Source organism: Nothobranchius furzeri, chromosome 2 (genome assembly GCF_043380555.1).
Source record: "Nothobranchius furzeri strain GRZ-AD chromosome 2, NfurGRZ-RIMD1, whole genome shotgun sequence".
NCBI lineage: Eukaryota > Metazoa > Chordata > Actinopteri > Cyprinodontiformes > Nothobranchiidae > Nothobranchius > Nothobranchius furzeri.
This window is the reverse complement of record NC_091742.1, coordinates 22465928-22537349: the sequence shown is the minus strand read 5'-3', so window position 1 is coordinate 22537349 and position 71422 is coordinate 22465928. Positions and strand designations below refer to the sequence as shown.

At 44.0% G+C, this 71422-nt stretch overlaps 2 protein-coding genes and 2 long non-coding RNA genes across 6 annotated transcripts; 2 read left to right on the top strand and 2 right to left on the bottom strand.

Annotated features, from left to right (window-relative positions):
• Positions 1-2217: 2217 nt before the first annotated feature.
• gzf1 (GDNF-inducible zinc finger protein 1) lies at positions 2218-10864 on the bottom strand. Its single transcript, XM_015948163.3, has 8 exons — positions 10744-10864; positions 8894-9900; positions 5856-6039; positions 5622-5788; positions 5327-5421; positions 5057-5224; positions 4823-4980; positions 2218-3148 (listed from the first exon to the last, which is right to left on the bottom strand). The coding sequence occupies exons 2-8, from the start codon at positions 9883-9885 to the stop codon at positions 2402-2404; spliced, it is 2511 nt and encodes an 836-aa protein (XP_015803649.3). The 5' UTR covers positions 9886-9900; positions 10744-10864; the 3' UTR covers positions 2218-2401.
• A 31705-nt stretch (positions 10865-42569) lies between these two features.
• On the top strand, positions 42570-47530 carry LOC129165366 (spectrin alpha chain, non-erythrocytic 1-like). Of its 3 annotated transcripts, none has more exons than XM_054748420.2 (8): positions 42570-42689; positions 45712-45843; positions 45906-46123; positions 46547-46639; positions 46750-46854; positions 46927-46959; positions 47040-47075; positions 47284-47530. In XM_054748420.2, the coding sequence occupies exons 4-8, from the start codon at positions 46574-46576 to the stop codon at positions 47359-47361; spliced, it is 318 nt and encodes a 105-aa protein (XP_054604395.2). In that variant the 5' UTR covers positions 42570-42689; positions 45712-45843; positions 45906-46123; positions 46547-46573; the 3' UTR covers positions 47362-47530. The 3 variants fall into 3 exon arrangements, with proteins under 3 accessions (XP_054604395.2, XP_070404961.1, XP_070404962.1); XM_070548861.1 differs by lacking the exon at positions 42570-42689 and adding exons at positions 43744-44151; positions 44737-44841 and having other exon boundaries at positions 46927-47075; XM_070548860.1 differs by having other exon boundaries at positions 46927-47075.
• Positions 47531-47791: 261 nt separating this feature from the next.
• Positions 47792-48248, bottom strand: LOC129165367 (uncharacterized). The gene is made up of 2 exons (XR_008564738.2): positions 48070-48248; positions 47792-47987 (listed from the first exon to the last, which is right to left on the bottom strand). It is a non-coding gene; the product is annotated as an uncharacterized lncRNA (long non-coding RNA).
• Positions 48249-62327: 14079 nt separating this feature from the next.
• LOC139066358 (uncharacterized) lies at positions 62328-67448 on the top strand. Its single transcript, XR_011519256.1, has 3 exons — positions 62328-64147; positions 64223-64442; positions 64531-67448. It is a non-coding gene; the product is annotated as an uncharacterized lncRNA (long non-coding RNA).
• The last annotated feature ends 3974 nt before the right edge of the window (positions 67449-71422 follow it).

The window sequence follows — 71422 nt, the reverse complement described above, 5'->3', positions numbered from 1 at the left end:
TTGTGTAAAGTCACATTCACTAGTGTTAGCCAGACCAAAGGTTTTACTAATAAAAGGTCAGTTGTCCTGTGTTCTAACCTATCAGGTGGGACAACAGACTGTGAATGTGATCCGTATGCTTGTTAAAGGAAACATCAATAAAGGTACTATATCAGTACTGTTGTGTTGAATTGAGCTTAATGAATTCTGTATAAAGTCTATAAATGTATTGCATGAAGTTGAGTTTGGGAAAACGTTTGAGTTGGTTATCTTTTGTAACAAAAAATAGATTTTCATATTATTTTCCAACAAAATTAGATGGTAAGATTTTCTAATGAAACAATAAATCAAACTTCATCATTAGGATTAAAGTGAACCATAACCGTTACCATCAAGTTAAAGTCCCTTTAGTCAGCATACACACAGGCAAAATACATCTCTGCATTTAACCCATCCCCCTGGGGAGCAGTGAGCTGCAGCAGTGGCTGTGGCCTCGGGAACTATTCAGTGGTTTAAATCCCTCAATACTGAGTGTCAACGCTTGCCAACTCCGGGTCCGGAGAGAGGTCCTACCTCAAGTGGAGGAGTTGAAACATCTCGGGATTTTGTACGCGACTGAGGGTAGGAGGGATCGGGAGATCGACAGGCGGATTGGTTCGGCGTCTGCAGTGAGGCGGACGTTGAGCCGATCTGTCGTGGTGAAGAGGGAGCTGAGCCAGAAAGCCAGGCTCTCGATTTACTGGTCAATCTATGTCCCATTCCTCACCTATGGTCATGAGCTTTGGGTAATGACCGAAAGAACGAGATCGCGGATACAAGCGGCCAAAATGAGTTTCCTCCGTAGGGTGGCCGGGCTCAGCCTTAGAGATAGGGTGAGGAGGTCGGACATTCGGGAGGGACACGGAGTAGAACCGCTGCTCCTCCGGATCGAAAGGAGTCAGTTGAGGTGGTTTGGGCATCTGGTCAGGATGCCTCCTGGACGCCTCCCTGGGGAGGTGTTTCGGGCATGTCCTGCCGGCAGGAGGCCCCCGGGTCGACCCAGGACACGTTGGAGAGGTTACATCTCCAATCTGGTCCGGGAACGCCTTTGAGTCTTGCCGGAGGAGCTGGCGGAGGTGGCCGGGGAGAGGACGGTCCTAGCTCCCTAGTTGGGATGCTGCCCCCGCAACCCGGACCCGGATAAGCAGAGGAAGACAACGACTGAGTGTCAAGCAGGGAAGTACTGGGTCTCATTGTTAAGTCGTTGGTATGAACTTACCGCAATTTGAACCCTGATTTCTAAGTCTCAGGGCAGACACTCTACCACTTGGCCACTGAGAAGAGATCTGAAGTGAAGGACTTTACTCTGAGAGCTAAATAATCTATATGCATAATTAAAAACAACAAAACCAACACCAAATAGAACTGACACTATGCGATTTTAATCCAAGACAAGTTGTGTTCATAATATACATGTAAAATAAAGTATTACAGATAGCATACAATCTAAATGGAAATATTGCCTGTTTTGTAAAAATACAGATTTGCAATTAAAAACCCCCACAGGAAACATTAGCTGGTCACAAAGGCCAAAACAATTTCATGAAAGTAATCCGATAACAGTTTCAACATTGTTGAGTTTAAACCCCACCACCAATAGCCACGGTTGAGCTTTAGAGCCAGCGCAGGGAAATAAAAGGAGACATTAGCTACTTATGTCACAAATTTTTACAGCAAAAGACAATTTGAACAAGATGTGGATACATTAAAAAAAAAAGTAAAGCAATCTATGGAATCTGACTAATGATAGTCAAACAGGATGCCAATGAAAAAAGTATCTAAGAAAAAAAGATTTATTCAGACAAAAGTGCTCAAATTCATTGGTAGCAACATCTAAATGACCAGAATACCTACCTTACTTTTCTTCAACATAAAGCCGAATGTAAATTATGACTTGCCAGGCATAGAAGAAAAGTTACATTTACTTTCATCGTTACTTTGAATTTAAACCTCAAAACAATGGGGACAATGTACAAAATAATACAGAAACGCCATTGTTTATCCAAAATTTATGAAGTTTTTACTTCAGTTATCCAACTGGTAAGAAGGGCGGGGCTTCTCAACAGCTATTTAGATCTTTGTTAGCGTACACAGGGTTCCTGTAGTGCTAAATCATGGGAGAAACTGCACTTTGAGATTACTTCTGTAATGTAAAGTGCATTATAAATAAAATGTATTATTATTATTACTGTAAGGTCATCCAATGTTTTTGTTGAAGAAACTGAAGTTTTGGGTTGCTTGCAAGGAAGGTGGTCCTGAAAACACTGGTGGCTGAAAAGCAGGAGGAAATGTAATTCCAGTTTTCTTTTGAGAGACAAAATTCCTTAAGATGTTTAAGATAAGCAGGGACACTGCAATGGTTCTAATGGGAAGAATACGTTTTCTACACCATCTGCTGATCTGCTGAGCTTTTAGGTTCCACTGAAGAATCACCTGCCGTCTCATTTTGTTCTTCACTTTGGACCACAGATGTTTGTTTCTGAATAATCCGATCATCTATAATAACAACATTATAGTCTGACGCTGAAGTCTGAGTAATGGTTGTATTTTCTACGGGTGAAGCTAAAATAGTCTGAGAAGCAGCTGCTTCGATCACAGATGATGTGGAGACGGTGGAGATGTCTGTGACTGAAGCTAACATGCCGTCAGAAACGGGAATCGAGAGAGATGACAGAGATGTGGAAGGACCTTCAGAGGACACAGTTACAGGTTGAGATGCCGGGACTGGTATGGAGAAAGGGACAGGGATGGTAGAACCTAAGGAAATTATCCTTGCTCCAGTGCCGTTAGCAGCTACTATGGGCTGGATCCCTGCTGGATCGTCAGAATGGAATAGAGTGATACCACCGTGGCTCAATAGAGCAATGGTTCCTTGGCTGGCCCAGCCAGATGGGAGAGTGATCGGCTCAGATGAAACCACAGTCGTTTCTGTTTGGGTTGTACCAGCATCAACAACAGCCGAGCTAGTGGCAGGAGCCGAGACAGAAACATCAGGAGCATTGTCAGAACCTTTAGTAGTTGTCCGTTTCTTCTCTGGATCTGCTTTTTCTTTAGAGGGAGACTTCTTTTCCTCGACATTTCCCTCCAGCACCACCAGGTGGGTCTTCCACGGAGCATCCGAGTTATGGATCTGAAATTTAAGCATGCTCGTGTCATTTTCAAAAGCATCAAGTGCACCTAATACACATTTTATTTGGAGGTGCTGATCCTCATCCCAGCCGCTTCACACTCGGCCGCGAACCTACCCAGCAAGAGCTGAAGGTCAGAGCTGGACGAAGCTAGGAGGACACATCATCCGCAAAAAGCAGAGATGAGATTCTCCTGCCACCAAACTCGACACACTCCACACCACGGCTGCGCCTAGAAATTCTGTCCATAAAGGTGATGAACAGAACCGGTGATAAAGGGCAGCCCTGGCGGAGTCCAACCCTCACCGGGAACAGGTCCGACTTACTACCGGCTATGTGGACCAAACTCACGCTCCTCTGGTAAAGGGACTGGATGGCCCTTAACAGAAAGCCAACCACCCCATACTCCTGGAGCGTCCCCCACAGGGTGCCCCTGGGCACACGGTCATAAGCCTTCTCCAAATCCACAAAACACATGTGGATTGGTTGGGCAAACTCCCATGCCCCCTCCATCACCCTTGCAAGGGTATAGAGCTGGTCCACAGTTCCACCGCCAGGACAAATCTCACCTATGGTAATGAGCTTTGGGTTGTGACTGAAAGAATGAGATCGTGACTACAAGAGACCAAAATGAGTTTTCACCACAGAATGTCTGGGCTCTCCCTTAGAGATGGAGTGAGTAACTCGGTCATCTGGGAGGAGCTTGGAGTAGATATGCTGCTCCTCCAAATCAAGAGGAGCCAATTGAAGTGGCTTGGGCATCTAGTTAGGATTCCTACTGGACGCTGCCCTGGTGACGTTTTCCGGGCATATCCAAATGAGAGGAGACCCAAAGGATAACCCAGGGCACGCTGGAGGGACTATGTTTCGGAACACCATGGGATTTCCACAGAGGAACTTGTCCAAGTAGCTGGGGAAAGAGAAGTCTGGGCCTCCCTGCTTAGGCTGCTGCCCTCGCGACCCAACTTCGGATAAGTGGAACAGAATGGATGGATGTTGTAATTGGTTTAGTAATAGTGTTTGTTATTCAGTTTCTAAACGGTGAAGGTCCAAGCCAACAGTTTGGTAATTCTACTTGAGGCTTACATCATCATTTTTAAATTAGTCCCAGTAATACCGTACACCGTGGTAAAATGTGGAGGAAGATAGACGGTATTTAAATTTGGATACCGCCCAAGCCTGAAACTTGAATGAAAATAGCCCTGTTTTAATAAATAATAAGAGGGATACCCCTTGGGATCCTAACTGGATTAAGTCACTACTCCACTTTATAAGACCTGTACTGATTTTGGCAAGTTTGGAAAACCTTTCCTGTGAAAACAATCGGCTGGAAGTAACCCGGGACAACACTGGCATGGCTCTCTCACACACTGTTAGGATAATGCTTTGCACAAAAATGTGTTATTCTACTATGACTATAACGGTTTGATGGGGTCAGAGTGACGCCAATGCACGTAGACCCCATATCGTCCATGCTGCCACCTGCTCCATCCAGGATCTCAACAAGTTGTTCAAAGATCACGTCATTGTGAAAGTTTTGTGAATGCTCAAAACTCACAAAGCTGTCGTGAGCAACAAGGAGCCCACTACATTCTTCATACTTTCCAAGCTCGTGCAAAGATGTGCTATGCTGTGGCTGATCGTAGTTTGATGTCAGATTAAATTGTATTCATTACCTGAGTGTGCCGTCGAAGAGTGGACTTGTCAGTAAAGGTACGATTACAGAGTCCACACATGTATGGCTTCTCTCCAGTGTGAATCCGCTGGTGCCTTTGGAGAGCGTTAAGCTGAGTGAACTGTTTATCACAGTCTTTACAGCTGTAGGGACGCTCACCTTGAACACAGTCAGTTCAGAAAGTAAATCACATAAAAAAGTATATAACCAAAAGTACATAAACACTCAAAGTTACCTGTATGTATTTTTAAATGTTGGTTGAGAGAGTTCCTTTGTGCGAAGCCTCTACCACACTGATCACACTTGTACGGCCTGGAGCCTGTGTGGATGTTTGAGTGGTACCTAAGGTATTCTTTAGAGGCAAAGCTTTTCCCACAGGCCTCACACATATAGGGTTTCTCCCCTAAAACAAGACCAGAAATAGTCAACTGTGTGTATGTATACAGCCATATTCTATTTGGTGTTTTGATAATAAAGACCTGAAACACAGTAATGATTGTTTTACCTGTGTGTGATCGTTTATGATAGGCCAACATGTGCTTCTGAGTGAAGCGGGCATCACATTCGTCACATGCATATGGCTTCTCACCGGTGTGAGTCCTAGACGCGTATAAACATGCGGATTGAGCCTTTATCATTGATCCAGGTAAACTTTGTTTTCAAGTAAAATAAACAGCATCTCCTTACACTGACAAAGGAATGACAAACGTCTTAGAGAAAAGGACTACTCAAGAGAGAAGAGCTACTCAACACATCTTGTGACAAAGCAACAGAAATATAAGAAAGGACGAGCTGTCTACCTGCGATGCATCTTAAGGGCAGAGTTCTGGGTAAATCTGGCCTTGCATTCGGTACACTCGTATGGCTTAGTGCCTGTGTGTGTCCTCTCATGCAACGACAAGGCAGCCTTGGAGCTAAGGGCTTTCCCACAGCTGAGGCACAGATGTCGCATAACCCGTTCGTGTACCTGAAACGCAGCATGTGTTACTCTCTGACGCTGAGGAAAAGGATTGCAAAGATCTGTTGCTCCTCACCTGTTTCGTGTGCCGGACAACATCCTTCTTCCGTTTGAAGGTCTTGTCGCACTGGCTGCACTCAAAAAGCCTCTCGTTACTGTGAACGTGCTTTTCATGGATTTTGAGGTTGCTGCGATTAGCAAATGTCTGCTGGCAGGTCTCGCAGCGATAGACGAAATCAGCTTTCACTCCATGGTACGTACTAAGAGAATGGGAAAAATTATTTAGAGTGACATTCAAATAGACATTTACAGGGATATGAACTTTTTAGTAGCCTGGAAGGCCTTCCTATATGTGAATAGTCTGGCCATGATCCATTACCAGCTCTCAGTCGTGGGGCGGGATCTATGGTTGTCTTTCAAACTGTCTCTGCATGCTATTGGATAACAAACAACATGACGTACTCACTGCTAAGGATGTCAGTCAACGAGGCAGTCTGCCATACTCCTTCAAAGAAGACTCAAACACATCCTTTTTCTAAATAAATTTAAGTACCTCTATCTGCTCTTGACTCAAAGAAAAGTCCAAGTCAAAATAGTTTAAAGTGGACGCCAAAGCAGTTTCAAACAAGAGGTCGCCATCTTTGTTTTTCAGTAATATCCCGCTGTGATTTGCCCACCAAACGGCTACGAAGCTGGGTCCCTCTAGGTTTGCTGTAACATCCTGCCCTTCTGGCTGATATAACGATGATAGGGAGCCTAAGTCTCCTCCCTTTCTGGTCAGCTCATGGGTCCCCAGAAGAATGAAATAAATAAATAAATAAATAAATAAATAAACAAGCCAATGGAGCTAAAAGATCTATTATCTAATCCGTTTTGCCTTAGGCCCTGAATCGCTCATACGTTGTACTTCAATTTATATAAAAAGTAATGAAGTGTGTTTCGACCACACCAGCCACGTACTTTGAGATTTATTAGCTTATAAAAGTTCGTACTTAGTATGCCTAAGTTCAAGTAATTTCTCCAGAGTTTTCTCCAGATATTTTTGAAAAAGCAATTATCAGCTGGTTATCAGATTAAGAAGCAGGAATTATCGGTTATCGGTTGTAAAAATTCCTTATCGTGCATCACTAAAAAAAATTTAAAGATGTGTGTAGGTTGACAACGTTCATGTCCCTTTAAGAAGCTGTACCACCTTGAGTCACGTAAAAACGTCCGTGTTCGAGATAAGCCAGTTCTGCACAGATTAGATCATTGGTGATCAGCGCACAGTGCATACCGGTTAAGTTTGTGTCCGACTTAACGCTGACTTGCTCTGACGTCATGCCTATGTGGGATACATACGATAACCTTGTGAAATCAAGGCGGCTGCAGATTTTGGAGCAAGGCGCTGCAGTTCCTCTCCACCAGCTGCAAAACCTAGAGCTTGACGGGAAACGCCTGGCTCTCACCTGATCTAAAATCTGATTTGTTCACATTTTGATCCAAACATCTGGAGGTAGGATGCGAAATGTTAGTTGGTCACATGTATTCTGTAAATCATGTTACGTTGATGATGACAACTATATAGGCCATAAAGAGAAACGTGACTTGCTTTGTCCCATTTCTTACAAGCACATTAAAATCTTCAGCTGATAACCTTTACTTATTATTACAGTCATATCTTAATATGCACATGTGTACAATATATGATATTGTGAGGATGTGTTTCAGTTGCTAACAGGCACTAGAATTAAAATAAAAAAAATAAACAAGTATGAACGCCAACGCATATCTCATCCATCGTCACCTGCAAGCTACATGTAGGGAAATCTGACCGACTTGAACGTCGGCTTTCAGCCACTCCCCCTGCTGCGTCCGTCTGCTTGTCTTTTCCAGGCCAGGTGCTGCTCAACTCAAACAAGGCTAATGTGACTCAACGTAATAAACATGACAGCCCCACCTAGTGGACAACCTTTGTTTCTGCGCATACCTGTAGTCATTTATCGTTATCGAGGTGAAATCCTCAACATATCGGTATATTCATTTTAGGCCGTATCGCCCAGCCCTATAAGGGTGCATCTAAAATCGATGTTATGTATATAGTTGTATTTAAAATCCACAAACATCAAATGTGAAATCCATGGCACATAACAAGCAGAATTAGAAAATAGTGTCCATTCGGGGACCCATGGTCCAGAAGAAGGTGGGCGTGACTTAAGGTTGGTTAATTCTTGACGTGCAGCAAAATTACGTAATTTTAACACCCACGCCCCTCCACCGCGCCTCCGCATGGCCGAAAATTTCCACACCGCGCACCTAGGAAATTTAACCACGCAGACGGTCGGATGCGGAAAAACATGGCGGACTGGCAAGAACTAGTATGGCAGAGGTTCGCAAATACAGACATTTGTATGATTCAGCTCTCAGAGATCACCGTGATCAACATGTTGTTAATAATTCTTGGAGAGAAATAGCTCGGACTGTCGGAAAAGACGAGGACACTGTTAAAAATGCTGGAATGCCATGTTGTAACAACAGTAATTTCTACTTCTACTATGGTGTAGTGTTGGATGCACGCCGTAGAGCTCCATGCTGCCCCCTACAGTTTGGGAGTATATTGGCTCACCGCAGAGACGAGCCGCACGAACCATCAATGCTGCGAGTTGTGAAGCGCGTTCCATCCGCGAGCCGCATCACCAAGCGGAAAGTGAATGCGTCAAGCATAAACCAAGCTTTAGTATCCCTATTGGCCCACTAAACCAAAAGACCGCCTTGATTGGAGCGCTACAAATGTCAGCCAATGGGACAGCCCGCCATTAAATTGTGGAAGAACTACATTAAACAACACATCGTTTTTCAAGATAAACGCGCTGTGATTGGTCGGCCACAATACTAGCCGGGCTAGCGGAGTTTCCAATGGAGCATGCCTAGACCAATATGCAAAGCAAAATTACTTTGCTTCAGCAAATGACGGTGTAGATTCTAGGCTACTGTTTTTTAGAGACAAAGCCTCTAAATTATTTATTAATTTTATCTGACTTCATGGGAAGAATATAACTCATGAGTAAAGCTGGTTATTAACTGTGGCTCAAGGTTACTGTGACATCACAGTTTGTTCTTGATGCTGAAAATTACCTGATGTGCTTCAAGTAGCTTTTCTCGTAGTGAAAGGTTCGCTGACACTTGTTACATTGGAACTGAGCCTTGGATGCTTTATGCAGTTTCTCTTGTGACTGTCCTTTAATTTCCTCCCCCTCCCCCAAAGTAAACAAGGATTCATGAGAATCAATGCTGGGCACGTCTTCCTCACAGTCCCAATCATGCAGATTTGAGGGCGACTCCATCAGAGAAGCGTCTGGATCATCTACTTCACCCTTTTCCTTGTCTGACTGAGCCTCGTCTTCATTCCTGTTCTCTTCTGCGACTGAATCGTTACCTCGGTTTTCACCATGAAGGTTCTCATTTGAAGAGTAATACAAGCGCCTCTGGAGAACTTTACGGCCCGCCACTTTCAGTTTCAACTTCTTTCCTCGTTTTTTTTTCTTCAGAATGTTTTTCACCTTCATCCTTTTCGTAGGAACTTTCTCTTTCTCCGAGCTCTGAGGAGCATTCTGCAGTTGAAGAGGGGAGCTTTGAGTTCGCTTCTTTTGTTTGGTCTTTTCGTTTTGCTCGTCAGCACATGCTTCATCTGCAGATCGGTCTTTGGGTACACATTTTGTCGTTTGGGTATTTTGTGCCACTCCAGCACCCAAGGCCTTACCACAAATCTCAGACAGACTCTCACAATCCAATAACTGTGCCACAACTTGAATGTCACCAATGTTGCTTCTGTCCATTTCAACCTTTCCAGTGTACACAAAGTCCAAAAACTTGGAAAAATCACTGACTTTGATAGTTGAGAGTGATAACTTGTCTCTGATTGCATCTGGAGATAAAAGGATGTTCTTGAAGTAGCCGCTGGATGCAGCAAGCATCACCTGATGGGCCTGAAACTCCTGCACGTCTCCCTCATAGTCCACTTCCACTGTGACATCACAAAACTGGCCCTTGGTCCTCAGTTGATGCAGAGAAGTCAGAATAGAGTTATGATGTGAATCTGACGCAAGCTGGAGCTCTTTGATCCCCATTGTTCACTTGTAGTCCTGATGAAAATAAAAACAGGTAAAAGAGAATAAAGAAGCTGAAACAGGCAGGTGTCGATCCTCCTGTCCTTCCAAGAAGTGAAACTTTCTTGCTATAAATGGGGTTTAAACAATTCAGCTATTAGAAGTTTTGGAAAATGTTTCCTTTGGATTTGTGTTTTCTATTTATCCAATATCCGTTCACTTCCAGATGATTTGTTTACTAAAACCTTTTTCTTTGATCAGGCATAAAAAAGGCTGCCAAACTCAAATCAGTTGTACTAAACCTGCCATATGAACTCCGAATCTCTCCAGTCAGTATGGACAAGAACAAATATTTGGGTATTTAGTTGAAAATAGATCAATTTAGTAAAAAAATAGGTCCAGGCTAAATGTTTAGTGTTCTTGACTATGACGACTGTGTTTACATGCATGCTGTTTCCTCTGGCGCCTGTCATTCAGATACTTTTCATCACAGTCCCAGACATTTCATGTAAAATTAATATTAATGTGTATTATGTATTAATGTGTACTTTATGATATGGCTTCTTGTCGTTCTTTAAAAATATTTCTTATTTGGCTCACTGTAAGCAATTATAGAAATATTTAGAGGTGACTTTTATTACATTTACTACTGTCTAGAAATATATTGTAGGGACTCTTTATTAGGAGCATCCAGCTGCGTTATTTGCTGGTTAATGCTAACAATAGCATCACAGACGACAGGAAAAGTTGGCATAAAATGACCGTCTAGTTACACAAACACATAGAAACCAAATCACAAACGCTAACTTGCTCGCGGGGGGAGAGTGGTCGAGTAGCAGGAAGCTAAATACACATATACAAGAAGCAAGGTTTTCTTACCGTAAGCTTGCTAAAATGGCAGCAAACAATTCGTTCACTGGAAGCTACTTCCTGTAGCGGCGCTGGTGTTCTCACAAAACCCCCAGACATACGGCTGTACTCCCTCCCAGCCATAGATATGTATATAAACACTAGATGACTCATCCCCGCTGTTTGCCAAGAAACGTGGCGGCCATCTTACCTCAGACAACTGCCCCCTTTCTTGACATTGGGGTGTATGGTGCCTGTACTGTTTAAATAACTCTAACTTGCTCAATTTTCAACCGATTTTCAAAAGGTTGTATTTGTTATAAACGCCAGAGATATGTCTATGAAACAGGATGGTATGGCCCAGAAATTCTACACATATATATAGATCTATAACTATCTAGATCTATAGATATATATATTTCTATATGTGTATATCTATATCTATATTTATATAAATATGTATATATGTATGTATGTATGTATGTATTTATATTATATATATATATATATATATATATATATATATATATATATATATATATATATATATATATATATATATATATATATATATATACCGTAAATCCTCCAATACAGGCCGGTATTCAATTAAAGGCCGGGTCTCCAATTGTGGCCGGTGTCAAAGCCAGTTGAGGTAAATATTGGCCGGTCTCTTATTGTGGCCGGGTGGAATGTAGTAACAAGCAAGTATGAGCGTCCCAGCGGCAGGGTTATAGTCCCCAAATGAACCAGCAGGAGGCAGTAGAGGTTCAAGCAGACCTTTATTAGGCTTTTTCTTCAACGCTTTGTAATGCTACAGACACAATCCTCTATCACGCTCCTACCACACAGAGTCACGGTGTCAGTTAACCATGCTAATTCAACCCACTCCACAGAACACACATCAACTTCCCTGTGGCTTACATAACACTCACACAACACGCAAATCAGCACATAGGAACTAGCAGAACGATAGGAAACACATATAACACAATACCCAGAAAGCACCTGGCTTACAACCCCAGCCAGGTCATTACACTGTCAAGTTCAAAGAGAACGTGCTGATTATGCTGCAGAACACTCTGGAGAGCAGCAGTAGGGGGTGTATGAACTAGTCAACTTCACTATAGTGACTTTTTATGCCTGTCGTCGACTAGTCGCTGTCACGTGATAATGACCGGCAAGATGCAGCCCTCGGAAAAGACAGCAGTCTGCTGTCAGCAGGTGACAAGCTCCTGCGCTCGGGGGTGGGGGGTGGGGGCAACGCGCTGTGCCAGACCGTAGGTACTGACACGCGATCGTTCATGTTGGTTCATTTCCTTTAATGTTTTCTGTCTTTTATTTGCGCCTGATGCGTTTGCTGCATGCTGTGGAGCGGGGCGCTGCGCGCATCACCTTGTCCTCCGACGCACTGATCACTGATACGGCCGACAAACAGCGAGCACTCCGCTGTTTTTGCGGTCAGTAGATCTTTTAGAACTGCAGTTCAAAGGTAACTCATGAGGTGAATATATATGAACCCAGGTAGCAGTTTTTATTTAGGATTGAGAGGAGATGCAGGAAGATAATAAACAGACAGGACAGAAAAATAGTCAAATAAAAACAAGTTAGTTTTTGTACCTACTGGTTGCAACAAACAGCCACCATTGAAGGTCATCAGAAGTGAGGAACAGAAAATGAAATAATTATTTTAATGTTTAGAGCAGCAGGAACTCCGAGAGGCTGCAGGCGCATCAGTGAGATTGCGGCCGCTGCGCAGGGGGAGGGGGGAGAGGGCTAAAGCAGGGGGAGGGGGGAGATGGCTGAAGCAGAAACTACTGTTGTTAAAAGAAATGTGTTTAACTTTGAAAATGTGGGCGCAATTTTAATTGTCAAAAACTCCAAGGAACATTAGTTCATTTTGCTCAAATTGAAATAGAGGCCTGCCTCTAATACTGGCCCTCCTTCCAATAAAGGCCTGGAGCTTGATGAGCTTGAGTCAAATAGAGGCCCGGGCCTGTATTAGAGGATTTACGGTATATATATATATATATATATATATATATATATATATATATATATATATATATATATATATATATATTCCTGGTTTGTGAAGTAAGATTTGTTTAGAGATGAGATTTCAAGGTTCTTTTGAGGTAACGCCCACATTAACAGAACACAGATACAAAAGGTGTATGGAAATCTCTCCACTGGTTGCCCGTGCAGTTCAGGATAAACTTCAAAATTATGCTTCTCACTTACAAGTCCTTGAACCATCAAGCTCCTCCATATCTGTGTGAACTTGTCCATTACTACAACCCGCCGCGTGCTCTCAGGTCTGAAGATAAGCTCCTCCTAGCTGTTCCCAATGCACGTTTAAAAAGCCGTGGAGAGAGGGCTTTCTCTGTCTGTGCACCGAAGCTGTGGACCGCATTACCACTGCTAGTGAGGCTAGCACCAACAGCTAGCATTTTTAAATCACGCCTGAAAACTCACTACTTCAACCTAGCTTATACAACATAATTATGAACCTCACTGACATCTGCACTGTTTATAAACTGACTCCACAATTATCGACTTCCGTATTATTGAGGTTCTTTGTAAAAATTTTTTTTTTTCCTATTTTTACTTCACCCTGTGTCTTAAGGATTTTTAGCTGTTATTTTTGGGAATTTTGTTGTATTTCCTTTTTATCTTTTATCTGTGTTCAACATGTTTATATAACGCCTGTTTAATTAACCAACATTTTTAGTGTACAGCGCCTTGTTTGGTTGTAATGCCTTGTGAATGCGCTTTATAAATAAAATTGGATTGGATTGGATTGGAAAATGTGCACCCCAACAAATAAGACAAACAACACCCAACTCACATCTGTCAGCCAGAACCGGCCCGCCAGCAATAAAATTTCACCCTGCAAATTATTTTGTATTTTCACAATTTCTTAACTTATCTCACAAAATCTTAACTGTGTTTTCTTATTTATTGACTTTTATTTAAGCTCTTTGGAAAATGCTTTCTGAAAAAGTTAGGAAATAATAAAGATAGATTTGTTTAATAAATAAAATGGATTACAGTAATAAATAAGATAAATGGATAATGGATTGATCTTGTGAAGGAGATTTTTAACATTCATAAAACCAGATTAACAATGTATAGAAGGAGGTAGCAGCAGCAATGGAACAGCAGTTTCAAATTATTTTATTTACATAAAAACAATCAACAGACTGAAAAATGTACAAGTCTAGGTTTTCTTTGCAACAGTTACAGATTAAGTGATCCCACGTTGTCTTAATTTGTCACAGCGGCAATTCGAGCATCCGAAGGCTGCACGAGAGTCAGGCATGTTGACCCTCAAGCTTCACAATTAATAAAAGTGCATTTCTGAAAACATAAATCCAGAAATGTCCTGTTTTAATATATCCCAATATAAGTTTTGTGTAACAAACCAAGACGCTTAAAAATCACAGGCAATTTAGCATGAATTTATTTAAAATAAAACGAGCGACTCCCACTGAGGTAAATAGTCAACTTTGTTTTGCTAAGCAGAGCACCCACTGTATCCCTCGTCATCTAAGCCAAGTTACACAGCTAATAAATGCAAAAACATTCACAAACACAGCCATTTAGACAACTATTGAGCTCTCGTAAAGTCATTATTGGTTTTGTAGAATCACATAAAATATCGATTGTGGGAAACGGGGTGATGTGGGTGTGTTTGGAGGACTTGGTCAGAAGCCGAGCACAGGCATTCTGAACCACCTGTAGACGGTTCAGGGAGGCTCTGCTCAGACACGTGAAAAGAGAGTTACAGTAGTCTAAGCGTGAGGAGATGAAGGTGTGGAGAACTGTCTCAAGTTCAGAGCGGGACAGAATGGGACTCAGCTTAGCGATGTTCCTGAGATGGAAGAAGGAAGAGCGAACAAGAGAACTGGCATGAGAATCCAGGGTGAGAGCTGGGTCAAAGGTCACACCAAGATTCCTGACGGAAGGTTTGGTGTGAGAAGCAAGCTGACCAAGAGAGTCTCTGACTTTGGGAACCAGCTTGTCTGGGGCACAGATGAGGATCTCAGTCTTATCTTCATTCAGCAGTAGAAAGCTCCCAGCCATCCAGGTTTTGATAGAGTCTAAGCAGGTGTGTAACAGCTGCAGCTTAGACATCTCATGGGGCTTAAAGGAGATGTACAGTTGGATGTCATCTGCATAAAGATGGTAGGAGATTCCTTTGAAGGAGCTCAGCATATGCTGAAGAGGAAGCAGATAGAGGAGGAAGAGCAGAGGCCCCTTGCACAGAACCTTGTGGGACACCATGGGTAAGGGAGGTGGTGGAGGACCTAAACTTGGAGATGGCCACAGAAAAAGTGCGCTCAGACAGATAAGAGGAAACCACTCCAAAGCAGATCCTGATAGGCCTACCCACTCTCTCAGCCTCTCCAGTAGCAGGTGATGGTCAACAGTGTCAAAGGCTGCAGTCAGGTCCAGCAGGACCAGAACAGAACAGTCCCCTGCATCACTGTGAGTCAGAAGGTCATTAGAGACCCTAAGAAGAGCTGTTTCAGTAGAATGAGCTCTACGAAAACCTGACTGGAAGCTATCATAGATGTTATGTTCATCAAGAGCAGCTGTGAGTTGTTTAGCCACAACCTTTTCCAAGATCTTGGAGATAAACGGAAGTTTAGAGATGGGTCTGAAGCTGCTATTGAGAGAGGGTCAAGACTCAGTTTTTTAAGAAGCGGGTGGATTACAGCGTTCTTAAAGTAAGCAGGGGCCTGACCAGAAACCAGAGAAGCATTAATTATAGAGAGTACGCTGGGACCGATGGACTGAAAAGCACTTTTAAACAAAGATGAGGGTAAGATGTCGAGGGGGCATGCAGAGGTCTTCATAGAGTTAACTAGTTTGGTTAACTCAGGCAAAGAAACAGGAGCAAACCTATCTAGGATGATGGGCCTGGTTGGAGTCGGGAGAGGCAGCGGTAAGGCTGAAGGAGAGATGCTAGATCTAACCTTATTGACTTTGTCCACAAAGAAAGACAGAAAGTTCTCACAGTCTGTAACAGAGTGGATAGAGGCTGTAGGAGAGGCAGGAGAGACGATGCTGCTGATGGTGTTAAACAGCACCTTGGGGTTCCCTTTGGTCTGGGACACCAGGTTGGAGAAATAGGAAACCCTAGCGTCTCTGACTGCAGAGTTAAAGGATGTCAGAAGATCCTTTAGGTGCAGCAGATGGACGTGGAGATGGGTTTTCTTCCACAAGCGCTCAATTTTCCTGCATTGGTGCTTCAGGCTGCAAAGGCTGTCATTAAACCAGTGAGTCGGGTTCACTGCAGGAACTGATCTGGTTCTGACAGGACAGATATTGTCCTGAATGGAGAGGCAGTGCTCGTTAAACTGAGAAGTTAAGAAATCTGGGCCGTTATCAGAAGAACAGGTTGGATCAAAAGCAGCAGAAAAATTTCTAGCTGTGCTCTCATTGAGAAAACGAGAACTAACCATACGGCGAGCAGGAGGTGGGGATGCAGAAACTGACAAGTTAAAGAAAATGCAATGGTGATCAGAAATATAAACGTCCTCAGGACTAACACTGTCAGCGTTTAGAAGTTAGACTTAAATACAGTACCCATAAACACCCACATGGGGGCGGTGTTGCACAAAGGGATGATGTGCTTTACAGTAAACACAGCTAACTTGTTTCTAATCTACAAGCAGCTCAACTGGCTTTGCCACACTCTAAATTTGTATTTACCTCGGATTTAGTGATTTATGCCTTCATTACAGGTACTTATAATTTGTCAAACACTGTTTTTTATTGTTCAGGCCCTGTAAATCAGCTGCTTTGTCTCAGAGTAACTGCATAATGTGCAAAAAGGACAAACTATTTCAGCCACAGTCAAACCAAGATCCACAGGGTTGCAAAATACTCACATTCCAAAAAGGTGTATGGAAAGCTACTTTAGGATTCACATGGGAACTGCTCTGCAGCTGCCATGTCTTTTTTTCTTCTTCTTCCTGAGGAAATCCACATCCCTTATATTTGTCTTAATGAATTCTGCAAGCTCACAGTCTGCTCTGTTCCTGTGAGTCATGCTGCTCTCAGGATCTACTCTGTACACACTTCAGCCCTGACCTGGAACACTGTGTTCACGCAGCTTCATCAAATATAATTAGCATAGGTGTGCATATGTTGCAAAGCATTGCCATGGAAATATGCTTAAAGGTAGTTAGATTGCAACGTTTTCAAGCAGTTTTTAGTTATATTATTTCCTTTTTTTTACACTTAGGTTGTCTGGTTGTTAAATTGGGTTTTAGATCATGAAATCAGGCTTCCATTTATGAGTTTTCATGCAGTCAGACTGTCTATGAATAGATAGACATCACCTTTTTATCTCTGCAGCACAGTGTAATCACTAAAATGTCTGTGTATTTTACTTAATGAAACTGTCAAAAGTAAATACAAAAGCTATTTCAGTCAGGATTTGTGATTTCTGATGTTGTCACAGTGTGTGTTGTCAGAGGGAAAAGGAGGAGAGGAATGAGGTCACATTCACTGCTTGACAAGTGCAATCAAAAGGATAAACACAGCTCTCTATCGCTGAAAGAACAAAAGGTCAAGTCATTTTAATTGACTTCCAGCCTTGATGTTACTTGACTTTTCCCATGGCTTAAACGTATTTAATGTTCTTCAGAGATACACAGGATTTATAAGCATCAAGTTTGCCAACTGGATCACCAGGAATCACTGGGGGTTTTAGGCAGGGCTGGATCAAGACTTTTTGGGGCCCTAAGCAGGATTTTCTTTGAGGCCCCCTCATACAAACAAGTCCACAGCAGATGATTCATCATCATTCAGGCTACACTATGTGTATAAAATACTCACTATCATTAGCATCATTTGTAAGCACCTTACGTCATACTGGGATTATTCTGTCTTTTAATTTTACCTTTCCAAGCGTAGCAAACTAACAAAAATCCTCAAATTTATGTGTATTTCCAAATGGTGTGTTATTTAAAGTGGCAATGTGTATTTTTATCTTTAATCTCTGGAATTATCCACCGAAATGTTGAAAATAAAAAAATCACGTCCAGTCACTGAAAAATATTGGTGGCTTTGTACCATATAACTATGAAATTTGGGTCTAAATGATATTGAGCCCAGGTCTGGCGTCTTTCGGCGATGCCATATTAGATGCTGTGTTTCTTTCTAGCAAGCTAGGGGTCGTCGATGACATCACACTAGATGATTGGCTGGATGCACGACTTAAGGAAGTTACATAACCATGTTAAAAAAAATTAGGAAGTAAGAAACACAAATTTAATAATAAAACTGCTAAACTCTTTCCAAAACCAGAATCAAAAAAGAAGTGCAACATATTTTAGCCGCGTGGTATTGCTGTAGTAGTGTGATGACATCATTAGCAGGCACAGGATCCTGAGTAGAACCAAAAACTACAGCACCAGAAAACTAGCATCAGCATTGCATCCTCTCGATAGAATTAACTGAAGGACCATCAAAGTCTGAGGAGTCACGCAAGGTCTCATGCTTTCTGCTCCACAGGTAACATTTACCGTAATGTTTTTTTAAACTAGCAACAATCATGACAACACGGTGTAAAACTATCCTGAAATATATGTATGTACTGCCCCTTAGCGGCAGGAAAGTTCACACTGCCAATTTCAGTGTGGCATATTAATTCCGCTATTTGAAAATAACATCAGCAGATAAACATATAATTTATAGTAAACAAGTTAACAGTATTTTGCTCTTAATATTTGGACTAGATGTGTAAAATGTGCAATCACTACACTATAAAACCAAATGACAATATAGAAAATTACATTATATTATCATTTAGTTTGTATTATTTAAATTGTTTTTTAAAAAGTTTTTCTCAAATCATCTTGGTACTCTTGAGCCCTTTTCAGATTGGCATTCTGGAATATGTGTGGACAATTCGGTCCGGTTTTTAACCAGAACTGTGTTTTCAGACACACCACTTTTGTACCTGAACTTGTCCTTTCGGCTGCCTTCACAAAGCAGGGAAAAGTTCCAGATGTCTGAGGAGGAGGGGGTGGGAACGCTGTACCCGGATATTAAGTAAATATAGTGTGGCGGGCGTACATACGTCATTTACCCAAGCAAAGCTGTTCAGTCAAACATGGCCGACGAAGAGAAAGAATTCCTCTCACTGATGGGACTTTTTTAAAGCATAATTCTGCGCACACGAAGACGCATAAGAGACCTGGATGATGAAGCTCAATGATTAATAAAGGAATCACGGAAGCGGTGTGAAGTGCTCCGTCGCGCGTCTAGGAGATTGTACCGTAGGAGGAGAGCTGCCGTGGTTCACTGCAGGCTACAGCAGCGAGCTATCTAGGTGCGCACAGCGTCCCCCGGTCCCCTCCTCATCCCCCTCCTCCCTGTCCGGAACTTGACCCCACCAGTCTGAAGCAGCCACCCTGTCCATGACAAGTCCGGTCCAGTTACTAGGGGCTTTGTCCGGTTTAATTATGGAAAAGGTTATCTGGATGTTTTTATTCAGACACAAAAGGCTTAAGGACAGAGTCCCGAACATTTCCGTTTTTCATGGCCTGTCTGAAGGGGGCTCAGGGGGCCCCATGTTAGTGTGGTGGCCCTTAACAGGCCCTTAATTTGCACACGCCTTGTGCCGGCTCTGAGCTTTAGGAACACAGATGAATTGTAAATGCTTGCTGCAGAAGTGATGAGGTTAACAAACAAAACATTTGAGCAACTTTGGGTCATGTTTTCTCTGCTCTGGAAGTTTCCTCCACACGACTGAAAATATCATTGCTGAAATTCCACACTGCCCAAACAACAGGGCAAAATGTGTACTGTGTTAGGGGAAAAGGGAAACCTAAAAGCCGCAGATTATTGGATTTAAGAGTCCGCTCTGCTAAAAAAGGAAATAGAGACAGGGACAGTAAAATTCAATAGTTTGTTGGTGGTGGTTGTGCTGGGCTTGGTTTGTGTGTTGGATTGTATAAACATTCTAATTTGGATGCAAAGAGGGAAAGTCAGTAAGTCAGCTGTCCTTACAGGACCTCTCTAAAGCTCCTGAGCTGGACTGAGTCATCATCACCGCAGATTAACCCAACCAAAGGATGGTAAACACCAGCACATTCGGCTCAAGAATAACCACAGCATTTTCCTTATGCTTGCCCAACTCTAAACCATCATATTCCAGTCCAACTCAGTGAACTCTGTCAACCAAAAGCACATTTAATGCATTTTGTTTCATCACACGTCATACTTTGTGTGTGTCAGTACACACTCCAGTGTTGAGTTCAGCTTTATTGATTTTATTCCAAATTGGAAGGTGGTTGTGGTTGTTTTAGAAAATGAACATAAATCTCCACCCATATTTATGTAAGAGGGAAAAAAGAAGGAGTCAAATATTGTACATGTTGGAGCCGTCCAATCAAGGCCAAGGTGACTTTGCCAGAATACACACAGCATACCAGACCAGTCTGTGGTAGTCTGTTCAAATGCTCCAACTTAACACCCTCACCCTTTTCTTCTGCTTCGGACTGGCTGAATGCCCCCACCACATTCAGCTGGTCCAGAATCTTGCTGGAACCCATGAAACCTCACTGTAACATAAGAAACCAGAAATGCACACAAAAAACTGTAGGATCCTCGTCATACTGTAGTGAGTCCAGGGGTAGAGAAGATCCAGGGCACTAATCTTGACCAGATTGGGATAGAAGACAATTTGTAAGAATACGTTTTTGTTTTTTCTGAAATGTAACATAAAATAACCCAAATGAAGATTTTTAAAGTTACAAAACCAGAGAACTGATGCTGTTTGCCACTGAGACCAGTACTCCGGTCAGCATATAAGCCGTTTAAGGCTAAAAGTTATCTGTATTTTAGTTTGTGTGCATTTTAAAAATATTGGAACTTGCTGTAAATGTCTGGTGGGGTTAGCCTAAAAAAAACTACCAGTTTGGGAAAATGGTCCAGTTTTGAAGTGATTAACTATAAATGATGATCTAGATAATTTTTAAATTGTTTTTTTGGATCCAGGATGTTCCTATTCAGTCAGTAGTACACCCTGCTCTGGCTTCCCCAGTCTAAAGCAGCAGAGGTGGATCTACAAGATCTGTCATCCGACTACTCTGCTCCGGTAAAAATCCCTGTGACTTCTATGTAAACATGTGGGACACTGTTCAATCTGGCGGTTTTTCCAGTGTCAACCCTAAAGATGTGGAACACTCATTTTATCAGAATAGTAGGAATGCCTTGTAAGTTGTACTCTGGGGGGAAAAACAACACTGGCGCACCAGTTTCAGGAGCTAGAAGTGAGCCACATCAAAGCTGAGCTTCGAAAGGCAGGATTTTGCCTCTAATTTTGGACATCTCACATCTTATGGATTAGATAACAGCAACACAACTCTACCACTGACTCTGTTTGCTCTGCAACATGGATGTTTAATTTCCACAAATAACACAAGACCGAAGGAGTTCTGCCATGTGGTGGAGTTAATGCTAATAGTTAGCTTCTACTAGCCAAAAAGTTCTCTGAAAAGTTCTGTTTTGAAATTCTAGAGTTTCACTGTGTTTTCCATCAGAAACTAATGCAGGAGAAAGGTGTAGGAGACTGTTTTCTTATTCAGCCTGCTTCAAAAACTCAGAGTGACCGATTAGAATCAGAAATATTTATTAAAAAAATGTTTTTCAGTGTTCCACACCATTAAAACTAAGGGTTTTGATATATTTACTTTTAAATAAAGCAGTGTGTTTAAATTGGCTGCCATGTTGATTTGAAGCATTGTGCGTTGTCTCCAAAATTAACGTGATGCAACGTGACACAACGCATCCGATCGCTGCAATAAACAAATGACCAGAAGGTGGAGTTGACAAAACAAGCAAGGCACACTCCAAGTGGTGACTCCATCTCTGGGGTATAGGTCTTTCACACCATCTACGACACCGCTGCTGTCATTTTTCTGTCGTTATTTCAAAATTAACCAGTGAGTGAGCTCTTTTATTGATGCCACATTTGTTTTGCTTGTACGCACAAACCTGGCTTTCTATCTGGTCTGACTTTTCTTGTGTGCCCCCTAGTGGTGCACTCCAGTACTGCATGCAGTGCAGCATCAAGTATGTCAACAAAGACGCAGCCTGCTGACTGCGCCAATACGAGGTTAAACAGCAAGTATATTCCAGGCCCAGTACTGATGCCAAAACCAGCAGGTGGTGTTGGTAAACAAGAATTTGAACTCATTTTTGACACAATACAATCCTTGACTCCATGTCACACAATCCTCAAGATCTTTGCATGTGTCAGGTTATCAGAGTTTCACAGAAGTCTAGAGTATCTGTTCCTGATTTGCTTTCATTTGGTTTTCTCAAGATCACAGTGTAATCTTAAGTTTATCTCAATGTCTTGTTGATCCAAATAAAACCAGTAATGCTTTCTCAAGATAAGATAATCAGCGTGCAAAGCTGAATTATTGTGCTCCAGTTTCGAATATCCCTGCCGTGACACTAAGGTGTTGATCAGTGTTGGATATGCCCTAATGTAGCAATTCCAGGCTGAAGGAGTTACCTGCCTGACTGTCCTAATTTCTAGTACGCTACTGTGTTTAGTTGTGATCTTCACATTATTTTTGTTTCTGACACACACCAAGAAAAAACCTTTTTCAGTCCAGAAAATTGCAAGTTTAAATTAAGGTTTGGACCAAGTCATTGTTTTGCAACGCAAAGGTAAAACAAGCAAGTCTTCAGTCAAATACCAAGACTTGCACATTTTGAGTCAATTCAAAGACATGCAGGTCCCTGATTAGGATGTCAACTATTTTCAGGCTCATTTTCAAGTGAAATCTTCAGTCACTGGTGTTTGAGTGAAATCCCAAAAAAGTTTGTAATAAAAAAAATAAATAAAATTATAGCCATCACTTTTAATAATAATTTTTTTAAAATAATTAAACGGACTGGCACCCTCTTATTTGACCCAGCAAATCCATCTCTACAAACCAGCAAGAGCCCTCAGGTCATCTACTCAAAACTTATTAGAAGCCTAGACCCAAATATAAATGCCAGTCATTATCAGAACTGCCTTCGATCAGGCTGCTTTTAAGTCACCTTTTACATTTTTATATCTATTTTTATTCGATATTCTTGTACGTTTCATTTATCATTTACTCAACTTCTCTGGCTACTCTGTTATTTCCCGCTCTGTCCTTGCCAGTTTGATATTCTTTTACGGTGTGTTTTTATCTCTGCTAAAGTGACAATGTGAAGTTTTACCCTTAATTTCTGGAAACATCCATTGAAATGTTGTTGAAAATTAATTAAATGATGTCAAAAATATTGGCTGTTTCGTAATGTTCACATTCTACCGAGTTTGTTAGCCGTTTAGCTAGCTGAGTATGGATACGTTGGAAGTGTCTTGTTGCCTTGCCTTGGTTAAAATTTCCCAGAATACAGCGCTTTGCTCATAAAACAGAAGACCTGCAGGCCTCTGTGAGTTAAAACATCCTGATACTGTTCAGGTGTAAACATTGTGCTCCATCCCTGTGTTTGAACTCAGAAGTTGCTTCTTGATGCCACAGATATGTGATGATTTAGCTTGTTTCTTTATTTTACTCCAGAATAAGAGATTAAACTATTACAAAAGCAGTTCAATGTAGTTAAATTAGTCTTTCAAATGATTCTAACATGCTGCAGTGTGTGTGTGTGTGTGTGTGTGTGTGTGTGTGTGTGTGTGTGTGTGTGTGTTTTACACATATAGAACTGTATGAGACAGCGTGGTTTCATCAAATCCATGTATCATATATCTTGGCTGGAGTAATGGCTCAGAAAAAATAACTTTTATTTCATAAATAAATGACGTCTTAATAGTGTCTACGATAATGTTTTAACTTACCTTTGGTCTGGGAGGTTAACATATCATGATGCAAGTTTGAGAACATTTTGTTTACGATACTTTTTACTTTTACTTGAGTAAAAATTTTGGCAAGTACTTTTACTTGTACTTGAGTAAAAAAATTATCAAAGTATTGGTACTCGTACTTAAGTAGGAAATTTTAGTACTCTTTCAACCTCTGGCTACATCGTAGCTCATCCCTACCAGCATGTAAATGTGTGTGTGAATGAATGATTGTGTTGTAAAGTGCTTTGGGGGGGTTCCAGGACTCTAGAAGGCGCTATATCAAATACAAGCCATTTACCATTTCCCTTGACCGAGGAAGGACAGCCCCCCCCCCCCCCCCCCCCCCTTAAGCAAGGTGTCTGGACTCGCAAGACATCGCCTTGCGAGGCCAGACACCTTGACATTCAGAAACACCCTAAGTCTCTGGGCGGCTCTATATTAGACGACATGTTTCCTTCTATGGTAACTCCTGAGGAAAAAACACATTTACTGATTTGTAACAAATGGTGTTGGCTTGGTCTCACTCGAACACAAAAATATTGCTTGCTTACAATGATTTAGGTAAGTACAGCCCCCTATCGCCTAGTCCGGCCTGCCAGACTCTCCCTCTGTCTACCCTAAACAGAGGACTAGACTAGATACTCAGAGGCAGAGAGCACCATGGGGGCGGGACTAGCCAGCTCAAACATAACCAACCAGAAAAAAGGCAGCAATGAAGACTGTACCGCACAACACTGTAGTTTCTTAGCTGTAGTCAAAGATGGCGTCTGGTGCAAATGTCTATCTTTAGAAGAAAAGCTTAGCGCTTCTTCTTGTTGTGGATTTAAAGACATGTTCAAGTCATTTAGAACAGAGGAAATAGTCTTTCATCTAAAGAAAGATGTTTGCGCTGTCGCCAGACACCATTTTTGACTACAGCTGAAAAACTACAGCGTTGCACGGTACAGTCGGCATTTCCGTCTTTTTTCTGATTGGTTATTTTTGAGCTGCCTAGTCCCACCCCTCATGTGCCTCTCTGCCTGTGAGTTACCAGACTCTTTCTCTGTGCAGAATTAGACAGAAGACAAGTCTGGCAGGCCGGGCTAGAGGAAAGAGCCACAGTAAAATCTGCTTCAGATGCCATCTTTATTGTTTATGAGAAAGTGTGAGTTGCGCCGTGTGACATACGCTGCTCAGCGCTGATTGGCTCAGTTAGAATTCTCAGGGGGTGGGGTTATTTGAATGGGAGTGTTACCAGGCCCTTTGACTCCCATGAGGAAGCATCGGCATGGCTGGCAAGGCTACATATCGCCAGGGAAAATACAGACTTTAAGCACTAAGGTCAACAAGTTATTGTTTTAATATAAATACACTTTGATTTGATTTGAACAAACCAAGTTTAGATTTATTTCTATCCTGTCTTAATTTTAAGAGTTCCATGTTTATTTTTAAGTCCACTGCGCCAACTTTGACCGTGATAATCATTGCCAAGCATTTCTATATTTGCACTTACAGCCTCTCCGACTGTGCAGCTGAGCTGTAATTCCCCTTGTAACATCTCTATAATGAACAAATACCTCTAAAATTATGCAAAACAACACAGAACATTCATGAATGGTATCTAATGCCCCCCCCCCTTTACAGGCTCAGTTTCACCAAATATAATCCCCCCCCCCCCCTTTTTCAGATAGGGAAATACTTTCCTTTCATTGATGAAAAGATATCCAGCATTCAGAGATGAAATTACTTTCCAAATGGCCTCTGACTCACCGTCTCTATTCCCAGTGCTCTCTCAGACCCCCCTCCCCTATCCGCCCTCCCTCTCTCCACCTTCACTCGTCCTTGTGAATGTTCTTTCTATTGTAACTGTATACAGCACTTAGCACTTCAGACGGCTGAAAAACCAGCTCAAGGACTGCTGCCCACTGCTGCCCATGCTCATAAATAGACTATCTGTCCAGGGCTTACCAGCACCTTATGCCCACTGAGCCTGCGTGGGTGCTAGTGGACATTGTGTAGCCTGTACGGAAATAGAACTCCACTGCAGCAGTGTGAGGGTGGATTCAGAGACTCCAGCTTCAAGGGAATAAAAATAAAATGAATGTGTGTGTGAAAAGTAGCCAACTATGACTCACAAAGTCTATCAGTTAGAGCTCTAAAACAGCTGTCACCTCTGCAGAGTTCCTCAGAATGCAACACTCTCCCCAACTGTGTGTGTGGGACGACCGTCAGCACATTCCTGGAGAGCTGGATCCCCAGAAGCAACAATCCCTCTCTTCCCTCCCTTCCTTCCTGCCGCCCTCGTGTCCTTTCCTTCGCTTCCGTGCATTGCATCACCCGTCTGCCTCTCGGTCGCTTCTGCTCGGACCCTTTAATCAAATTTGGAACACACACAAGTAAATGTGCCTACACTGCAGTCACGCAACACACATCCACTGTGGGCAAGAGGCACCCTCATCAGTCCTCATCCTGGTTTTTGTGGCTTTGGTTGGAATTTTATGGTTGGCTTGAGCAGAGGATTCTGGAGGTTTTCCAGCTGACCTCTGAAGGTTTTGCCTTTCTTTTTCTCCCTTCATCTCTTTGTTTCTTCCAGTTTTATGTCTCTCGTTTAGCTGCACCTTTTCTTTGCTTTTTACCCCGCTCACCCTCAAGGTCAGAAATATCCTGCAGTTTAGGTTTGATCCCCTCGGATATGACTTCCCTTGCTCCCACTCTCCACCGCTCCCTTCCTTTGTTGCTTTCCTTGTGATTGCTCAAGTACACACACACACACACACACACACACACACACACACACACACACACACACACACACACACACACACACACACACACACACACACACACACACACACACACACACACACACACACACACACACTTACTGTATGTGAACTATGCAGCACATGGTGGGATCGGCACGGTGGTTCTGGATGCTTTACTCTGCGGTCCTCAGGCTATCTGGTATCTATTAAAATGGTCAGAAGTTGTCATCACTAGACCCATTTGTAATCTGAAGTCTGATGGAATCACAGTGAATGGACCGTGCTGACCCCTGCCAGGTTAACAATGTTCCTGCGGGTTCACCTTCTTCCTGAGTTGTGCAACATGGCAGAGGCCCAGGACTTGTGTAACAACAGGGGCCCTGGGGCTGGTAAAAAGAACACCAGTTCAACATCTTCTCTTTCTCAGTTAAATCTCCCATTCTCATTCAATTAACATGTTTGTGCACTTGTTTTCAGCTTAATCTGGATCCTGCTCATAAATTAATCCCGTTTCTTGTTCATTTAAAGAGAACTTCTTTGAAGAGACTAAGAGGAAAGAAAATATGAAGATTTTACTTCATTTATTTATTAGACACAAGCAACTTTGAGGACTCAAAAATTAAATCTTCACTAAAATGTGAATTGGTCTTTCAAACATGAAACCAAAAGTATCAGAAATTGTGTATATGGTTGTGTGTGTGTAGGCCTTTTTAGAAGACACACCATGCTGGCAAATCAGCGTAATTGTCACGGTCTGGGTTGTTTCTGCCATCACTCTCTGGTTCTAAGTTTCCCTCTGCAGATGGGAGTGTCCAGAGGTGGCCAAGCTGCAGACTATTTGCTCATCAGCCGGCCAGGGAGTACTTAAGCAGCTGAGAGACACCATCACTTTGCTGGATGATTACACTACCTGGGTACCGTCTATCAGCCACTTGTATATTGTATTCAAGCTCTTTTACCTTCGAGAAATTAGGGGGACTGGGGGGACATGTCCCTCCACTTTTCTAAAGTCAAGTTTGGACCCCTGCACTTTTTACCATTCAAAGCCAATATTACGCTATATTAAATTGACACTGGTTGAGCTCTAGGACCAAGTGGAAAACAACCGTTTGTGTTGAAGCCTGTTTCCCATTAGAGCATACTGTAAAGATACCCCCCCCCCCACCACCACCACCACCACCATTTCTAAAGTGAAAATTACGTCCATGGTCCCAAAGGTCACACTTCCCCTGCTAGGTCAGCTGGGTCAAGCTGTAACTTTTGTTCCACAGATTATCCATCACAGGAGCCGTGAAGTCTGATAAACACCATCTTTTATCTGTCTGCTGTTCCGTCCCAAGATGAAGGACACTTCAAGATTTTAAAATATAATTTTAATGAACTCTTTTTACTGTTATCATCATAAATAATCATCATGGTTCAGTATAAATGTATTTAATTATTGAAATGACTTATTATTCTTTGGGTTAATTATTATTATTTTTGATAATCAGTAATGTGTGATCAGTAACCAGAAGGTCATTCGCAGGTGTACGCATCATGCAAAACTGAATCCAGAGCAAAGGTTACCACCTCACATGTCTTTGCTCCATGACAAGCTTTCTGACGCTGAGAGGGCGTGTTCTGAGGTTTTGTTAAAACCAAAATCTCCGCAGCTCAAGCCCAGTTCTTTAACCAAGCAGATACTCTCCGTGGTGACTAGAATTATCCCAGAGGATGAGGGCTGGCCGCCCGAAGCCTCAATAAGCTGTTCTGTCATGCCCATAGAATTGCTCCGAATAAACGCACCTGTAACCAGCTGACGCAAAACTCCTTCAGAGTTATAGATTTTGAGACGCAAATAGTTTCATCAGTCGTTGTGACCCGGAGACATCTCAGGACCGATTTGAGTCGCACCAAGGTTCTTCTACCAACCTCGTGCTCGGAGGAAACCATCTCCACCTGACATCTCGGATCCACAGAGGGTCTCCTGAACTGGGTGAGGTAGACACTTTCTGACAGATGGCGTCTGTATGCTGTTATCTCTAAGAAACAATTCAGTTAGCTGCAAAACAACTTTTCCACCCAGAACACGTTTCTCTCTCTGAAAGAAATCTTCTGAGATTCATCCACGCATCCAAACACACGCATTCCACTTTAGTTTCCATCCAGACACAGGTTTGCTTTTAATAACAAGTTTTAATATCAACGCTGTTACAAATTGTCATTTCTTTAAATTGTCATTTCAATTTTCATCTTTAAAAGTGTTAGTAATAAATTCTTAACTTTTTAAACCTGACTCTTCTTTGAAATGAAACACAGAAAGGTGTATATTTGGTTATTGAATAAGCAAAGAATTAAGTCTTCTGTTTAATAAATAAACTTATGCAATTAAATTTAATTATCTTAAATTAAAAATTAATCTTTGGATTAAATATAGACCAAGCCCGTTGACGTATGAACTTCTATTGATTGTATAATATCCTAGATATTTATGCATGATATAAGTTCATATGCTAATGTGCCTGATCTTTTCTCAGGATCTAACCAAGCTGATAGCAAACAGTGTTAAATCCTACTGTGTAGATTGTCAACGCTACATAATGTTCCATTACATGTTTGGAAACAAGCTAAAACAATTCTCCATAATATATTAGTTTCAAAGTCATGCTAAATGGGACAAAAATGTTGTTCATCACCATGAAAGCCCGCACTGTGCCTTTTCTTTTAACTTTTTCTCTCTTTATGAATTACGATGTTCCACTACAACAAAGCTGCTAAATTAGCCTCAATGTTTTTACGCTACAGTGCAATGTGGTGTTTTGATCATTTCGGGTATTTCTTTAGAAGCGGGCTAAACCTGCATCCTTTATGTTTATTTGTGTTTACTAGCTTGAGAAATTCTATTCTGCTGCTGCTGGAATCCAGCCTACATGCTCTTCTTTCCTGAAAAATGACTTGTTCCATACGGACCACTGGAGACAGAAAACACATCTATTACGCTTCAGTGAAAATTTGTCATTTTTGCCATTTGCAAAGTGCTTTATGTTAGGAAAATGAAATCAAAGTTGGTGTTCTGCAATGCTTGTATTACTGTTGCCACCGTTTTTCTGATCTCCATGCTTCCAGCACACAAAGAGTGCTGAGTACCCTGCTGGTTTGTCTGAACCCTAGCTGCATCAATTCCAGCTCTTAAAGAGGCAAGAGATGTTAAAAAGAACCTCAGATTGATGCTTTGACAGGGAAGACGAAGAGAGACTCTCCCAGTCAAATAAACCACAAATTCTTCTCTGGAAAAGCTGCTGCAAGCTTTCAGCGTGTTGACACAACTGCTTGAGGCAGATTGGTTTTCAGAAACTGGATGTCAAATATACAGTGTTGAATTAAAATCAAGGTTGCCTCCCAAAGGTTGGTGTTCGTGTGTGTGTTTTGCTCATTTTTTTGGGTGGTCTTCCAGAAATGGAGGAAACCACAGATATGAAAACACCTCAGAGAAGCGAGGCTCAACCGGACACCATTTTATAAGCAGAACCGATTTTAAAATGGTGCTTTTCATAGTTTGGGCAACATTTTTGCTGTCAGAATGTAACTTTATCCCTTTTAGGGTTCTCATTAGGAGCCAACGTCTTCCTCCTTTGGTACCTGTAAGAAGTGAAGAACCAAAAAAGGAAGAATGCTAAAGCGTTCAGGAATATTATGACCAAGATTACACAAAAGCTGAACCAACATTAAACAAGATTATTACCTACCAGGTGGCAAATCACGGGTATTTACTAGGATCCTGGATCTAAACCATTCTGTCATGCTTTTGTGGATTCCCACAAAGTCAAGAGAATCCCAAGGAACACCGAAATCTCCCCACATCCTTTTAGAAAAGTCCCAAAATGGAGAAAGAGTGTGATTTGACAGGGTGTTTCTGCATTAGGATCCATGAGTGACACGATCACTGTGGAACAAGACAAGTGTGTTGATGTGTGAGGGAGATAGAAGAAGACAAGGAAGGGACAAGATGAAAGTAAAAGCGTCTCTGTTCTGTCACGCATTCAGAAAGTGAAATGTTTACAGATCTTGTCTGTCTTTGTCGGCCGAGTGAGGTCACGGAGAACAAAGTCCTTCTTCACTAATTTCATTCCATCTGAGGTGGACAGGAGTTTAACTCGGCATGGCGATCACAGTGGGAACCTCCTTCTGGCTGTGAGCCTCTGATTGGTCGCTTTTTCCATAATGAGCTCCCGTTTGATCTGCTCCCATCTCGTCTCAGACAACTGTCACCTTATATCCAGTTTATGAAGATAACAGGCCGCTCTTCTGTGGCTTAGCGGTGTCAGATGAGCTGAGTGAGGTGGAGATTGTCAGAGGGAAGAGAATGATTCATTGTGTAGCTCTGTAATTGAATGATCCAGCGTTCATCACGGGCATGATAGTGAGATCATACCCCATCATTAGACCTGGAGGTTTTGGAGCTGAACTGCAACACAGAGAGGCGGTTCTATTGTGTGTTGTGGCTTGTTGCTTCAGACTGGTTATTATCTTTTGAAAATATTTTAAAAAATCTCCAACCTCTGTGATAAATGACATCATGCTTTTATCGTTATCACCAGTTTTTGTTAACAGTTGCAAAAGTCTTGCAAAAGCAGGGGTGCTCCCAGAAAATTTTCACTGGGGGGCCAGTGAAAATTTTAGGGTGGCAAACCAAATTGGTTCTTGTGGTAACTCTGGGAGACTTTAGACCGTGGCTGTGCATTGCATGCTCCTGGGAGTAAGTATGCAGCCAATCTCTGGCTGAGCAATTGGGAGCAAGGATGGGGGCCCCTCAGGGAGTCTGAGACTTCCAATAGTGCTGTGAAATGACAGCTTTTCACCGTCTCACTACTGTTGCAGTTCTGAATAGGCTCAACGTTTGTCAGCCCTCTCCGGGCCCCTTGTTGCACAGGGACCCCAAGCAATAATCTGCCCAACCTGTTGTCATGCAGCACCTGTTTTCACCCCCACCCATCTCTCAGGTTTACAGAAAATGGTCTGAAAAGGAGGACATATTCAGTGAGCAGCAGTTATGTGGATGAAAATATCTTGAGACTGGGCAGACTGGTTCTAGGTTATAGAAACCAGCAGAAACCCAAATAAACACTGGTTCTTACCAAATTCTGCAGATGGACTCCAGCAGCACAAGACCGTACTGGTGTCTCCCCTCCCCTGTCAGCTAAGAACAGGAAACTGGAGCTACAGTTCACACAGAATCACCAGAACTGGACCTAATGAGACAGGAAACACCATTCATAGGCGGATGAGTCTGGATTTCAATTGCAACATTCAGATGGTCGGGTCGGAATACATGTGTCACCAACATGAACGCAAGGATCCATCCTGCCTTGTATCAGTACTTCAGGGCGGCCCACTTTGGACCCCTTAGTACCACCTTAGCCTGGTTTAAACAACCCCGGCCTACCAGAGTATTGTTGCTGACCACGTCCATCCCTGTATGACCACATGGACCCATCTTCTGGTGCTACCTTCAAAAGGATAATGCACCATGTCACAAAGCTCAGATCATCTCTAACTGGTTTCTATCACTGGACTTCAACAGCCTCCAAAGTCATCAGATCTCAGTCCAATCCAGAACAGGTGGTGGTGGTAGAACAGGAGATTCACGTCAGGGATGTAACTGTGTGATGCTGTCATGTCAACATGGACCAGAACCTCTGAAGATGTCCAACTCTTTGTTCAGTTGATGAGGAGGTTCAACTCAGTCCAGCACTCAGAACAATTTATGGTGATAACATATTTAGATTATGACATCATCACAGAAAAAAATCTAGTTTATTTTATAAAAAGATTGAAAGTTGTGGAACTTTTTTTAGCATATTTTCCTGCATTTATGCAACAAACAAACAGCTGTAGTTTGATCTGCATTCTCTCGAGTTTGGATTTATAACAAATCCGTTCATGTCACCCCAGCAAAACCATCCATACAGCACAATATCTCAATCCAAAATGACTTCCTATCTCTGGCTCCTTCAAAGGCAGTTCAAAATCTGGGTGTTGTGATTGATGAACACCTGACCTTAAAAGATCATGTTGCCTCTGTTGCTCATTCATGCCGCTTTGCGCTGTATAACATACGAAAGATCAGACCATACCTAACACAACATGCCACCCAGCTCCTGGTGCAATCTACTGTCACCTCCTGCCTCGATTACTGCAATGCCCTTCTAACTGGTCTTCCAGGCTGTACCGTGAGACCTCTTCAAATGGTCCAGAACGCAGCGGCTCGTCTGGTCTTCAATCAGCCAAAAAGAGCACACGTCAGCTCCACTGGCTACCGCTAGCAGCACACATCAAATTTAAATTGCTAAAGCCAGGTGTACACTGTGCGACTTTTTCACTTTTTTGAGCCGATTTTCCACTCGTGCGAGAATCCACGAGATCGGGGCGAGTTTTGCGCTGAGTGTCGTGTAGTGTACAGGGGGTTACGAGAGGCGATTTACACCACGTGACCAGCTACCGATCAGCAATCATGAGCTTGCACGGACTTCTGGCGTGTTTGATATTTTGCTCGTCCCTCGTGAGGGTATCACAATGTTGAAGCGGCGCTGCGAGCAGCTGCGACCCAAAATGTATCAGAACCGCTCACGGCGCATGCGCAATCCTGCATCAACACCGCTCGCCCGCTGTTTCCCTAATAACACACGTTGTTCGTTTTTATTTCTACACGTTTTTTTACTCACAAAGATTGTCAAGAAAGCGTGTTTGTCGTGTTCATGTCAAATTAAACTGATCACAAAACACAGATTTACTTTCTTTACTTCGTTTTCCTCATCCAACCCCCATAAATCCCTGTGTGTCCTCCTGCAGCACTCCCGAAGGACAACAGGCAAAACAAGACAAAAAAGTCTGACGTGTTGAGTAAAAACTGCTATTTTTAGCATATTTTTAGGGCCGATGTGTTGCTACCAGACGAACAGTGTGAGCAGTCAGGTCGCATCCGAGAACTGGGTCATACAGTGTGAGCACATGACTCGTGAGATCTGCCCTGCGAGGAAGTCGTACAGTTTGAGCTGAAGCTGAGTACTACGAGTGAAAAAGTCGCACAGTGTCCGCCCAGCTTAACACTAGCATACAAAGTCAGAGGTGGTACGGCTTCCATCTACCTGAATCCTCCTGCAAAGGCTTACGTCTCAGCCCAGCTGCTCCAGTCATCACAGGATCGTCGGCTAGCAGTGCCTACACCACGCTCAGGACAATCCAGACTCTTCTCATGCACAATACATCTCGTTCCACAAATGTGGAATGACCTACCAAGCACTACCAGAACAGGAGCTTCCTTTTCAATTTTCAAGAAACTCCTGAAGACCCTGCTCTTTAGAGAGCATCTTCTGTCAAGTATTTGTCGTTATTGTTGTTGTTAGCCTCAAGGGCAACATGCCGATTATCACTTGTAAGTCGCTTTGGACAAAAGGGTCTGCTAAATACATAAACAAAAACATTTTCTGCAAAGATGTTCCATCACAATAAAAAATGAAGACCTGTGGATTTATTTCCCTTTTTAGCCCTCACCGTCAGCTTGGAAGGAGGCTGCTGATTAAAAAGCTCCTCTGACGGATGTCTAGAATCAGCCTTACAGACCAGGTGTGGAGCCACGTCTTCTGGGAGGAGTTAGAGTTAGAGAAGCAGCCCCTCCATGTTGAAAAGGAGCCACGTGAGGTGGTTTGGGCATCTGGATCCATTCCAGCTGAATGATTTCTGGCATGTTCAACTTAGAACTGTACCCTGGGGCTCACCCAGGACATGCAGGAGATTAAGTCTCTCAGCAGCAGATCTGGGAAGCAGAAAGCTCTGCTTAAACTGGCTTGTATGCACTTCACAAGTAGTTAATGCATTGCTCAAAGCTTGTAGATTTGTGAGAATGATTAAGCTTTAAATCAGTGCATCACATGTACTTGTTCTATCTCATGTTTGGTTACAAACACGCGTGCCACTTTTATTCTGTATTTCCCTACAAAAAAAGTCAAAACCACCGAGCTTGCAATTCCATTGTGAGTCAGAAGAGTGATAACCGTAGCTGCCCTGCATGTTATTAATAACAAGGAATCGAGGCAAAGTTCTAGTACAGCTCTTTCATGGAGGCTGATTTAGGAGAGGCAGAGGTGTTTGACCTCTTGCAAGAAGCCATCTGTACATCACGTACGCCTGCTGCACAAATCAGTACAAGCAGTCCTAAATGTTTTTACAGCACACGTGCTCTGAGAGCTTCACAGATCACCTGACAACACTGAAAGGATTTTATCAACTGTGGCAAATCTACCTTCTCCCTTCCCTTTTTCCATGTCAAAAATCTCTATTAGATGTCCTTTTTTAGTGCTTCATCAGGTGGATTGAATGCAACTGTAACAAGGGTGTGTGTGTGTGTTTTAAGGGGGTCACCTTGACTTGGTGCAAATCTGTACGTTAAAGAAGGCAATCTTTTTCACATTTGTCTGGCGAGTATCACATCAGAGCACAAAAAAGCAATTTACCCTCTCGGCTCGGCTCAAAGTAAACACACAGGCTGCATTGATCACCTCACCTCCAAGCCCTCCTCCCCCGTGCGCTAGTGCTAAAGACATGAGGACAAGCGGAGGGGGAGATGGGCTGCTGGGTACACAGGTAAATAGACAAAGTGATCCAGTTTGCATCATTAGAGCTATAAATGAAAAAAAAAACAGTGTTCCTGGTGAAACTAGCAGAGCTCTGTCGTCATGGAAACCAAGCCGCGCTGTCACAGAATTGTTTAGACTGTCAGACACAGACTGTCTAGCTCTGTGTGCATCGTCAGGGTGGGAGGGGTAAGACCGGGCGGATGGGGGGGGGGGGGGGGGGCATTCAGATCACTGATACTCTACACCACAGAGATATGACTCATACACGTCCTCTTTTGCATCTGGAACAAAAATTGGTGGGGGAAAAACACCTCACACACACACACACACACACACACACACACACACACACACACACACACACACACACACACACACACACACACACACACACACACACACACACGCACACACACACACACTGTAAACTGTAGTCTCTGACTTTAGGTGTATGCAGCGTGCTGTGTGAATGTCGGTAAACACGAATGTTTAAAGCTTTTGCATTACATTCGTGGTTTCTGTTGACCTCTGGCCTTCCCTTAATATCAGGTAGATTACCCGCTTTAACCGTGCTCTAGTCTCACTGATCTGCTGATGTTATTCCTGCTTATCTAGGCCACCAGATGTCAAAATCCATAGAGCTCGAGCTGGAATATGATGGATGCGGATGCCACATTCTGAAAATAGGACATGAATCTGGTCTGTTGAACGTGTTCTCAAAAAGTACAAAGATTTGGGTTTTTTGTGCAGATTGGTTCTTTTATTTGGGAGGAATCTATGTGCAGAGGTAGAACAAAGAGAAAAGTGACCTGGTGTTTCATCGTTCTCCTGCCACCGCCTGCAGCTGTCTCATCAAAGCCCCCCTCTGACAGCGCTTCACGTGCACACACTAAAACGCTTGCATGCAAATCCCCCCCCCCCCCCCCCCCCGACCATTTATCGGTTTTGCCAGCTTGATCTGGCTGTTCATCTCTTCAATCTTTTCCTAACTGGGATGGACATGCACACACACCCCACCCCCTCTCCTCCTCTGAACTTAAGTACACATGGATGTGTGGATGAGGGTTAGAATCCTGTTTTAGACATTTAGTGTGGATTTTGTTTCATTAAAATGGTTTTCAATCCTCTGCTACTGCATATTCATTCAGCTCCTCTACACAAAGGAGTTCTTTTACTTGCTGTTTTAATGATTCTCCTCTGGCTTCACATAAATGTTACATTAGTATGATTTAAGACCAACACGGCTGGTAAATTAATTCTAAAAGTCTTAAAGGGTTAGTTCAACACTTTTATGGGACTGTGTGAAGTAGTTATAAGCGGTCACTGTCATACCTGCAGTGGAGAGCATCCGAGTGACCTCAGTTTGGAGAATCCAGGAGAAATATGGTTCTTCCACACAAGGGTTGGCTTCACTCTGCTCCACACCGCACCGTTAGCACCAGCCTGGCCGGGTTGAACACATTCATCCTTCCACACGTCATTGCGAACGTGATGGAGCATATGGGCATTTCCAACACTGTCACATCAAATCAAATCAAATCAAATCGCTTTTATTGTCACGTCAAGACCAGAGCATCTCTCTGGGCATGTGGACGGGGCACAAGATGCACGGAGAAGTCCACAGTGTTTCCCTTCAAATGAACAAAGGCAGCCGAGAGCAGTGTTTCTATTGGAGACTCTGATACTGCATCCTGTTCTGTTGTGTGTGTCCTGGCACAGCTCAGGCCTGGCAGCGCTGTCAATGTGTGTGTGCGTGTGTGTGTGTGCCCTATAAGTTACTTAAATCAAGAGGACCCATTAAAAGTAGCAGTAATTTGGATTTAACTGTTTAAGCTACTGCTTTCAAACTGGTTTAAGTGGTTCTTGAGGCAACTCTGTGATTCAGGTAGAAACAGGAGAGAGATCCGCGGGCAAAAGGCTTTCTCTCTCTGTGCCCCCAAACTGCAGAACTCACTACCTCTCCAGGTCAGGCAAGTGGCCTCCATTGCTGCTTTTAACTAACGCCTGAAAACACACTACTTCTTCCAGGCCACCAATTCCTAAACCACAAATAATTCAGTTATACTTGATCTTTCTTTCCACCTTGGTTGTTCAATTTTAAATCTGTGGATTAGCATTTTGTGGTTTCACTCAGTTTAATTGGTTTTATTTTGTTGTTCTTTGTAACTGTTTTTATTTGACTGTTTTGCCTGTGTTTTATCTTGTGCAGCTCTTTGGTCGGTTGTAACGCCGCTCTAGAAATAAAGTGGCATGGTATGATATGGTGTTTGTGGCAGAAGCATATCTCATTTGTCTAATTCATTTCGCCCTTGGGCTCAGAAATCAATATTAGCATGAATTCATGAAGGTTTTTGCAGTTTGAAGGGAGTATTTTTGCTCAGGGGGCCAAAGGAAAGATTCATTGGTATATTTTACAGACGTCATTTCAGCAAGTGCAGGTTTATTTGTCATATTTACTGTCTTCTGCCATGAACACCTTCAACACTTATTTTTAAAATGCAATTAAATACAGCAGTTTGTTGCAACAGAACAACAGTTAGATGATGCAGCTGTCACATGTTGCATTTAGTCGATATTGGTTCAGGATGATGCACGAATGCACAAAGAGAAGAATCGACTGAGAGTAATTAATCTGGCAAATGAGATGAGGAACCTACATTTTGTAAGTGTTTTCTTGCAGTTCTGGTTATGTCTGCACCACATGAGTCATCCAACAAATTACAGAACACAGGTTCAAAACAGAACCTCTGATGGAGTGGAGAAGTGATTGGGCATGGGGTTTTGTTACGGTTTAGTTTCAGAGCTGTTTCTGTTCATCTTCCAATTCATTAAACAAACTAATGAGATGTGAAAGTGTCAGTGATTGCAATGTTAAGGTCTGGCACCGTAACAAAACAGAGTGCCACACGCAACAGCCAAACATCCGTTAACAAGAAAATAAGAAGGTCTTGCATGTAACGGCGCATAGCTAATGTGTTTCCTGCTTCTAGCCAGCCACTCCCAGCTAACCAGCGTGTGTATGACTCATCACATGGAGCATGTGATCTTTTTCTTAATGCATTCATGTTCAGAGACTTCCATTTATCTGCCAGGGGGTTCCTTCCCCACCAGTGCATGACAGGCACCAGGACATCCCTGCAAGACAAATATAAAGGGAAACCCTGGCATATCTATGTGTGTGGGTGTGTGCCTGTTTCTTCTAGCATGAAATGTTTGTGCTGTTAGCAGCTTGAGTGGTTGTGTGTTGATTTTTCCATAGGCCACCTTCAGATGAGGGATGAGTCATCCGGATGAAGACCCCGAGGAGGACTGGCAGGTTAGTGATTCACCCTGGAAAAAAAGATGCAGAAAAAGAAATGTAAGCTGCAGATAGGACTGTGCAATCCCCCATCAATGTTATGCATTAAACTTCATATCAGGGTTTGTACAAGACACCATGCAAACATATGTGCCCCATCCATTTGCATTTGTGAAAGCACGCACACATCCATGCATATATGCATGCGTTGAGCTTCTAAAAGCTTGCTTTGAGCTGTTTTTGTTTATCTCCTTTCAGTGTGGAGAGTTGGTGTGTACATATATCAGAGAAACGCCAACAGGGATTGTTGACTCCATTAATCCAGTGTGCACGGGAGTCATTCTCATTCCACACACACACTCTCTGACTCTAATAAGCTTGCTAAAACAATATGAATGGTAAATGCACGCATGGCTGTGAGCATCTGCACTTTGTATGCAGATGCAGTTTAAATTATCTCATTATTTCCTTGTCAGAAACATCCTCACCCTTGTTTGCAAATGCGAAATCCAACGTGATGCATTCGGATGTTTCCAGCTCTGTGTCAGTTTCATTATGTAAAATCCTTTAGCTTCTGTTGTGATGCTGCTTGGCTTGTCATCCACCCTCAAATAGGAAAACAGCTGGTGATGCTACTTTTTCTGTGTATTTGTCTCAGTGTGTTGACACAAATATCCCGTGAAGCACTCTCTGGAAGACATGGTTGGCTGCACATCTATAATGAACTTTTGGAACCTACTTCTTTTAAGATGGTTGCTAGAGCTAATCAACTCATGTGTGGCTAGGCCTCAGTCAAATTTAGAGAGATTGAGCTAAATTGTTTGGGGGTTATAGCTATCATCTCTAACTCAAAATTTTAGCAACAACTGATTAACCATTTGCTATTGGAGTCAACCCAGGCTGATTGATAACAAAATACCTCATGAACTATTGGAGGGATTCTTATGAAACTCTCAGAATGAAATCATAACTGTGAAAATGCTTATGTTCAAAAACCCATAGCAGCAACTCAGTCATTTTTTTGGGAGATGTTGAACTTAAACGTACTATTGTAGTGAAGAGCATAACCTATCGTACAACATTTTGGCCTAAATCACTATAGTCAGTCCTGTAAGTTTGTTGTCAAAATAAGTCAAGAATCCATGACTCGAGGAAAGCTGTTGTTGGTTTAGTGTCCAGGAAACAGCAGAGGATGTTTTGGCTAGTGGAAGCAAACCATTAGCATTAGCAACTCCACCGTATAGCAGAACTCTTTTAGGCTTGTGTTATCTGTGGGGATAAAACACCAACGTTGCAGAGAAAACTGAGTCAGTGGTAGAGTTGCATTGCTGTTAATCAGAGACAAGATGTCTAAATATAAATCCTGTTGTCTGAAGCTCAGCTCTGGTGTGGCGTTTTGCTAGTTCCTGAAACAAGCGCATCTGAGCTTTTATTACCCAGAGTAAGACTTAAAAGGCATTAATTTCTACTAGAGACCACTACAAATGTATTGGTTAAACATCTTTAACTCATTCACTGCCGGCTGTTTCCTGATCACTAAAGGCCTTCGATGCCAGCGTTTCTCACCATTTTTAAAGTTTTTTTTAAAGAGCCACAGAAAGATGCGCACTAGGATGATGCTGACGCCAAAACAACCAAAACAAAGAGGAGACTCTCCTGGAAGTGCCTGGGTCCCCGTCTGACGCATCCCCGCAAGTGGCTGGGTCCCCGTCTGACGCGTCCCTGCAAGTGCCTGGGTCCCCATCTGACACGTCCCCGCAAGTGGCTGGGTCCCCGTCTCAAGTGTCCCAGCAAGTGCCTCAGTCCCCATCTCAAGTGTCCCAACAAGTGCCAAAGTCCCCATCTCAAGCGTCCTAGCAAGTCCCTGAGTCCCCATCTAAAGCGTCCCCGCAAGTGGCTGGGTCCCCATCTGACGCATCCCCGCAAGTGCCTGGGTCCCCGTCTGACGCATCCCCGCAAGTGGCTGGGTCCCCATCTGACGCATCCCCGTAAGTGCCTGGTTCCCTGTCTGAAGCATCCCCGCAAGTGCTTGGGTCCCCGTCTGACGCGTCCCCGTAAGTGCCTGGGTCCCCATCTGACGTGTCCTCGTAAGGGCCTAGGTCCCCGTCTGACGCGTCCTCGTAAGGGTCTGGGTCCCCGTAAGTGCCTGGATCCCCGTCTGACGCGTCCACGTAAGTGCCTGGGTCCTGGTCTGACTCGTCCCCGCAAGTGCCTGGGTCCCCGTCTGACGCATCCTCGTAAGGGCCTGGGTCCCCGTCTGACGCGTCCCCGCAAGTGGATGGGTCCCTGTCTGACGCGTCCCCGTAAAGGCCTGGATCCCCGTCTGACGCGTCCCCGAAAGTGCCTGGGTCCCCGTCTGACGGGTCCCCGTAAGTGCCTGGGTCCCCATCTAACGAGTCCCCGCAAGTGCCTGGGTCCCCGTCTCAAGTGTCCCCACAAGTGCCTGAGTCCCCGTCTCAAGTTTCCCAGCAAGTGCCTCAGTCCCCGTCTCAAGTGTCCCAGCAAGTGCCTCGGTCCCCATCTCAAGTGTCCCCACAAGTGCCAAAGTCCCCATCTGACGCGTCCCCGCAAGTGCCTGGGTCCCCATCTGACGCGTCCCCGTAAGTGCCTGGTTCCCCGTCTGAAGCGTCCCCACAAGTGCTTGGGTCCCCGTCTGACGTGTCCCCGTAAGTGCCTGGGTCCCCGTCTGACGCGTCCCCGTAAGGGCCTAGGTCCCCGTCTGATGCGTCCCCGTAAGGGACTGGGTCCCCGTCTGACGCGTCCCCGAAAGTGGATGGGTCCCCGTCTGACGCGTCCCCGTAAGGGCCTGGGTCCCCGTCTGTCGCGTCCCCGTAAGGGTCTGGGTCCCCGTCTGACGCGTCCCCGTAAGTGCCTGGATCCCCGTCTGACGTGTCCCCGTAAGGGCCTGGATCCCCGTCTCACGCGTCCCCGTAAGGGCCTGGGTCCACATCTGACGCGTCCCCGTAAGGGCCTGGGTCCCCGTCTGACTCGTCCCCGCAAGTGGATGGGTCCCCGTCTGACGCGTCCCCGTAAGTGCCTGTGTCCCCATCTGACGCGTCCCCGTAAGTGCCTGTGTCCCCGTCTGACGTGTCCCCGTAAGTGCCTGGGTCCCCGTCTGACGCGTCCCTGCATGTGGCCGGGTCCCTGTCTGAAGCGTCCCCGCAAGTGCCTGGGTCCCCGTTTGACGCGTCCCCGCATGTGGCTGGGTCCCTGTCTCAAGTGTCCCAGCAAATGCCTTAGTCCCCATCTCAAGTGTCCCAGCAAGTGCCTCAGTCCCCATCTCAAGCGTCCTAGCAAGTCCCTGAGTCCCCATCTCAAGCGTCCCCGCAAGTGGCTAGGTCCCCATCTGATGCCTCCCCGCAAGTGCCTGGGTCCCCATCTGACGCGTCCCCGCAAGTGCTTGGGTCCCCGTCTGACGTGTCCCCGCAAGTGGCTGGGTCCCCATCTGACGCATCCCCGTAAGTGCCTGGTTCCCCGTCTGAAGCATCCCCGCAAGTGCTTGGGTCCCCGTCTGACGCGTCCCCCTAAGTGCCTGGGTCCCCATCTGACGCGTCCCTGTAAGGGCCTGGGTCCCTGACTGATGCGTCCCCGTAAGGCCCTGGGTCCCCGTCTGACGCGTCCCCGAATGTGGATGGGTCCCCGTCTGACACGTCCCCTTAAGGGCCTGGGTCCCCGTCTGACGCGTCCCCGTAAGGGCCTGGGTCCCCGTCTGACGTGTCCCCGTAAGGGTCTGGGTCCCCGTCTGACGTGTCCCCGTAAGTGCCTGGATCCCTGTCTGACGCGTCCACGTAAGTGCCTGGGTCCCGGTCTGATGCGTCCCCGCAAGTGCCTGGGTCCCTGTCTGACGCGTCCCCGCGAGTGCCTGGGTCCCCGTCTGATGCGTCCCCGTAAGGGCCTGGGTCCCCGTCTGACGCGTCCCCACCAAGCCCCCACAATGCCGCTCTAAAAATGGTCCCATCCCGGAAGTAAGAAAAATTGCAGTTCCACCCTCATCCGCTGGGGGCTGGTGTCAGAAGCGAGCAAATCCTCATTGACTCCCATGTTAAAAATGCCGATTTCACAGCAGAAATAAACTTGTTTACAGCCTGGTACCAAAACATGTTTTTTGTCTAAATTATCTAGTTTATACTCATGACAACTCTGAGGGGGGTGAATTTTTTTCTCACTCTTCTGTTTAAGTGTATTGAAAGCCTAAAATTCTGTATAATTAATGAGCATCCGACACACGTGACCGCCGCCTCAGACCCACGTGACCACAGAGCTAGGTCTGTGGAAAGGCCTCAGTACAGCCTCGGTCTGGCTTGGAAACTGCTCCGGCATTTTGAGTCTCTGTGTTTGTGTATTCTGTTTTGGATATTATTGGTGCAATTGTTGGACAAAATGACTTGCTGTGGTATTAATTGCACTAATAGAGCGTCCAAGGAGTCTCCACTTCATTTTTTTCGGTAAGTTAAAATCTATATTCGTATTTTATGTCACTGCCACCTTTAAACTAGCTGAGTTTACCGAAGTAGCTAGCTAACTATCAGTTTAACATGTAGCATGTACTGTTTAACCATGAAATTTAAATGTAAAATACGGTAAAATAATTAATAGGGCATATTTAGATGGGTAATAGGGTAAAACCCAGTGCATTTAAGATAAAAATGGGTTGAAATATGACGGAGTGCTAAGAGGGAGACTTCTGTGTCCATTCTTCCATCCGGTAATCCCCAGCGGTCAGGCCGGGCAGCCTGACCGATCCGGCGCCTACTTGCTGCGCCTAGCTGCTGCGCGGTCTTACCGCTCGTGGAGTTCTTCATGTCTGACTTTAACCGCATCTAATACTGTATTACGGCGTGAGCGCAACAGCGACAACTTAATATCCATGTGTAAGCAGCCTGAGTGGTAGGGTGTTTTCATCTGAACCCTTAAAACCTCCAGCAGGCTACGCTGCACTATTGACGTGTTAGCGCGCGCCGCTAACAACTTAGCAACGTGACTTGTCTCTGAGAAAGCATAAAAACACGGACGCTTCTTCTGAAGCGGGAAAATAACACTTCTTCTTAAGCAGAGCAGGATGTCGCCTCGGCTCATTCACGGCCGAGCTGGACTGAGCTCAATAACATTGACCAAGCACAGCCACTGGGCCGTTGTAGCTGCCACTGGGCCTACTGAAAGAACATCACTAGCTAGTTCCATCCTATGGTTTCATCACACTCATAAAGTTTTCTTTACCTGGGGACCCCTGTATTTTACCGCTCCCTTCTGCAGTCTTTCCCTATTAAAATTTAAAATGATTCTGTTAATTCCATGTATCAATAGAAAAAATGTCTGCTTCTGCCAGCTGCAGTAAATGTAGACTCCATATTATAATTAAGAGGTGCATTCATCTGTGTATCTCCTTTGATCCGCATTAGTGATATTTTCAGCACCAGAACAGTGAAGCAACAGATTCCTGACTTTGTTATTAATTTTATGTATTCGGTGCATCTTTCCTGTTCTATTTCTCTCTGAAATTAGATCAAATCAGTGCTTCTATGGGTTGTCTCCTCTCTGCAGTAGAAATTTTTACTTTATTTAAAGACGTGTCATATTTTCTCCCCTAGCCTGAGCTGACCGCAGAAATACTGCAGCTCGGTTGTTTGGAAGATAGTGCTTGATGTTAGAAGTCTGTATGCCATCAGATAAACACTTTTTTTGGGGGGGTTGAGGCTTATATTGCAGTACGCTCGAGTCAGTAATTTCCGGTAAGTATTTTAAAGCCATATACTTAATTAGTTCTTTGTATGAAGTTTTCCTCTAGGTGATCCAGAGAGGCTTGACCTTTGGGTGAGCAACCAGAAAAGAGAGTGCTGGACTCCCAATTCATTCTCCTGCTTGTGCAGTGAACACTTTGAGAGTCATCACTTCACCACGGACGCCAGGGTACAAACACATTACCTCATATTTTGATTGAGATTTAAAAAATTGAAGCATTAGCTGTATAACATACCGACGTTACATTGCTGTGTAACTAGAAGAAAATCTTCCCCACCCTTGAATTGTCTGTGACTAGGGCTATTTAGATGGGAAACAATCATGTTATTAATTTCCATCTAATTCTATGGTTAATTACTCAGAGAAACAAATTAATTTTTGGACAGTCTTTAATGTGTAACTTTATGTATTTGGATGAATGACAAATATTCATGTTAAACTAAAACGTTAGGCATTTAGGGGGAAAAAAACGAAATAATAAACATTATACAGAAGTCAAATAAATGAAACTGTAATTAAACTATATATTTTCAAAGTCTCGATTCTGGATAAAATCCAACAACATATGCTTTATAAATAACAAACACTACACATGCCTTTTACACACACACACACACACACATGCAAGCACATTCACTCACACACACAGTGCTCTGGTGTACCAGTGTGTTCTTCAGAAGCTGACCTTGTCTGATGTGTGTGTATGTGAATCTCTTTTTTTTAAATTAAGTAATTATGTTTTTTTTATTTTAGGGGAGAGTTTGCCTGAAGGACACAGCCGTACCTACAATCTTCTCGTCCTTTAAGGTCAAAAAACCTGTTCCAAGAAGGGAAGAACAGGTAAATAGGAATGACAAGGTAAGTTTTGAACGTCATCAGCTTATCTGAAAGTAAGATTTAAAAGACCCTATCATCTTTGGTGATCTCACGCCTACACAACATCCTTTGTTCTAATGGTGAAATTAATTTAAGCTGATTTTTACCTGCTGACCTCTATAACTTTATTCCTGTTCCTAATTACAAAGAAACACCTGTGCAGAGGAGGTGTTTTGAAGGTGACAGTTTCTGCTTATCAAGCAACAATTGACAGCTACATTAAAGCCTGATTCATGCTTCTCAGTCAGCTCCAACAGGGAGAGACACGCACGCACGGAAGGGGACGTTTAGCTCTCATACTTCTCCGTCTCCTGGGGAGTGTTGCAAAGCAATTCCCGGACCGGACAGCAGAGGGCGGAGAGCTGTTCTGTGGTATCCTGTCATGTATTGGTCCAAAATAGTGTGATGATATTGTGTTTTTTGTACATAACAGACTTTTTAACAGACAAATTTGTCGCATTCTCCTACACCTCTTCACGGGCTCGCCACAGTAAATATTCTATTTGGCGAGAGATAAAATTTATTGTATTTATCCTAGTGAATCTATAATTAAACGGGTAAACTAGTAGCACCACATCCAACATCAAAGAAAGTAAAATGTTACTATCAGGAGAGGGAGAATGTTTAAGTGGTTAGCAGCAGTGTGCTAGCCAATGGCCTCCTCCATGAGGCCACCACAGCTCAGCAGAACACCATTGTAGCTTCTTCTGGGGAGAAAAACACTTAGAGAAAAAATAAAGTTAACAGCTGAAATAGCAGGAAATAATACAGTTAAAGAGCAGATTGTAGAAGAAAGAAACCCCTGGGTTAAACTGGTCTGTCTACTGCATAATGCTGAACATGTGTCCTCAGGGAAGGACCTGATTGGTGTCCAGAACCTGCTGAAGAAGCACCAGGCTCTGCAGGCTGAGATCACAGGTCATGAACCTCGCATCAAGGCTGTCACCCAGAAAGGAGAGACCATTTTGGAGGAGGGTAGAGCAGGTCTGGTCCTGACATGTTTCTTAGGTGTCTGAGGGTTCTGGCTCACTTTTTTTTGGGTCCAGGTCACTTCGCTGGTGAGGAGGTGAAGACTAAACTGTGGTAGCTTCATGGACGTTGGGACACGCTGAAGGCCAAGGCGTCCCAGAGGAGGCAGGACCTGGAGGACTCTCTGCAGGCCCAGCAGTACTTTGCGGATGCTAATGAGGCCGAGTCCTGGATGAGGGAGAAGGAGCCCATCTTTGGAAGTCCAGACTAAGGGAAAGACGAGGACTTGGCCGAGGTATGGAAGTCCCTTCCTGAGAAACGCCAATCACTTTTCTTTGCTCTCTTTCCAGTCCTTCATTATTAGTGTTTCTGTATTTGTCATTTCCGTCGGTTGTCTACCAGACGTCGTTGCTCGTTTGAGCGTCTCATGGGTTAGGGGTAGAAGTGCTGGCCTCGCACAGGAAGTGATGACAAACGTGTTCCCGTCACTCTTATTTCAAACGGTTTACAAGCTGTGATGTGTGTTCCCGCTGCAGAGCAGCCATGACACGTGGCAGCCGGCAGAAGGCTCACGCTTTTCCACTAAACACCCGCAGAGCTGCGTCTGCGGTGAACTGAGCAGGGTTTGCTTTACGGTGGCGGATCCAATTGGACCATCGCTGCGAGAAAGCTCCACTTGTATCAGACGAGCTGAAGGTTCTGATGTTCTGCTCCACAGGCTCTCCTGAAGAAGCACGAGGCCCTGATGTCGGACCTGTCGGCTTACGGCAGCAGCATCCAGGCCCTGAAGGAGCAGGCCCAGTCCTGCAGGGTGAGTTCAGAACCCTCGGCCCGTCAGAACATTCTTATCCAACACGTTCTAACACCAGACCTGTTAACCTGACAGCAACAAGGTAATCAGCAGGTGCTTTTGTCCTGCAGGACCTGAAGGCCAACGAGTCCCGCCTGAGGGACATCAACAAGGTGGCATCTGAACTGGAGTCAGAAGGTCTGATGGCTGAGGAGGCTCCTATGGTTCAGGCTCAGGTGAGCGTCACCTGTCTGCAGCAGCTGGTCCCTCTCACTTCCTGGTTTAACTCTGCTCGTCTCTGTTTGTAGCAACAAGAACATCTGGGTTCTGCTCCTGGAAAGGTGCATGTTGTCCTCCGCCTCCACCAGAACCAGACGTGGTGTTTTTGTTACCACTCATTTGTTTGTTTGTTTGTTTACAGGATGAAGCCGACTCTAACACGGCGTCACCCTGGAAGGTGAGTTCATTCAGCTGATCAGAGGTCACCTCTGATGGCAGCAGTCACGGCCGACCGTGCTGACATCACACAGGAATTCAGGTGACCCGGCAGGCACCAGGTGCTGGTGAAAGTGGGGGCATGTCCGCTGGTTGCCATGGCTACAGTTATCTTTATGCATCTGTATGACTGCTGACTGGTGTGTGCTTCCTGTGACCTTTGACCTCAGACCGTACGGTTGGGCGTTCAGACGACGGCTAACTTTGATTCCATCAAGGTAAGAGGAAGCTCTTCCCTTCCTGTCTGAGCGATCTGTCTCCAGGTTTCCTCGTCCGGCGTCCAGCCCGCTGGCGTCCACCTTCATCTCACCTTCATCTCATCTCACTTCATTTATAGTGCAATACTTTCACATGATCATTTTCCCACACTTCTGTATACCTGTATTTTGTTGTTTTTCAATAAAGAATGACAAATTATTTAAGTTTGGTTTTTGTTGCACACAAATATATATCTGTAAAAAATATCTACAAAGCTAATGTTTACATAACAAGTATGATTGGGTTTTGCAATATGGCACTCAAGTTTATTTTAGTAAGATTTTCAAACCAAGTAAAGTTAGTAAAGAACACATTTCTATTGTCTGCTAAGAAACTGTTGGGATTTAAAATGGGCCTTTGTACAAATAACTTGTAAATGATTATTCATCACTTTTGTCTTAACCAAAGAAATTCCAGTAATTGAGCAAAAACATTTATTTTTAACACTACATTTTATAAAACAGGGCGCAAAGTGTCGGCACATGTATGTATGTCGATGGTCCGCCCCAACCAAACCAGGAGACACAGACGTCAGGGAGGCCAAGGTTGTGTCCGACGGTCTCTGCAGCTCTCTGGGCACCACGCCTCACGTAGCTGTCTCCAATGGTCCAAATGGCTATGGAGGAAAAAATAACAGGTGTGTCATAATTGTTTTGAAGTACAAAACCATACATGAAGTGGTCAAGACAGGAACTTACACGCTGCGTTGTGTAGCTGATGTTGGAGACACACAGGCTGCCATGGTGACCTTTTAACAGATCTAAGAAAAAAATTTAATAAAAGAATGAAACTTAAAAACTCCCAGACCTCATGTCATATTTACTAATCAGCTATGGCTGATTTATTGTTTGGATCACAGTGAGTTACACTAATTCTAATATATTTTTATTTCTATTATACATACATACTTTTTAACTGTTATTTTCACATGACTGTTATCAGGCTCTCCTGTTCTGGTTCTCATGATAATCCCGTGTCTTCCAGTAAGTTATCTTGTGCTTACTTCATCTGTATAATGTCTCTTTACTTTTGGTAAATTGTACTGAGTCCAGAATAAAGGCTAGTTGGCTGTACAAGATACAAACAAGTATTACGTTTTGGAAATATATGAAACACCGCCAGCATCTGTTAGAGCCTGTGGCGGGGTGCTGAGGGCCGGCTCCAGCCCAGGAATGAGCTCTCCACGCTGGCCGGGAGGGTTTGAAACACCGCCATCCTCTCCTCTGCTGGCTGTTCATTCTGTTATGGTTACCGGTGCTTGTGTTGCAATGTGAAACGCTTGGTCTCAGATTTTGTAAGAAAGATAATAAAATGTCCCCCCAAAATACGACTTAAATATATTTTCTGGTCTTCATGATACATTTAATGGCTGGTGCGACTCAGGAGTGATAGCACCGAAAAAAACTGTACTGAAAACTTGCTCAAAGCAAAATGTTTTCATTACGGAAATAAATTATAAACTTACCGATTTAAAACTTTTTTAATACAGGTACTTCTCACGAACAGGCGCAGAAAACCTCCACCTAAACTCCGTGTGAGGGTCAGGTCGTTGGGTGTTCCAGTACGCTCCGGTTGAATTGAAGCTAGGTGGCTACATCCGTTAGCTCGGCTCCCACCTCCGCTTTAGCTGTGGGTTAGCCAGGGTTAGCTTCAGGTAAGCTCGTAGCTAGTTCGTTACTCGATCCAAGCCTTACAGCCCCACCCTCAGCGCCTCCTCTCTTCCCTTTTATGGAATTGTCTGGGCTGGACGGAACCTGTGACACGGTCAAAATGGCGGTGGTGGCCACCTCCCATTATGGACAAAAAACGTGTTATTGGAGTCTATGGAATCCGTTTGTCCAGTATGTACAGTCTATGGTCCGCACAACTGCATGGGTCCCCGTCTGACGCGTCCCCGTAAGGGCCTGGGTCCCCGTCAAACGCATCCCCGCAAGTGGATGGGTCCCCGTCTGACGCGTCCCCGTAAGGGCCTGGGTCCCCGTCTGACGCGTCCCCGAAAGTGGATGGGTCCCCATCTGATGCGTCCCCGTAAGGGCTTGGGTCCCCGTCTGACGCGTCCCCGTAAGGGTCTGGGTCCCCGTCTCACACGTCCCCGTAAGGGCCTGGGTCCCCGTCTGACGTGTCCCCGTAAGTGCCTGGGTCCTGGTCTGACGTGTCCCCGCAAGTGCCTGGGTCCCTGTCTGACGCGTCCCCGTAAGGGCCTGGGTCCCCGTCTGACGCGTCCCCACAACTGCCTGGGTCCCCGTCTGACGCGTCCCCGTAAGGGCCTGGGTCCCCAACAAACGCGTCCCCGCAAGTGGATGGGTCCCCGTCTGACGCGTCCCGTAAGGGCCTGGGTCCCCATCTCACGCGTCCCCGTAAGGGCCTGGGTCCCCGTCTGACGCGTCCCTGTAAGGGCCTGGGTGCCCTTCTGACGCATCCCCACAACTGCCTGGGTCCCTGTCTGACGCGTCCCCGTAAGGGCCTGGGTCCCCGTCTGACGCGTCCCCGCAAGTGGATGGGTCCCCGTCTGACGCGTCCCCACAACTGCCTGGGTCGCTGTCTGACGCTTCCCCGTAAGGGCCTGGGTCCCCGTCTGACGCGTAAGGGCCTGGGTCCCCGTCTGGCGCGTCCCCGCAAGTGGATGGGTCCCCGTCTGACGGGTCCCCATAAGTGCCTAGGTCCCCGTCTGACGCGTCCCCGTAACGGCCTGGGTCCCCATCTGATGCGTCCCCGTAAGGGCCCAGGTCCCCATCTGACGCGTCCCCGTAAGTGCCTGGATCCCCATCTGACGCGTCCCCGTAAGTGCCTGGATCCCCGTCTGACGCGTCCCCGTAAAGGCCTGGATCCCCGTCTGACGCGTCCCCGTAAAGGCCTGGGTCCCCGTCTGACGCGTCCCCGTAAGGGCCTGGGTCCCCGTCTGACGCGTCCCCACAACTGCTTGGGTCCCCGTCTGACGCGTCCCCGTAAGGGCCTGGGTCCCCGTCTGACGCGTCCCCGCAAGTGGATGGGGCCCCATCTGACACGTCCCCGCAAGTGCCTGGGTCCCCGTCTGACACGTCCCCGCAATTGCCTGGGTCCCCGTCCGACGCGTCCCCCTAAGTGCCTGGGTCCCCGTCTGATGCGTCCCCGTAAGGGCCTGGGTCCCCGTCTGACGCGTCCCCGTAAGGGACTGGGTTCCCGTCTGACGCGTCCCCGTAAGGGCCTGGGTCTCCGTCTGACGCATCCCCGTAAGGGTCTGGGTCCCCGTCTGACGCGTCCCCGAAAGTGCCTGGATCCCCGTCTGACGCGTCCCCGTAAGGGCTTGGGTCCCCGTCTCACGCGTCCCTGTAAGGGCCTGGGTCCCCGTCTGACGCGTCCCCGTAAGTGCCTGAGTCCCCGTCTGACGCGTCCCTGCAACTGCCTGGGTCCCAGTCTGACGCGTCCCCGTAAGGGCCTGGGTCCCCGTCTGACGCGTCCCCGCAAGTGGATCCGAGGGCACCAACCCAGCCCCACCCCAGCAGAATATCTACTCACATCCATGCATTTGCACAACTTCCAGAATATATGACATAGGACATCCAGGTAAGGTTGGGTCCTCCCCCTCCTATTAGTTGTAGTGGTAGTAGTAGTAGTAGTAGTAGTAGTAGTAGTAGTAGTAGTAGCAGTTGTAGTATATGTCACATAGATAAAGTGATTAAAAAGTAGAAATCATCTTTCAAAGCAGAAACACTAGTTAACTACAAGTTATTAGTTCATAAAGTATTAATAAATCCTTTATAAAGGCGATTGTATTTTAAAATGATAGCTCTTTGTAATAAGTTTACTTTGTTTAAAATACATTGTTTTAAGTCCTGATATCAATATTTTATGGGCATTATATGATAAAAACACTTCAGATTGTCAGTGCTAATGAACATTTACCTAATTAATTTTTAACATATTTACTGCATCACTGATGCTGTTGATAAAGAAGTACTTTAGTTCATGAGACACAGCTGATAAAAAGGTCAAAAATCCTTGTTCTGCAATGTTCTCTCTTTATAACTGCAGGCATCCAGTTAGTTTCAGCAGAGAACAGAACAGTTAGCACAAACAGGCTGAAAAAGTACTGACTTTGATCTCCACCAAGTGAGTCCTCATCTTTTGTTTTGCCACCGGCTACGTTGGCATGGAAACCCCAGCAGAGTGAGGAACACTGTGGTCGATCAGCAAATGGGTCACATGAAGAGTAAAACAAGCAAAGACCCGCGTGCGCGTGCACACACACACACACACACACACACACACACACACACACACACACACACACACACACACACACAGAGAGAGTTGTGTGGCAACCCCTTTAGTGTTAAGTGCAACGTTACAAAGCAAAGAAACCCTTGACCTGATTCACCACCAGGAGACAGAACGAGCCCCTTTCTTTTGCACAACATGTCTATGATGCAACACGGTGTACAGTTAAAGTATAAGCCAGGAACCATATAGGTTACTGTAGATAGACTCTTTGCCCTTTGCACGGGGCAGTTTGTGCTACTTCCCTTCCAGGAATTATGTTTAAAGCATACTTAAAGTACCCTGATACTTTCAGTATGCAAGTTTGTTTTTCAGCAAAATACAAAAGAATAATATTTATCTTTCCTTCATTGCTGCTGATTAACCCTTTGATGCATAATGGTCACTACAGTGGACAGGTACTCAAAATGGTTATTTATTTTTGTTATTAAGCACAGCTGTTGAAGACTTTATTGCATTTGAGTCCCTCCATTTGGACTTCAGTAAGCCAAGCCAACATATTTCATGCTCAGAATGCACGCTGTCCACTGAGGTGGACATGTAATAAATTATTTGTAAATTATAAAATTTTACAAAAAATATTTGTTGAAATTTGTTTCATTCACACCTAAAGATGAAAGAAAAAAAAAGTTAAAAAAAATCATAGTTGAAGATTTCATAATTCATGCATCAGAGGGTTAAACACTACCTTAACACGATTACTTTGCAACTGTCTCTGACAGCTTTGATTTATTCCTATTTAGCTTGAGTAATCATTAAAACCATGAGAAGTTAGAAGAAAAGACGAGAGATCTGCCTTAGCTTACAGGCAGATTGCTATTCAAGTATTCTGATGCTCTGCTGACCGATTTACAGCCCACGACGTGGCCCTGTTTCCATTTATGAAGCACAATCCAGGGAACGATTTAGAGTTACAGGAGTTATGCGAGTCTTGGGCCACTGCCATGTATCATTGACCTTGTAAAAGTATCTGCAGGCCAATGTGATGAAATAAAAGATGGTGTTTGCGGCAGCGAAACTCACGATGAAGAGTTCTCAGTAGAAAGTAACTTTTCTGTTTCAGTCTGACAACTTTTTTTTGCAATCAGCAGTAAATAATGATATAAGTGATGTAAAGAGATCCAAACAACACTCATTCCAGGGTGTCTGGCTGCCTGACTTCTTCTGCGTGGTTCATGACTAGCATTCAGTTACATCATTCTTCAGAGAGCGGAAGCTCAGATTACAGGAAAAGGCAAACACGGGCCTCTGGGGTCTGTACGGGTGTGTGTTTGCATGTGTGTGCGTGTGTGTACGTGTGTGTGTGCACTCGCTTCTTCTCCAGTGTGCTCTTCCTATATGACAAATCAGAATGTTTGACACGTTTCTCTGGATGGATGAATTTTTGCTGGGATTCAGATTTCATCATTGAATCTGACACATGGTTTTGGGGCTGTTTGTATAGTTGAGATTTTGGTCTCTGTGCAATATTCTCTCATGATTCTTGTTGAGGGGCTTCTTTTTTATATAAGTTTGAAAACTTTTCATTGGAATATGCAAAACGGATTTTGTTACTTGATCAAAAGAAATGTTCTTAAGGACTCTAGAAAGCGCCATATCAAATACAGGCCATTTACTATTTAAAGGAATACTTAGCAACTTTTTCATATTTTAAAATAATTTTCTTGAGCCAGTGTGCGCTAAAATGACCCTTAATGAAAGGTCACCCAGCCTCTATCCTCCCCTGAGGCCAGAATATTCCACTTGAAACTTCAGAGTGGCAGGCCAATCTGTGGAGACTTACCCAAAACGGAGCTGACATACCTGGTGCTGCAGTGTGCTTTCAGCACGTTTCCTGCATGTTTTAGATCATGAACACAGCTGATTTGTTTAGTTTAGTGATGAATCATTCCTGTAGACACTCATGAAGGCTGGGGAGACGTTTCAGCTGTTAGATGAAGGCGTTAAATAGACAAACGCACAGCGAGGCGATAAGTTTTGCTTTCAGCTTTACAAACAGACACCAGGGGGTGCTAAAAGCAAGACAAAATTGCCAGGTTCTACGTTAATTTTCCACAAAGTTCTTGCATGATGATGGTAAAGTCTGACCGCTGCACAAAGCCTTCTCCAGCACATCCCATAGACTCTAAATAAGGTTAAGGTGTGGACTCTATGGTGGCCAATCTATGTGCGAAAAGGATGTCTCATGCTCCCTGAACCACTTTTTCACTATTGGAGCCCGATGAATCCTGGCATTGACTGTCACTCTTCAGATTAAGACATCCGAATCATCTCCCTCGCTGACTGTTTTCTGTCTCCCAGGCCACGCCACCCGGAACTGACTCCAGCTGGTCCCGATCGCTTTAACAAGTTATTAAATAAACTCTTTAAAACTTTCTCTGTTTTTGGCTGTTGTTGGATCCGGCTGATCATCACCAGGTCTGACCGTGACAGAAAAAGATGGATTTAATAAATACGAATACAAACAAATATGTTTAATACAATAGCATTGTACACTACCACAAACACTTATTTACTAACCATTTAGAATGGAACTAGTCTGCAAAACAGCAGCAGGATCAGAGCAGTTTCTGATATCAACAAACACAGCAAACTGGTCTCACACACAGACAGTGAGAGCAAGGGCACGAGGGTGGGGTGGGGGGTTGGAAAACTTAAGGCGTGAGCACAAGCGCTCTCGTCGAAAATTCTCGCCTTATGTGAACAGACTAGCAGCGGGAGCTGATGTGATCCTGGCATTATGCTCCTAATGCACTGGCACCTTCTAATCTACATTATTAGATCCATAAGTATCAAACCCTTTGTCCTCTATCAGTATAAATGTATTGTATGCAGTCACTGAAGCAGCTAAGTGTACAAAAAGCTGCACAATAACCAAGGTGATGTACAACGGACTAGTACAACATCAAGCAGGTTGAAGAGACGAAGCTGAAGTTGGGACACATCTCACAAAGCTTCTCCTTCCTGCCACTAACAAGCATGTTGGTTAAATCACTGCTCCATAATTAACAAGACAGAATGGGCGTCCAGATGTTCCCGAGTCAATTGTACATCAACGAGTCCAGCTGAGGCCAGTGGCTGTGTCTCCTGGTGTCTCTTGTCTCATCACTCAGGCTCTCTCACCCCTTTTGTCCCTCCTCTTCCATCTGTCTCCTCACTAGCTTCTTGTGTATGTCTGTCTGTTCATCCTGCTCCCCATCTCTTTAGCTGGTGGAGTTGAGAGGAATTTCACAGTCTGTTTGAAGCTGCTACTCAGCCACGTGAATAAATGGGTGCTGTTGCTGCGGCTGCTGATGCTGCCATTTCTTTGCATCTCAGGAGCCAGGCGACTGACGCGCACGCTGCCTCTGCCTCTTGCTGCTTTCACACTCTCATCACGGTGATTTGAGCCACAGCCTTTTGATTGTAGGCTGTTGAAGTGCAGCAGCACATTGGAGGATTGTTCACATACCATTAACAGACGTGCACCGCTGCACTCATAGACTCTGAGTAATGTGAAATGCATTTCCCGCTGTCATCAACAAGGTGTAGCTAATTGAAACCTGATGTAGACAGTTATGAGGGCTGTTGCAAAAAATACATTTTACTCACAGTTGGATTTATTAGTACAGGCTGTCCTCAGGGTGGACTTTCAATGGGCTGGAGACTGGCACTAGTATATCTGTGGAAGCCTTCGAGGATTTTTGACGCAATATGTTTTGAGTTACTCTAAAAATAATTAGTTTCAAAGCATGTTAAACAGAGTGTGTCACATTTAGATATCGTGTACTGATACTAGCTAACGGTAATCACTTCCATTATATTGTTTTCAGATATTTTTAGATGTATTCAGCTCTGGTTCATCGTCCTGTTGAATAACCCTACGATCTGTGATGGGCCAGCATGTTTAGCTCCTGAATGCCTTGATGGTTTGACCGTTTCATTGAACCCACTGAACAGATTCAGGACATCTTGTAGCAGATGCAGCAGAACTGAGCCTCCTCTATGTTTCACAGTAGGTTTGAGTTATTGTCGTTGTATGTTTCATTTTTTTGCATCTGTGATCATAAAGCTGATGTGATCCAGGCTTGTCTCATCTGTCCAAAGGACATTCTTTCAGTCCTCCTCAGTCATCTTCCATCAGGTTTACGTTGGCCCAATAAGCAGCAGATGGTGCAATCTGACGCGATGTACCTTGACCTTTTATATCACTTAACATCTCTTTGTAGGCTGTTTTAGACTCTGTGGTTACCACTTGTTTTATCTGTCACTTCCATTTTTGTCAGTTGTCCTTCAGCAGCCACACCCAGGTGGGTTGCTTGTCTTGGACCTTGTGAACTGTCTTGGAGACGTTCTTCTTGTCTTTAACGTAACAACTGATAGGTTTTTAAACTTTAAGAGAGTTTTAACATCGATTTCAGTGATTGTTGGGTTAGAAAACGGACCAGTTTCTTATTCAACACCACTCTGCAGCCCTCTGCTGTGGACCGGGTAGGTGTACTAGGGGGCACTCTTTACCTGCTCTACGGCTGTTAGCTGTAATGCTAGTGCAAGGCTGCCAACTCTCACCCATTTGACCCTCCACACATGCTCTCATGCTAAATAAATATCCGTCCGTGCCACCCCCTACGATCAGCGGACTGTGGTGAAACGGTCTGCATAAACCCCAAAAAGTTCAAAAGTTTGCAGCCCTGCTAGTGGTTGGCATTTTCAGTTTGCTGATCGTCAATGCAAAGCACAAGAAGGAGAAAAAGACGTTTGCTTTTACTGTTGGCATAATGGCAGAGCCTGGAGTAAAATTGAGAGGGGAATATCTTTGGAGACAAAGCAAAGAGCTAAAACCGAAGTGAGCATCGGCATGGCCTACACCAGTTTGAGGGAGCTTAAGGACGCTACAAAATCATGGACTGATAGTGACCTGGCTTTGTTGCTATTGGACTTGTAAGAAGTATTATTCTGTGTCCAGAAGTCTTTTTACTTCATGGTTTATTTTAATGTATTGGGATGTTTACTGTGTGAAGTGCCTTGAGACGACTCTTGTCGTGATTTGGCGCTATATAAATAAACTTGAATTGAATTGAATTGAATTAATATTAGTTGTCTCATGTTAGTGTTAGCTTGACGTTAGCCCTAGCTACAGCATTGTTGTTTGCAACAATTATTATTCCACTTTCAACCAGTAAAGCGGAGAAGCAGGAAATGACTTTAACCTAAAATGTTTGTCAACCGACCAGCCAGAATTAAGCCCCTGCTGTCCAGCGTACATTTAGAGACTATCACACATGCTTTTGTTCTTTCAAGGCTCGACTACTGCAATGCACTGTATGACGGCCTTAGTCAGAGTGCGGTAGCACGCTTGCAGTTAGTAAAAAACTCAGCCGCTAGGTTCGTGACAGGCACTAGGCGCAGGGAACATATCACCCCTGTGTTGGCATCCCTTCATTGGCTGCCTGTGCAATACAGGGCAAAATTCAAGGTCTTGGTACTGGAATACAGGGCCTTACAAGGAACTACTCCAGCATATCTTGGCAACCTTTTGCATAGACATGCCCCCTAGCGGGCCCTTCGCTCAGCCAGCAGGGAGCTGTTGATCGCTCCACGCACAAAGTGCAGGTCACGGGGGGACCATGCGTTCTCGGTGTTGGCACCTGCACTTTAGAACCAGTTGCCTTTGGTGGTGCGTCAGTCACCCTCATTGGGTTTTTTTAAGACTCGCCTTAAGACCCATTTTTTTGTCGAGGCATTCAGGATTAGCAAATATTACCCGGTTTTGATGCCCCGGCCTCTTAATCTTTTTCAGGATTTTTTTTTTGCTTTTACTCTAATCTTTTAATTGATTTTATGTTGGTTTTATGATTGTTATATTTTATTCTGATGGTTTTATGTTTTTATTGTGTTGTGTTCAGCACCTTGGGCATCTGTATTAGTTGCAGAAGGGGCTTTATAAATAAATTAAATGGAATGAAATGAAACAGTTGTCTTGGTCCACAAAAGCACAAAGAGGGAATCACCAAAAGGCTCTAAGGTGTCCAGAAATGTCTCAGCACTGGCTACAAGTCAATGTTGTCAAAACACAGAGCATCACAGCAGGGTGTGTGGCGCCTTGTATACAACGAGTGGCCATTTTTCATGACGTGTTGAATGTTCACAAGATGAAAAGGGCACGTGCAAAAAAAAGAGAGCGAGAGAGAGAGAGAGAGAGAGAGAGAGAGAGAGAGAGAGAGAGAGAGAGAGATACATTAATGGTGCACCAGTAAACCTTGAAAAGGAACCAGCTTGTATAACAGCAGGAATTTCCCCTGAAATGAATGAATGCATCTTTTATGCACTCGTGCAGTTCCTGGTATGAAATGTCAAAGTGTCTGCTGTGAAAAAGGTTTATTGTCTGAGCAGCCATGTTGATTCCTACCTCTTACTGACAGCACCTACATTGGTCATGAGTATCAGAAGTGGATTAGGGAAAGAAGGTGAGCAGAAGGATGGATTCACTTGTGTGTCTTTTAGCCACTGTAAGGGAAGGCATGAAAACAAACTTTGGACAGAAAACAGTCCAACATGAGCAGTTTGACATTCATAGGTCAGTGGTGTTGCTTTGACATGTGCCCTGCTCTTACACAACACACCTTTTTTCCTCAACTGTTTAAGGACCATTACCATGTCTCGGTGTTTCAAAGGTATTCTGGGGAAAAGGAGAAACCTAAACAGCAAAACAAGAATGTTTTGACTGTTTGATTACTTTTTGTAAGTGTGATTATCTTCCTCAGCTTCTCGAACAGCCTATGTTTGGATAAACAGCATTTACATCTGACAGGACTGATGATCTAATGGCTAATCTGAATGCAGCTTAAAAGACTAAAGTGGATTTTAGCCTTTTATAGCGCTCACACATCTAGGTCAGTACCGTCGAGTACCGAACTGGAATTCGGTTCACACCTGGGTCAGATATGTTTTCCATTTTGAGGTGACTCTTTTTTCCCAGACCTCTTCCTCGGAGGTCCAACTGGGACCGAGGTGACACTATGAACTGATTGGCCGGCTGAAATTCAAGCCTACTGCCTCTGATTGGCGGGTAGAATCAGTCAGAAGGGGGGTTCCATCCACGATTCATTTTCATCCTGGATTCTGTTGAGTAAACATTTCCGTCTGCAGCACAGAGCTCCCTCTCGGTGGGAAAGGGAAAAGAGAGCAGTGTGTGTGTCCTCTGAGCAGCGAGCATCACTGCACACGGAGCTCTCACCACAGCTACTCATTGAGAGGGGAGAGCAGTGAGCTTGTGTGGGCGGAGTTTGAGGACATGCACAACAGTGAGAAAACTGGGAGCAAATTAATAAAATAACGGGGTTCAGAATCTCCAAAAGCAACAAAGCTCACGCCCGCCTTTGTTCACCACACCGCAGCATTTCCCACATGTCCTAAACTTTGCCCACATGCTCGGGGGCATTCCGCATTCCTGAGAACTCCTTCGGAAATACATGTGAACACTACACTGCCCACGTGAGACCGAACTGACCCTAAGCACCACACCAAGAAAAAAAGCAACGAAAATATTATTTTGGCATTTTTAATTGATTGGAACATTAAATGTACTAATGCAATTGAAGATAATACTAATATAGTAATAACAACATTAACATTAGGTAATAACGTTTCATTTTTTGGGGCAACGGTGGCACAGGAGTTAAGTGCTCGCCCCGTAACTGGAAGGTTGCAGGTTCGAGCCCCGCTCAGTCTGTCGCTGTCGTTGTGTCCTTGGGCAAGACCCTTAACCCACGTTGCCTGCTGGTGGTGGTCGGAGGGACCGGTGGCACCAGTGCTCGGCAGCCTCGCCTCTGTCAGTGCGCCCCAGGGCAGCTGTGGCTATATTGTAGCTCATCCCCACCAGTGTGTGAATGTGTGTGTGAATGGGTGAATGACTGATTGTGTTGGAAAGCGCCTTGAGGGGTTCTAGGACTCTAGAAGGCGCTATATCAAATACAGGCCATTTACCATTTTTTAAAGGATCCATATGTTTTATTCTTTATTTTAACATATGTAGTTTAGTTGTTTTTGACATAGCATGTTTTAATAAGACTTGACTACACTGTGCTACTAGGCAATGGTTTGAAACATTTTCCATTTCAAACATTTCTCAGCAATGTGTGCAAACGTCCTTTTATAAATCTTTACATTGTTGGAAATTTTGATTGATTTGTCTTATCATTTGTCCTTCAGTAGAAATCCTGCCATTGAGTTATTCTATGACTTCATTGTTCTCCATTGGCTTCACACCCAAACTAGACATAACAACCACTTCTCCAAATTACAGCAATTCAGAAATCCATCTACAATCTGCAAAAGATGAATGATTTATACTCTTTATAAAGTAGCACACTTAAAAATGGCTTAGATGTCCTTTTAAAATGACATAGGTGCTCTACATGAAGCCCAACAAAAAAAAGACAGTTTTTTTAGCTTTTGACTCTGTGACTAAAAGTTGCAGACACTATTTCTAATTAGGTGAGCTAATTTTATGTTATTATTTCAACCTACAGTTTTTAATCTTGATGTAATATTTAATAATTAAAGGTGTTTATATTTATGTAGATCAGCCTAAGACCCTCCACCTGGTGTTTCATGACAAGTCACCCCCTACCAGATTCTCACTCAACTCCCACTTCCTGTTTGAAAAATGCAACAAATGCTGTTGCCTAGCAGACCGAGAGGGCGGAGCCGCTAACAAATACACACACTCACAACATTGTGACATCATAATGTACCATCTAACATCATTGTCATGGTGTAGGAGGTGGAGATGATGGACCATGTGTAGATGAGCTGAGCAGGAGGTAAAAATGCAGGCTTCAGTAAAAGTAAAAATGGTTTAATGGCAGGAGGGATGAACAGGAACACCAGCAAACAACAACAATGAACTGACAAAGGACAGGGGCAAAACAGGTGGTATAAATACAGAGGGCTAAATAGGGAAACATGGGCAGGTAAACGAGGGACAGGTGAGAACAATAAGGGTAATCATGGCAGGAGAGGAACACAGTCAGGCGGGCAGGGGCAGATCGTGACAATCATAGTGTACCTCTTAGCCAATAGCGATGCAGATTAAAATTCGAATGCAGTGCAGTTTTTTCCTGACGACAGTGCATCGCTGACAGTTTTAGGCAGAATATTTAAATTTTAACTAAGATGCACTAAAGTGCCGAATTATTGACTACACGAGTCTGCAGCACGATCAGGCACTCATTTATATAGTTTATCAGCAAAAAAAATGTTGATTTGCAGTGACTTGCTCTTTAACCACAACCTTGGGAACCAGTTTTGTCATAGTTTTGTGCATGAAGTCAGTCAAACAAAAAGGATCCATATTATTGCTGCTGTAAACATCCATATGTGGATTTTAGAAAGTCTCATTTAGCTCACCCGACAAAATTTCATTCATCTTTATTATTTGGAGGCTGAAGTTGATGTTTTTAGACCTCACAATGCTTGGGCTTGCATCCACATATTGTTTTTCTGTCTGAATTTTGCCACAACTAGGCCACCATCCCTCTAAGGCACACATGGTAACTCCAAACCATTCTGCTAAATTCTGGCTAAAGCAGCAAGTTCTGCTCTTCGTTTGTTCACGAATGGTTTAGCCTCCAGGCATCAGGGAACCAGACTGAGCTGTATTTTCTCAGTTCTGTGGTAAAACTGAATATTGCACAAGTTGAGTTGTGCTTTAAGACATAAGCTTGTTGATTTTTGAAGACTAACTCACAGAAACTCCTCCAAGACAGGGTGGGTTTATTCCAGCTTGAGCTAAAAAGGAAACAAAACTGTCATTTTAACAGGCTGGGTTCTTCTCTGTTTGCTTTTGTTTAAAGTAATTCAGCAGAGCGATATTAATGTGACCCCTAAGCAACATCTGCAAGCCACATGCAAAGCACAACTCAACGCTGACAAGATGACAGTGATGAAGAAGAGGATTCAGACTTAACTTTTGCTTTGCTTTGATTGTTCCACTGCAGCAATCACTTGACCCGCATGCACTCCACTACTTAGATGCTGTGTTTCCTTCTATGGGATCCCGTGAGGACAAAATGCATCGACTGATTTGTAACAAATGGTTATAAAACTTTCTCCAGTCTTAAGTGTTGTTGTTTTACACATTTACCTCTTCACTTGTTGCCAGTGATGAAAGAAAGTCTGATGTTCTGTGACCCTAATTGACATCCGCTAATTGACCCTAATTGACTGCTTGCTTGCAACAGTTTAGGTATCTACTGCCCCTATTGCCAGGAAAAAATACACACCGTCACTTTAAATATGATCCATATGTTCTTGTTTTGAGTTAAAACAATCTGCCATTGAGATAAGCAAACATTGTTTGGCTAGAATTCTTAAAACTAGCTGATAAACCTAAAATCCTGTTATTTCGCTAGTTTTAAAATTCTAGCCAAGCAACTTTTGCTTACCTCGTTAGCAGATGTTTAAAGGGGCTTTACGGACTTTTGAAATTTTATGCTCGCGATTGCCCCCTCAGGCCAAAAGTGTAATGGCAGCTTCAATAGTAAGCTCATGCACGAGGCGGGCATGCTGTACGTGCACACTCCTTAAAGAAAATAACAGCTGAGACAGTCCCGTGTGTGTGTGTGTGTGTGTGTGTGTGTGTGTGTGTGTGTGTGTGTGTGTGTGTGTGTGTGTGTGTGTGTGTGTGTGTGTGTGTGTGTGGCCCAGAGGACAGAGGACAGGAGAACACGCAGCTAATTAATTAAAAAAGTTGGTTCTGTACCTTTCTCTTCAGCACAGCCGACAAAGGTTTATGATGGGTCAGTCCTCCTGCATGGTCAGATCATTCCCTTCCCTTGCTTGAAAAGTTGTTCCAAAATGAAAGTTGAACCCACATCTTTTTTATCTGTGAATTCAATGCCGTTTGGCGAGTCTCAAATAAAAATTTAGCTTAGGTTGATCAGAACCCAGCCTGCATCCCATCAGCAATTGTCCATTGATCAGCCCTCTTTATCCATAGCCACCTGCAGCTTCACATACACAACTCATGGCCCTCATCTTGGCCACTCCTGTTAGGCTCATTTGATTGAATACTTTCCCAAAGACCCCTACAGTCTACCTCACATCTCTGTAAATCTGTGACCAATCCCCTCCCTTAATGGCTGGGGGCCACTTAATCTGTTGCAGCTGCTGAACTGCCCTGTTTGGAGTAGGAGGAATGGGCCACTCCTGCATCTCAACAGACTCATGGGCCGTGCACTGCACCTCAAACTCCCTCTCCTTGCTTTTCAATCTGACCTGATGGACTTTAAGGTCACGCATGTTCTTGCATAACTTGTTACATAAACATCTCATATAGATATGTTGTTTGCCTGGGTCATGCCATTTGGTCTGTCCACATAGAGGTCTTATCCCCCACTTGAAGACTTCTTGGGGGTATCTTTGTGAAGACTGTTCTCTTGAATTTATTTAGGTTTTCTCTCATAAAAGATGCAGACTGAGATGCTAGCTCATCCTGCTCTGGGTGCTGTTTGTCCTCTAATGGTCACCAAACTATTCTTGGTTGTTAACTAGTGTTCAACAAATTTTCACACCCAAGGCATCAAAATATGACGCGTGTGACCAAGCGTCAATATATGACGATTTGGGATGCCCCAGCGCGACGACGATCATGGACAAACAGCTGACACAGCGTCCTAGAGCGTCGGTATCCGACGACGATGGTGAGACGGACATTAGAACTCCTTTTGAACTACTTAACCTTCCTCCCCTCACCCCAATCCTAAACTTAAGGTCACAGTTTATGAACCTTAAGGTTAGGATTGGGGTGTGAGGAAGGTTAAATAGTCGAATAATGTCCGTGTGACCGTGCGCGTCAAACAGTGGCGCCAGCGGAGCCACGTGACCCAGCGTGTCCCTGATCGTCGTCTCCTGACACGCTGGGGCGTCCCGAATCGTCACATATTGACGCTTGGTCACACGCGTCATATTTTGACGCCAGTGTTTGCTAATTTCCAGTGGTTATACTGGACTTCACTGTGCAAGATACTTCTACAGATGCACTGGGTTGCATCATCAGTGATTTAAAAAGCAAGCAGCAGCAATTTTCACTCTCTGATCATAAGTGAGTACTGGCTCCAGTAAACACTGTATTACAGTAATCCAGCTAAGCTGTAACAAAGATGTGGATTATTGTCTAGTGCTGCCAGGACAGAATAGGCCACATTTTAGCTAGCTGCCTCAGCTGGTAAAAGCCTGACTGTGCAGGTCTAAATATTTAAGTTTAAATATCACATTCCTACCTTCATAATGGCTGGCTTAATATACCGGCTCAAGAAACCAGGAGACCCATGTTGGGCATCTCCATGAAGCTACCAAAACACTCACTGTCACGGTCTGCCTCAATCAGCAGGAGAGGAGACCTGGCAGTCAGCTGTTTGTGTTGCAGGTGGGCGTGGCAACGAACTCCAGCTGATCCTGATTCTGCTAATCAGAGGGCCAGGGGATTTAAGGAGCGGTGTGACACAACTCCAGTGCCGGTTGATACTCTCACCAAGGGTAGCTTTTAGCCCAGTAAATCTCCTGAAATTCCTGCGAACTTGTCCTATGAAATCCTGTGTATTCTTGTTCCAGTATCTTGCCTCATATCCTCTAACCACGCCTGGAGTTGTATTCCACGTCTCGCCATTCAGGATCCTCTGGCCTCCACTCTCCATAACTCGCCTGCCTGCCAACCTACACCCTGGACTCATGCAACCTTCTCCTGACCCCCTCCTCTTCAGCCATCGGTCCTCTTGCCTCTCCTCTACTGATCTTCACCCAGTCCACCACCGCTAAGCCCTGGTCTATGACCGTAAGAACAATTCTACCCAGAAATAAATTATTCTCTTGGTTCTCTGGTTCCGGCACAAGTTTCACGATTGTTTATTCTTTCGTTTTAGATTCCAGTCCCGTCCTGTTCCTGTTTTTCTGGAGCAGCGCCTTTAGTTTTCTTATCCTCAGTTAAGAAATAATTTTACTATTTTACTTACCTGGTTTTCACGCGTGGTTTTTCATGTCCTGGGTTAAGCACCTTGCCCACAATATGACACTCACCTCTGTGTATTTATAAGAAAAAATTAAGAGGTTAAAGATCCAGACTTTTATTTAATCAACTACATGACATAACAGAGTTGTTTTAACAGTGGAGCACAATGATCCTTGTCAAATAGTGGAAGCAAATACAGCTAGAAAAATAGGTGTCTCTAAACCGAGCCCTGTGGGACATCACACAAGAAGAGTGGAGGAGAACACATGATCACTGAAGCTGAACTAAAGATATCAGTCTCCCAAGTTGGCCCGGAACCAGTCCCACATAATTAGTTCAACCAGAAAGATTACCAATTTATAGGAAGTTATCATTCCAAGGATTTTTAAAAGAAATGGTATTTTTGAGATAGACATGTAATTAGCAAAAACTGTGGGGTCAAGAGCAGTTTTGTGTAATATGAAAATTAGGAGAGACTTGGATAAAGGGCAGAGGCAGAGAGCCAGAAAAATGAAGTGACAGGATGAACAGTTGGTTCAATGCAGTTGGCTTTTGTCCATCCTTACCGCACTGCAGCATGTCACTTCTGCAAAGAAAGAGAATCAAACATGTCATCTGTGTTAAACATTGAACAGAGAAGAAACTAGAGCAAATACTTCAAATTTAATGTGTCATGGCAGTGCTTCAGAATGGGGGAATTAGTCACTGAGACACCTCGATTAAAAAGTGATTAATCGCTCCAATGTGGGACGGCACAAATGGAAATTCCATCTTTAAACAGAGTAGAATTATTAGGGTTGGTGCAACTGCATGATGACAAACTCATTATGAAGCCAGCCATTCTTCTCTTCATCCATCTGCTTCATATTTGCTCCCTAAAATATTCAAAGGAGACAGTAATTAGCAGAAAATATGCAAAGCAGATCAAAAGTTGAAACCTAACAAATTTCTTCATATTTGGAACAAACTAGGGTTTTCATTGAGGTTTCTTTTCACCTCCCAATGCAGCATATTTGTTAGTTTTCTCACATATAATTGCTGATTCTCAGAGCTGACCTTGAATCCACAGCATTAGAGATAATTAGATCATTTACAGCACTCTTGATTAAAGAGTTATAGGTTGGAGAGGCTAAATACCACCATTCAGCTGGTGGTGATGCGTAAGGTCTTCTTTAACCTCTAAGTCCTCATCAGTTTGATGTTTCCAACTCAGACTCGTACTTTCAGTCTCTGAAAACCACATTCATTTATTTATTAAACTCAGTTTGCTTAGTATCTCTCTCTCTCACACACACACACACACACACACACACACACACACACACACACACACACACACACACACACACACACACACACACACACACACACACACACACACACACATAAACACAAACACAAACACACACACACACATGGATGCACACACACGCACGGATGCAAAACACCTCAGGTTTAACCTCTTTATGAGCTGTGGGCATGCATCACTGAGTGGGTGATTGTGAGCTTGCATGTACTTGTGCAAACATCTGATTCTGACTCTCTTCATGTGCGTTTCAGTGAATGCTCATTGTGTCATGATAAAAGGACATGCAATGTGTCTTTAGGGGGATTTGTTGTTTAGGGGTGTGATGGTAATTATTTTTCCCCTCAGGAGCAGCTGGATGTTTGAGCATTTCAGCAAAAAGCATGGCTTCCTCTTTCCGAAAATTAAAGGCTTAATGGTATTTGAAGAAATGTATATTGCTTGCTGTCAAGAGTTTTAAAATAAAATCATCTGATGTTGAAAGCGGTCTTAGAAAGGACTATTGGTCATTTAAATGCAATATCACAAGATCATGTGTAATCTTTGAGTGGGACTTGTGGATGACTTTCAGCATCTGTAAAACTGACTGAGTTTGGTCAACTTTTCTGTTTAGATGTGCACATTTGCTTCATTTTTAAAGTTTTGTAAGAAGTGCTTCGAGATTCCACTCCCGCAAAACAACATCATGGAACGGCTAACCCGGGGGTTGGCAACCCGCGGCTCTGGAGCCGCATGCGGCTCTTCCATCCATCTGATGTGGCTCTCTGTGCTTGTAAAATAATGACTGGATATTTAAATAAAATGCTTTATTTTTTACTGCATTAATTTTACATCTGTATGCCAATTCTAAATGTAAAGATTGTCTGCGTAAACCTGAACAGGTCCAACCCAGTCTTACTGTGAGACCGGGTTGACGGGTCACGCTTGTTCGTAATCATAGCGGCGCTTTCTGAGCTGAAGAGGATGTGAGATTCTGGGATTCTCCTCAGACGGCTCCTGGATGTGTCGCCACATTGGAGACAGGAACAAGCGCTATTCAGCAACGTTTCATAATCAGGGAACATTTTCTAAGTGACAAGTCTCTCTTCAGTCGGAGGAATCTTCCTGCATGCGCTCTGGTTCTGCGACGCGCTCCAAGCCCCTCTCCACATCTTCAGCTCGCTGTGGACCTTACGTGCGCGCTGACAGTGAGCTGCGCTGAGCAGTGTCCAGCTCAGATGTTCAGATGGGAATCTTTTCTTGAGTGATTTAGCTACATCTGTGATGTGCATAACGAATAAAATGTCAGTTCGTCTGCATGCGTCGGGGTAATTCTTTCTATTCTTTCTCCGTCAAAATAAACGGTCAAATACGGGAACTGTCCAGTCAACACAAGCCCTGCTTTTAACTGTTCTGTTTTCTTGTGAAAATTGTTGCAAAGAGATATAATTTAACTTGATTAACACCAGAGCCAGGCGCACTGCGCCATTATCTCCGTCACTGTAAATGAGGGAAAAACAAATTGATCGGATCCTTTTCTGACCTCCCCCACCTACAAAGTTTAATTACAACAATCAAACAGTTTAAACATGTTTTAAAAAGAAACGTATGACAAAAGTGGCACCTGCTCAGTAAAACCACCAACAGGGTGAAAAATATCAAAATATTGTAGGCAGAGACGGGCTACAACTTCTGGATCCATTTTATATAAATCGTTTTATTGATTATCTTCTTATGAAAGATAACCTTGACGTACACGAGCGACCGGTAATGGCTGCTGTCACCTGTTGTGATTGGTTAAAGCAGCTCTCTGCTGTCTGAGGGTAGGCCCCGCCCACAACGCCGCGGCTGCTGTGGCTCCCAGTGTTTTCTTTACTGTGGGAAATGGGTAATAATGGCTCTTTGATGGGAACAGGTTGCCGACCCCTGGGCTAATCGGACGCCGCTTGCTCATGACATTAATTACTCTGAAAAACAGGAGATGCTAAATGCTGGGACTGTGGTTGGGGGAGGTTAAAAACAGCGGCCATCGTTTTGCACTTAGCAGCCTTGCTCTGCATCCACCTCCACAGAGACAACCACTCAAGCTCATGCACAGAAACACAGGCGTTTGTGGAGTTTTATTTAACAAACTCAAATCGGTTCAGCTTCTCTCTAACTCACAGGAAACCCGAAAAGGCTGACATACCAGAGAACCGCTGAAGGAAGAAGATGCCGCCGAGTTTCAGGTAATTTAAAGAAAGTAGTTTTTACTGTTAATCTCTGGAAATTTCCATCGACACGCTGTTGAAAAAGAATAAAATGATGTCCAGTTGTTAAAAAATCAAGTCCAAAGTTCAAATAGCACAGGTCTAGCACCTTTGGTGGACACCATATTAGACGCCGTGTTTCCTTCTGGCCGGCTTGGGGTCCTGCGCCTGTCAATGTGTGACTGGACGTATGGCATACGGAAGCTGTCACCAAGTTCAAAAACATTAGGCAGTACGAAACATGACCGAGCGGTATTGCCATAGTATAATGATAACGTCATTAGCAGGCGCTGGACCCGAGCTGATCTGGAAACTACAGCGCCTGAAAACTGCAATCAGCATTGCATTCTCTCGATGGAATTAACTGAAGGAGCATCAGAGTCGGAGGAGTCACACCAAGGTTTCATGCTTTCTGCTCCACAGATAACACACTTACCGTAATGTTTATTCAAACTAGCGACAGTCATGGCTACATGGTGTAAAAATACCTTAACATGTATGTACTGCCCCCTAGTGGCATGAAACTACACTCTGCTGCTTTAATTAATCTTAATATTATTAGGCCAACATGCTCACATTTTGAGGATTAGCATGAGGTCTTGATTTGATCTTCAGAACTTCTGTGTTCCTGCGTTATTGATTTAATTTGTTGCAGATTGTTGCACAGAGACTTGTATGCATCCCCCTACTTGATCCTGTTGAGTTATCAGTTCATGAAAACCTCATCAAGCTTTTAGTAACTCCAATACCACTTGGTGTCTGTGCCTGAAGTTGAGTCAGTTCTCATCAGCAAAAAATCAAGGTGAGGTCCCTCTCCACGGGCGAAGCTGAGCCACCAGCTGCATGTTTCTCATCCAACGCTCTGCCTTGCATCATGTTCTGATGGTAGCCACAACAAGAGACCTTTATGTTAGAGAGACAGCATGCTGCAGGGCTTGGGGCTGAAGCAAAATCTGCAAAACTTTGCATCAGAAGTGTTTTTTTAATCTTCAAAAAGTTTCAAAAAGCAGATTTAAACGACTGTTTAAAGGTTGATTGCATGCCAGAAATTCAAGCAATATCCTCTTGCAGTGTTTTCTAATGAGAACATGAAAATCATTGATCACTGCTGTCAGCAGCTGCATCATAGATCTGTCTGCAGTGAGTTCATATCCAGACATGATGAATGCAAGTACTCTGATGATACTCCCACATGAGGAGGGAGGCTTTCCTGTGGTCCTGTCCATTAATGCATTATAAATGAACCAGCTCGCATCTTTCAAGAGACATCGGAGGCACGTGAGGCACCACAGACCAGTGTTTCCTGTCTTCCAGTAAGGATTCCCACGTGACTTGGTCGGCAGGAAACCATGTGATGTAGTAGTCCAGACCACCAGACCAAAAGCTGACAACACATTTCGAAAGACTAATTCAGAAGCACAAAACTCAAAGCTGCACTCTAAATTTAGGCTTTGTTTAGTCAGAAGTGTGATGCTTTAGTTTTGTCAAAGTGACAACAACACCTGGTGAAGATGGAACCTTCATGAGGACATGGTTTGAGTCACACAGCGTTGTGAATGTCACTTTGTCAGCACTGTTAGGCAGAGAGGAAAAAACCAGTCCTTTTCATCATCCACAAACTTCCAGTGATTGCATTTTTTGACGTCTGAGCTAAGAGCTCTCAGCTGAGGCACTGATGCACTTTAAAATTTGCTTGTCATGCAGGCACAATTGAGAATTCATCTATTAGGGTTATGAGTGAGTCACAAGATACGTCTGAGCATAAAAACATTGGCATTACATGTTGATAACACTGAAATGAATATTTCTTTTATAATTCTTACAAGAATACGTATTGTAAGCATTATTTAATTTAAACAAAAATATCTTATACTAAGAAATGAGGCAGTTGGAGTCATTTTGGTCAAATTTAGGCAAAAAAAATCATGCATGACATCATCTGATGTTGCATGATCTTGTGTGACTAGTTTGGACTTAGAGTGTGTGTTGAAGAAAAGTCATAGCTCATATCACTTTGCTCTATCTGTCATTTCCACCGGATGACCACACTGTCTCAGCACAAATATCAAACTGTCTCCCTGACATATCAAAATGGATGAAATCCCACCATCTCCAACTCAACCTCTCTAAAACTGAACTACTTGTCACCCCAGCAAAACCATCCATACAGCACAATATCTCAATCCAAAATGACTTCCTATCTCTGGCTCCTTCAAAGGCAATTTAAAATCTGGGTGTTGTGATTGATGAACACCTGACCTTCAAAGATCATGTTACCTCTGTTGCACGTTCATGTCGCTTTGCGCTGTATAACATACGAAAGATCAGACCATACCTAACACAACATGCCACCCAGCTCCTGGTGCAATCTGCTGTCATCTCCCGCCTCGATTACTGCAATGCCCTTCTAACTGGTCTTCCAGCCTGTACTGTGAGACCTCTTCAAATGGTCCAGAATGCAGCGGCGCGTCTGGTCTTCAATCAGCCAAAAAGAGCACACGTCACCCCTCTGTTCATTGAGCTCCACTGGCTACCGCTAGCAGCATGCATCAAATTCAAATTGCTAACACTAGCATACAAAGTCCGAGATGGTACGGCTCCCATCTACCTGAATCCTCTTGCAAAGGCTTACGTCTCGGCCCGGCCGCTCCGGTCATCACAGGATCGTCGGCTAGCAGTGCCTACACCACGCTCAGGATAATCCAGACTCTTCTCGTGCATCGTTCCACAAATGTGGAATGACCTTCCAAGCACTACCAGAACAGGGGCTTCCTTTTCGACTTTCAAAAAACTCCTGAAGACCCTGCTCTCCAGAGAGCATCTTCTTAACTAGCACCTTCCCTGCACCCACCCACCCCTCTCTACCGTCCACTCCTTGTTCCCTACTCTCCATGATTGATGTCAAGTTGTTGTTGTTATTGTTGTTGTTAGCCTCAAGGGCAACATGCCGATTATCTCTTGTAAGTCGCTTTGGACAAAAATGTCTGCTAAATACATAAACATAAACATACCACCCCTAATCTGAGCTCAGTATATTTAAAATCTGAGTTATGAATGTGTTTGGAAATGTTCATCAGGGACTCTAAAAATGAAAGAGTTGTACGTGCATTTATTACTTTCTGAGTTCTTTCAAATCCACCATGCACTTTAAAATATATTTAGCTAAAACACACACACACGTTTTGTAAGCATTCTCTTTACACTACATGAAGCACCGTTTAGGGTTAGGGCTAGGGGTAGGAAGCATACATCATATCTGTGTAACAGTTTAA

Excerpts from the sequence above, each read along its gene's own strand:
- gzf1 (XM_015948163.3), bottom strand. The coding sequence starts at position 9,885 with ATGGGGATCAAAGAGCTCCAGCTTGCGTCAGATTCACATCATAACTCT. Across the intron at positions 6,040-8,893 it reads AGCTACTTGAAGCACATCAG|TACGTACCATGGAGTGAAAG; the intron begins GTAATTTTCAGC and ends CCATTCTCTTAG. Across the intron at positions 4,981-5,056 it reads ACATTTAAAAATACATACAG|GTGAGCGTCCCTACAGCTGT; the intron begins GTAACTTTGAGT and ends ACTGTGTTCAAG.
- LOC129165366 (XM_070548860.1), top strand. The coding sequence starts at position 46,574 with ATGTCGGACCTGTCGGCTTACGGCAGCAGCATCCAGGCCCTGAAGGAG. Across the intron at positions 46,640-46,749 it reads AGCAGGCCCAGTCCTGCAGG|GACCTGAAGGCCAACGAGTC; the intron begins GTGAGTTCAGAA and ends TTTGTCCTGCAG. Across the intron at positions 47,076-47,283 it reads ACACGGCGTCACCCTGGAAG|ACCGTACGGTTGGGCGTTCA; the intron begins GTGAGTTCATTC and ends CTTTGACCTCAG.